Source organism: Pyrus communis, chromosome 1 (assembly GCF_963583255.1).
Source record: "Pyrus communis chromosome 1, drPyrComm1.1, whole genome shotgun sequence".
NCBI lineage: Eukaryota > Viridiplantae > Streptophyta > Magnoliopsida > Rosales > Rosaceae > Pyrus > Pyrus communis.
In genome coordinates, this window is record NC_084803.1 from 33869457 (window position 1) to 33941545 (window position 72089).

At 37.3% G+C, this 72089-nt stretch overlaps 3 protein-coding genes and 1 pseudogene across 3 annotated transcripts in view; 1 reads left to right on the forward strand and 3 right to left on the reverse strand.

The window, feature by feature from the left end:
* The first annotated feature begins 1483 nt into the window (after positions 1–1483).
* Positions 1484–28940, forward strand: LOC137726262 (flavonol synthase/flavanone 3-hydroxylase-like; annotated as a pseudogene).
* An 802-nt stretch (positions 28941–29742) lies between these two features.
* On the reverse strand, positions 29743–30498 carry LOC137726272 (uncharacterized). Its single transcript, XM_068465176.1, has one exon. It carries the CDS (start codon positions 30496–30498, stop codon positions 29743–29745), a length of 756 nt encoding a protein of 251 aa, XP_068321277.1.
* A 744-nt stretch (positions 30499–31242) lies between these two features.
* Positions 31243–32136, reverse strand: LOC137726282 (uncharacterized). The gene is made up of 2 exons (XM_068465188.1): positions 32080–32136; positions 31243–31980 (listed from the first exon to the last, which is right to left on the reverse strand). The coding sequence occupies exons 1-2, from the start codon at positions 32134–32136 to the stop codon at positions 31243–31245; spliced, it is 795 nt and encodes a 264-aa protein (XP_068321289.1).
* A 36237-nt stretch (positions 32137–68373) lies between these two features.
* Positions 68374–72089, reverse strand: part of LOC137747364 (uncharacterized) — a 4623-nt gene continuing 907 nt past the window's right edge. Inside the window, exons 2-7 of the mRNA XM_068487465.1 lie at positions 71353–71763; positions 71106–71183; positions 70607–70705; positions 70109–70301; positions 69495–69910; positions 68374–69159 (exon numbers count right to left, since the gene is read on the reverse strand). Of these exons, the coding sequence (XP_068343566.1) occupies positions 68941–69159; positions 69495–69910; positions 70109–70301; positions 70607–70705; positions 71106–71183; positions 71353–71763 (1416 nt within the window). The 3' untranslated portion in view covers positions 68374–68940. The remainder of the gene's footprint in view (positions 69160–69494; positions 69911–70108; positions 70302–70606; positions 70706–71105; positions 71184–71352; positions 71764–72089) is intronic.

Sequence of the window (72089 nt, forward strand, 5' to 3'; positions counted from 1 at the left end):
TGTATGTAGTGTATACTTGTTGTGAGTTTATGAATTTGTATGCAATCATTTTTGTTTGAATGTACAAAAAAATGGTTTGCAATGTTCATATAAGCTTAGTTTCTCGTTTGAGAATTGGTTAGATTTTGCGAATGGATGCGAAAGTATGACAGTTGTCCAATTAATTCTTAAATTGTCCCAAAATTTTTGGACATTTTGAGAATGCATAGTTACATATTGTAGTTTGCGGTTCACGCATTAGAGTTTGAACGTGGGAAGTTTGGTAGAATCTCTTTGCGTTCTTCGGGTGCATCGTAATTTTTTGTATCTACGTCGTGCACTTGAAGAACTATAGGGATATGTTGTCGTAGTTTTCCCACATTCGAACTCTAATGCTTTGGAACCGTAAATTATAGCAGATAACTATGCATTCTCGAATGAGATAGGACCCATACCGAAGGCATAAGGTGGCATGTCATAAATGAAGTTGTTGTAACCCTTGTAAATTTTTTATGTTTGCAGGTGATATGGAAAAACAGTGGATACATAATCCTAACAGATGTGTTAATGATTATTTGGATGAAATAAATTAGTTCATTGATTTTGCAATTGCAAACAACTGGGGTTCAACTCAAATTCGATGTCCTTGTAGAAAGTGTAACAACTCAATGACTGAATATTTTGAAACTGTTCGATACCATTTAGTCAAAAATGGGATGATGGAGGCTTATACTACGTGGAATCATCATGGAGCACAAATACAACATGCTTCATTGTCACATAGTACCCGCACAGTAGAGACAGTTGAATATGTTGTGGACCTAAATGAACAAATTGTGGACATTATCAATGATGCTTTTCCAAATGCTAGTTCAAATATGAATGAGGAAGTAGAAGTCGATGTCCCCCCACCATGAACAGTGAAGCATTTGAAAAATATGAAAAAGTATTAAAAAGTGCCAAGCAAGAGTTATACCCTGGTTGCGAAGGATTTTTAGTGCTCATGTCCATTGTTGAGTTGATGCATGGCAAAATAAAGTTTTGTATGTCGAACTAGTGTTTTGATTACTTTTTGGGGGTTTTCAAGATGATGCTTCCAAAGGACAATTGCTTGCCTACTGATCATAAAAGTGCGAAGAAGGTGCTAAGTGGTCTTGGATTAGGATATGAAAAAATTCACGCGTGTAAAAATAATTGCATTTTACTTTACAAAAAGAATAAAGCGTTGGATAAATGCCCTGTATGTGATGAGTCGCAGTGTAAAATGACCTCTCAGAATAGAACAACGAAGACAGCTTTCTTCAACAGCACAAAGCTTCGGCCAAGACCCAGAGAATGATCCAAAGATGAAATTTTGGCTCAGATGAATCGTTTGGATTTTGCTTCGTGGGGCAAATATGTAAATAGGACAAGACCAGACACGCATCTGAACTAGACACACAAGACGAGGTTGTTCAAGCTCCCGTACTGGTCCAAATTAAAATTGAGACACAACATTGATGTAATGCATGTTGAGAAAAATGTGTTTGATACACTGATTGGAACTCTACTGGACATCACGGAAAAAACAAAGGACACAATAAAAGCTCAGATCAATCTGGAAAAAATGGGCATTAAGCCAAGTTTATGGATGACGAGGGACGGAGACATAGCCAGAAAGAATCTTGCATCGTTTTCGGTGAAACCTGATAAGAGGAAAGAGTTTTTGGAGTTTCTATCTTCTGTACAGATTCCGGATGGGTATGCTTCAAACATCGGCCGTTGCACAAACGTAGATGGAGGCAAATTTTAAGGCCTCAAGAGTCATGATTGTCATGTAATACTTCAATGCCTTCTCCTAGTGGGAATTTGACACCTCTTGCCTGAAGATGTGGTGAAGCCGATTATGGTCTTGGCAAGATATTTTTCTCAATTAACTGCAAGATCTTTGTGCAAGTTTGATGTTAAACAGTTATGCGACGATATTATTGAAGCTATGCAAGTTTGAACAAATATTTCCTCCAACTTTCTTCACAAGCATGATCTATGTCATGATTCACTTGTCAGATGTGGCACTTCTAGTCGGACCCGTCAACTATCAATGGATGTATCTGATAGAAAGGTATACAATTGCCATAATTTCTTTAGTTCGTGATGTATTTACAATTTGACAAATTTCACACGTTATTTTGTTTATTAATGAAGATTACTGGGTGAGTTAAAAAATAGTATACAGTACAGGGCAAAATACCATGCAATAGTTGAAAATTTTGAGTTCAATTATCTAATGGGGACATTTTTATTTTTTTAGTATAGGACATTAGAGTAATATGACAGGAACACAACACACTATCACTTTAATTTATAATTTTTTAGTACAGAACATTAAAGTAATACGACAAGAACACAACACACTATCACTTTAATTTATAATTTTTTAGTACAGAACATTAAAGTAATACAACAAGAACACAACACACTATCACTTTCATTTTTTAATTTTTTGTGATTACTTAACATACCATTATCATCGACAGAAAAAAAATGCCAAACCATTATCATCGACAGAAAAAAAATGCCAAACACACTATCACTTTCATTTTTATTTTTTTAGTACAGGACATTAAAGTAATACAATAGGAACACAACACACTATCACTTTAATTTATAATTTTTTAGTATAGAACATTAAAGTAATACGACAAGAACACAACACATTATCACTTTTATTTTTTAATTTTTTGTGATTACTTAACATACCATTATCATCGACAGAAAAAAAAATGCCAAACCATTATCAACGACAGGTGCACAGAGGCTTTTGCTTCCAAGCCTGGCTTTATGAAAAGGAAAAGGATCATTTTCGGATCTCTTCCATCAAATCTTTCCTATTAATCAATCATTTCTAATGGTTAAAATTATTATAACTTTTAAAGAGATTTCTTATTTTTAGCTGTTGGATCAGATTTTAATGGTCCAAATTGATTGATAGAGAGGATTTGGTTGAAGGAATCCGAAAAGGATCCCTTTTCCTTTGAAAAAAAATAATATTAGCAAAAATATGAAGATGTCATTTTCACTATCCTAAAAAAATATCATCTTGTACTCCTTAGTACTGTTAAAGTGAAGATAAAAAAGTTAAACTAATTTTTAGAGTAGGCGGTGGATTCCTATGATGAGTAACAATTTAAAAGTAATTTTTTTCCTAAGAAAAAAAAAAACAAATGAGTAAAATGAAAAAAATATTCTTTTATTCTAATGGGCCACTCTTATTCCTTCGGTTATCACATAGATGTAACATTGCTAACACCTCTCCTTTTTACAATATTGGAGTGAATGCGAAAGTGATTAAACATTAACTATTTTCAATTTGATGGGGTACAGGGAAGCTAACGAGGAGTATGCTAAGCACAAGGTGGTGGACAAGTTGTTCTAGATGCTATCTTTAGGGTTGGGGCTTGAAGGACAGGAGTTAAAGAAGGCTGCGGGTGGTGATAACTTGGAGTACCTTCTCAAAATTAACTACTACCCACCATGTCCTCGCCCGGATTTTGCCCTTGGAGTGGTGGCTCATACCGACATGTCAACTGTCACCATTCTCGTCCCCAACGATGTTCAAGGCCTCCAAGCCTGCAGAGATGGCCAGTGGCACGACATTAAGTACATCCCTAATGACCTTGTCATTCACATTCGTTATCAGATGAAGGTACGTTTATATAAACTATTTAATAGGAACCCACGTAATTATAACATCCCTAATGCTCTTCAGTCCATCAACTAATCTCATGGTCTAGTGGTATTCTTTCATTTATAAGTGAGAAGTTTTAAACTCACGGTCTAGTGGTATTGCTAGCTTATTATGAGTCTAAGTTTATCATTTCCCCCTTAGTGTAAATAATATTGTTTGCTAAAAAAAAAAAAAAACCAAACAAACAAGCAAACTCTTAACAAGTTTTAGACTTTTATAACGATTGTTATTTACCCTTCAAAAATCTCAAATTATAAACTCTAAATTTATAAAAACCCAAATAAAATTTGTATTTTTACACAGCAATGCATATACATGAATTGTTGGAACCAAATCTACTCACCTCCGTGAGCAGCGGTGGGGCACAAATCCTTGTAAAACTGAGCAACCTGAAAAACAGTAAAACAACCGTGAGCAAGCCTTAGGCTAGGGGGAGGGGGTGTGCCGGCCAAAGGCTCTCTAATGGTCCAATTAGTGAATGATTTTAGACTCAAGCAGTGGGTAAGAGAATTCAAGTCTATAGATTGCGTTACCGTAGGTGAACCTTAGACAGGTGTATTTAAACTGTGGGAGATAGACCTTTTTAGGATGCAATCCTTGTTTTAAGCCAGGAGAATCCTAGAGGATATCTAGTAAGTAGATATTGCATTCTCTTAGACTCCTCCTAGTGTCCATATTTGGATTGTACGGACTCTAAATCGTAAGGACCCTAAGACTTACAGGATGTGATTGTGTCCATATCTGGATCAGGCCATGTGTCTTGCTGAACAAGTACGGTCATCCGGTGGAGTCGCAAAGACTCCGCCTAGTGTCTTGCAGTAAAGTGATGGTGGCACCCTTCTCCGTCTAATACAACTCCACTTAGAGTTGGTGAGTCCATGACCGGACTTATGAGGTAACAGTATGCTGATCAACCTTACTTCGGCCCTGGAAAATCATGGTCCCATAATTTCCCCTAACTATCCGTTTGAGAGGAAACCCATTCCCCTTGACGATGGATTGTTACCAGAGACCATACCTTTTGGAGTAAGCTAGAATACGTACTGTTTAGTCTTCATGAATGTGAGGTGACCTCTAACACTGATGTGGCATCATTTTGAATTCAGACGTGTACGTTCGTGTAACATGCCATAAAGTTCGTAATGATGAAATGTCACGTTTGATGCTTGTGCACGAGAAACGAGAAATGTTCTCTGATATTCTTTGTTTATCCCCTAGCTATCAGATCTATTGATCCCAAGACAAGTTGATCTGAATTCAATGGTTAGATGATTCCACCAAATGATGCCTATATATCCTCGAATCTTACTTTTCCACTCCACTACAAACTTTCCTTGTCAAAAAAAAAAAAAAAAAAAAAAAAAACTCCAACTTTTTATATGTACTTATTTCAAAATTTTTCCTTTCTTTTGAATCTTTTCTCATGTGTTTTTAAAGCAAGAAGTCCAAACCAATTAAGCTCTCCCCCTATAATCTTCATTTGACAAGAGTTCATAATCGAGAAGAAGGTGAGTCTTTCATTGAAGAGCACCTTGATATTTTGGACGACTGTAACGCCTGGTGAAAACCTAGTCATGATATCTACGCTGATCTGCACCGTCGTCTGATCCTCGAGATTGACAAGTTGATCAAAGTAGGCTTCATTTGAGAGGTGTAATATCCTAAATGGATTTCCAACATCGTCATTTTTCCTTAAGAAATCTTGACAAATACGTGTTTGCGTAGATTTCTATGACCTCAACGATGCTTGCTTGAATGACGACTTTCCCTTGCTATTCATCAAAATCTTGGTGGACGCAACCACTGGCTATAAGGCACTATCATTCATGGACAGCTCCTCAGGTACAATCAAATCCGCATGGCTCCCGAAGATGAGGAATTAATAGCCTTCTGCACTCCAGTAGGTATTTATTGCTACAAGGTAATGCCCTTTGACTTGAAGAACGCCGGAGCTACATATCAATGCACAATGCAAAGGATCTTCAATGACATGTTGCACAAAAATGTAGCATGTTACATAGACGATGCAGTTGTCAAGACCAAGAAGAGATCCAATCACTTGAAGGATTTACGAATGGTGTTCGACAAACTACAACACTACAACCTCAAAATGAACCTGTTGAAGTATACATTTGCCATCACTTCTAGGAAGTTACTTGGCTTCATTGACAAACACCATGGCATTGAAGTAGACCAATCAAATATTAAAGCTATTCAAAGCATGTCTGAGCTAAAGAATCTACACGAGCTAAAATGTCTACAATGACGGCTAGCCTTCATTACGCGCTTCATCTCTAACCTTGCTGGACGCTGTCAACCCTTCAGTCGACATGGGATGATACATGCTGAAAGACGCTTCATCCATATGGGATGATACATGCCGCAAGGCATTTGAAAACATAAAAAGATACCTGGCAAGCCTATCTGTCTTAGGAGCTCCTATGCCTGGAAAACCTCTCATCTTATACGTTGTTGTACAAAATGGTTCATTGGAGCACTCTTAGCACAAGAAAATGAAGACCAAAAGGAAAGAGCACTCACTAATGCCGAGCTCAACTACTCACCAATCGAGAAGATGTGCTTTGCCTTAGTCTTTGCTGTTCAAAAGCTTAAACATTACATGCATGCTTACACCATCCACCTGATTGCCAAAGCTGACCCGGTCAAATACATCATGTCCAAGCCAGTTTTGACAGGGCGACTAGCAAAATGGACGTTGCTCCTTAATCAATACTAGATTATCTACGTTCCAGCTAAAGCTGTCAAGGGACAAGTGCTAGCAGACTTTTTTTTATCAATCATCCAATCCTAGCCGATTGGAAAATCTCAGACGATTTGGCTAAAGAAGAGGTGTTCCACGTCGACATCTTCCCGACATAGACAATGTTCTTCAACGGATCCGCACGAGCAGATGGAGCTGGGGCAGGAATAGTATTCATGTCACCACAAAGATAAATACTACCTTATTCTTTCCGACTAAGCTAGCTGTGCTCTAACAACGTTGCTGAGTACCAAGTGCTAATTATTGGACTCCAAATGACGATTAACATGGAAATCACAACGCTAGAAGTGTATAGCGACTCCAAGCTCATAATCAATCAACTCTTAACTGAATATGAAGTGAGGAAAGATGATCTTATCCCGTACTTCCGGCTAGCAACTCAACAACTACTAAAGTTTGAGGCTGTGACGCTAGAACATATGCCAAGAAAATCAAATCAAATAGCAGACACTCTCACTAACTTAGCCTCAAGTATGGCGCTAGGAGAAGACGAAGTTGCAGACATGCCAGTTTGCCAAAGATGGGTGATCCTGCTCATCACTGAAATGCTACTAGATGATACAAACGTCACCTCAGTACTTCCAGTTGACACTGAAGAGTGGAGATAGCCGTTGATTGACTACGTGGAGCATGAAAAGCTTCTAGACGATCCTAGACACCGCTCTGAAATACGTTGATGCGTGCCCTGCTTCCTCTACTACAAAGAAACACTCTACCGACGCTCTTTTGAAGGAGTACTTCTAAGATGCTTAGGTAAGGAATAGGCCAATCAAGCCATGGAAGAAGCACACTCAGGCGTATGCGGAGCACATCAATCTGGACTAAAGCTACACTTCTAGCTCAAAAGAATGGGCTATTACTGGCTAAGCATGGTAAAGGATTGCCTAGAGCACGCCAAAAGGTACCAAGCCTGCCAAATCCACGCTAATTGCATACATCAACCGCCCAAGCCATTAGACCCTACGGTTGCTTCATGGCCATTTAGGGATGGCAACGGCTCGGTTTGGGGACGGAAATGCTATACCCATCCCCATAACCATGAAAATTAACCATATCCATAACCGCAAAATAACCATCGGGGATTATCCATAACCATACCCACTAGGTAACGGATTTTCTATCGGTTAACGGATAGCCATCTTCATCAAAAATTATATTCATCCAATTGGCGAACAATAATTTAGTGAATATTAATTTTGTCATTAAATAGCCATGTCTAATAATATTAAAATAAAAAACATAACAATAAATAAATTTTGTAGGGTATAAATATAAGAACATTGAATAAAACATTAATGATGTGATCTGTTGATATCTCCCATAAGCATTATGTTTGATGCATAATGAATATAGTATAGCGTTTGACGTATAAAGAATATAGTATAGGGTTCATTGAATACTATTATATTTTTTGAGTGAAATACTATTATATTATACATTATGCGGTGAATAATGAATATGGTAATGATGGTATAGCTTCACTCAAATACAATATATATATATATATATATATATATATATATATATGTTACAAAAACTATTATATTATATATTATATATTATGCAGTTCGGATTTAGGGACGGATACGGATTGGTGACCTTTATAACCATATCCAAAACCATAACTGATTAAAGTTCACGGTTTTCCCCATATCCATAATATGACCAAATTTTCATATCCAAATCCGCTCCATTCGGGTGGTTATCCACAATTATTGGGTTTAACGGTTTGAATTGCCATCTCTATGGCCATTTAATGCATGGGGATTGGACCTTGTGGGACCAATCGCACCAAAATCATCTGCCGGAGAGGCCTACATCCTAGCCGCAATGGTTTACTTCTGCAAGTAAGCTGAAGTCGTACCTCTAAGGGAAGTCAAGAAGGAAACTGTCGTCCGCTTCATCAAGGAGCATATCATCTACCAATATAGTGTGCCTCGCTACATCATCACTGACAATGGAAAACAATTCTCCAACCGACTCGTGGATGACCTTTGCGACAAATACAAGTTCAAGCAGCACAAGTCTTCTATGTATCATGCTTCGACCAACGGTCATGCAGAAGCATTCAACAAAACGCTGTCAACAACATTTGGAATGCTACCAAATCCCCACATTAAAGAGGCTCGAAGCTCAACAACATTTAGAATGCTACCAAGCACAGCTATCCAAGGCATTCAACAATTAGGTCCACCCAAGGTCTTTCCAAACTAGAGATCTTGTCTTAGCATTACGAAGGCCCATCATCACAACTCACAAGACAAAAAGCAAGTTCACATCAAAGTGGGATGGACCTTACATAATATAAGAAGTCTACATCAATGGCGCCTACTCAATCGTGGCAGAAAACGACTTGAAGATTGGCCCCATCAACGGTAGATTCTTGAAGCGCTTCTACTTCTGAGCGGCACAATGCTCCTTGCCTGCACGAGCCAAAACTGCAAATGACACAACGCTCATCACTTGCATGAGTCTAAATTGCAAACGACACCAATTGACACACAACGCTCCTTGTTTGCACAAGCTTAAAAGGTGACACCCAACGCTCTTGGCCCTCAAGAGCATAAACTATGTAAGACAAAACACAAAAAAAAAAAAAAAAAAAAAAAAAAAAAAAAAAAAGAAATCACCATCATAAATCACCATTAAAATTGCCAACATCCATCACTCATTTGAACTACGTCATGACTTTATCCCTCCTGAACCAAGGGTACGTAGGCAACTTGAAACTTCAAAACTTCAAGTACAGTTACATCAACAACAAGACACAAACACTTTGAAGAATAAAGAGCAAATTCAAATATGAATACATTATTTCTTTAAAGAAAAAAAAAATTTGCTACAAAGCCTTATTACAAAAATGAGCAAAAGTAAAGAAGGCTTAAAGCATAAAAATGGAAGACATTCTTGAAAGCTATGTCTCTAAAACTATGGCGACGATTTTCAAGCAAACCTTCCAAAGTCTTCAAAGTCTTTACATTAGTAAAAGACAGGATTGGCACTTCCATAACCGCACCCTTCTCTTGCTCTAGGCGTAAAATCTCCTCTTGATGCTGGGAAAGTGTAGCTTCTTGCTCCGAGAGAACACCTTGAAGTCGAGACGCTTTGGTTTCCAACTGCTCTCGCTCACGTGCCAATGCTTCTAGCCATCCCTAGATAGAAGCCAAAGAAGTCCCTATGACTTGATAACCTTTTGAAGTAGCTTGCTGAAAAGACCGAACTTAGGCAATTGATAAGTCTATTGCCGTAAGTTGTTGAGCTCTAATCTCTGGACTCAATTTTTGCAAGGAAATAGCATGCAAGGAAGAATACTCAGTTGATGTAGCCATAAGTACGGCAATCTTGACTTTCAAGAGTGAGGAATCAACGTTAAGATTGTCAATCGCATAAACAAGCTTTGACAAGACCTCTTCGAGCAAAGCAAGGTCCTCTAATGGGCACTTGAAAATCCTCTTCTCAATATGGCTTTTAAGATCCATGGCCATGCGAAGTTTGATGCGATGGATAAAATGCTCAGTGCCATTAAAGTTCGGTCTTCTCAGAAAGATCTCAGAGTTAGCTGGCAAAGGAGTTGGACACATGACAGGCTTCTGCGTCCCTTCACTTACACACGGCAAGGTTGGGCAATTTGGCAGATTCCAAGCAAGCTCTACATTGGGTGGGTCCTCAATCTCCTAATTTGTAGGTGGACTGCTTCCAAACAACATCTCCGTAAAGTAATGAGCGCCCATATTCGCCAAGTCAAATTGAGGAGGACTACACACTTTCTTCTTCTTATGATGAAAATTGGCATGATTGTCGTCCAAAACACCTTTACACGGTCGCTTGTTCAAAACTTGTTGACGCTGCTGCATAACAAGTTCATCTTTGTGCGAATCAACTTCGTCACCCACCTTTTCAGAAGCATCCAATTGTTGAGAAGGCAAGCACGGACATTGATGAGCTAAAACCCTAGGTCCATCTTGAAAATACGCTACACTCGCAAAATCAAGAGGTGCCAGCTACACAGAAATCGAAGAACAACCCTATCTTGGCGTATTATTGCGTGAATGAGAAGAATTGGTACCATTTACTGTACCCAAGTCGTCACAGTCCACTTTTGACCACTGACCTACGTAGGTACGGGTCATTGGATTGCTCTTAAACTCATCTTTGGCAAGCAAAGTAATAGAAGCATTTGTACATGCACGGGTACAAGACTCCTAATGCATATGCACAGCTTGCAAGGATTTCGGCTGCATATTTTCCTTCAGCTTGCCTAGCATATGTTAGACAAAACCAAATTACCTGCTGAAACGATAAGGGCTATATGGCTGAATGATGCATCAGTCTCCTTACCATAAAGAAATATACCCAGAGCAAAGACTCGTAAGATAAGACAAGTCAGAGGAACAAAGTTACGAGTCATCTACAAGACCTTGCCGCCCCAAGCCAACTCTCACTAGGTGGTCCATCCTCAAGCCATCATAACTTCTAAACAGCGTTTGCGCTTGTGAATCATCAAGACTCTTCGCGGAAAAACGCCAGAATACTTCGTCATCAAAGGCCCTGGCTTAACTGAAGTTGGTAAGAATGCCTTGGCTTGTCTAAAGTCAATGAAGAAAAATGAATGCCAAAGTACTTACCCAACCAACCCTACATATAGTGGTAAGGAAGTACCGCGGCATGATCTTTGATGCTTGCCGAGTTCGAAACAACACTCAGGCCATTGTAAATATTGGCTAAAACTGGAATAGCAAGGCCAAAAGATTCGCCTACAGCCATCTTGCTAGCAACTTTGAAGACTCCATAATGGATAAAGTTGACGTCGTATTTGGGGAAAACAAACTTACAAAGCCAATAAGCTAAGAAAACGGCTAGGTAAGATTCTTTCAAATGCTCTAACGCTATGCCAAGATCCTCAAATGCTCTCATCTTAGCAATGATACGGCATCTAGCTGGACCAATGGCACCTGACTAATCTAAGTCTTCCTTTAGCTTAGTTGTCTTATTGCGGCCATTTTTCTTCGAATGCCTTTTGTACTTTATAGCATCCCAGTGCCAAAATCGGTTCCATGAAAAAATCTTCACGCTTGACTTACCCTTAGCCTTCTAGGAAAGCTTATGGTACGCCCAAAACAAATAGCGGCAACTCACAAGCAATCCTTGGTTGTTGTGATGAGAAAACTCCTCCACGCTAGGACCAACCTCTTTATAAAATTTCCCCTGGATCAACAAACCTCTTATCTTGTAAAGATCCTAAAGTGAAATCGACATCTCCCCTTGAGCTGTGCGAAGTGTGTTGGTTACTGAACACGAATTCTTGAAGAACGCATGAATGACGGAAGGATGACAATTGTAGCTAAACAAATATGCGTACACAGTGTGATAAAGGCCCACGTTGGTAAGCATATCTTTGGATAAGCTCAAGACATCTTTAGGCCACTCTCATTAAAACTCAACATAGGTGGCTTCTCCAGTAGTTGACAAGGCGCCACTTCAAGTCATAGCTCCGCTATGGATACGATCACCAAGAATCCTTGATGTACACACCTTTTTCTTCGGAGTTGGTTGATCAAAATCCATCACCTCCTAAGACACTTCAGAAGACCACGACTTGATGTGCATCAGGTTATCTTTAGTAGGAAGAACAAGCGCCTTAGGGCCAGTTAACATAATGCAAAGCTTCAATGTAGTTCCTCTGTCTTGCGGATTGCCTTCCTTCGCAAGAATGGTGATGGTATTGTTCATAAAGTACTTGAAAGATACCATGGTTGCAACGAAAACAAATAAGGCAACATAAGCATAGGGGCACGGCAAGAAAAAAATGTTTTTTTATTTCGCCAAAACAAAAGTCATGCAAGACGAACCATGTGAATGTTGAAGGATAATGATAATGAAGTCACGATGATAAAAGAAAATTAGCCACAAGCTTGATCAATCACAGCAAAGACGACAATTACAAGATGTTCTTTCACAGCACACTATAGTGGCAAAGAAAACCAAAACGCTACGTAATCGCACCACGCAACCCTGCAATGATTATGCAAGCAGTTTCTTGCACTGCACGACGAAGAAGGCAACTACAAGTTGGTCCTTTGAAGTGTGTTATAGTAGCAAAGAAAACCAAAATGCTATGCAATTGCACTATGCAACCCGCAGCGATTACGCAAGCAATTTCTTGCACTGTACGACAACGTCACTACCTAGGAAAGTTGTGACCAAAAAGCACTACACAACGTAAAAATGCTATAGTCTTTTGTACAAACCCACATAGTTAAAGTGACGCACTGCAACAAGTTCCAAGCAGTGGTAAGAAGCATGACAACGTCACCACCAAGGAAAGTTGTGACCAAAAGGCACTACACAGCATAAACTTGCTACAGTCTTTTGCAGAACCCCACATACTAAAAGTGACGCATTGCAACAAGCTCCAAGCTGCAAAAAGGGCACAGCAGTAGCAAACCCACGACAAAAGCTTCAAGGTAGTCCATGACAAGCAATTGTGTGTGAAAAAAATGCACACCCAATTGTCCTATAAATAGGGATATATTGCTTCCTAATGCTATGAGGGAAATATATACCCAAATAGAAAAGGGAAAGTCAAAACAAGGAAGCACATTCCCACCAAAATAAGGAATCAATTTCCAAGCAAAAAAGAAAAAAAAAGGGCAAGTTTCAGCCAATCTGCACAGGCAGGACATTTTTGGTAATAATTTAACTTTTCGGAAGAGTTTTGATGCAGGGCTAATTGCAGAAGGAAGCTAAGTGGCTGAGGATCATTGTGTCCAAATTTCATAATTTTCCCTAAAGCCAAACTTTCTAGTTTTCAAAATCATTCCCGCAGAAGTTGCTTTCCCATCCAGATTACGCAGCTATAGGACAATGCAAAGTTGAAGGCCTTCCCGATTTTTTCTAGTGGCATGTGGTATATGCCTGAAAATATAAGGGATAAAGCTATGTTTCTCCTATTTTTACAGAATTTTTCAAAAGGGAAATCAACCTCAAACTAGGCGTGCAAGTTAGATGACATGTTTCCCAAAACAAAACAAAAACGGAAAGGAGAAATACCTCTTTGCCATGGGGAATCAAAAGGGGTAAGAAAAATGCTCCTCCTTGCTATAAGAAATCAAAAAAAGGAAAGGAAAAAAAAAATCCTTTCTTGCCATGGAAATCAAAATAAGAAACACAAAAAAAAAAAAAAAAAAAAAAATAAGGGGAAGAAAAATTTTCCCCTTGCCGTGGGGATCAAAAAAGAAAGGAAGAAAAATTGTCCTCCTTGCCACAGGGAAGAAAAGAAAAAAGGGAAAGTGAAAAATGCAAATCCTACACACCCAAGGATAAGCATTACATATTTCCAAAACCTTGAAGGAAATCACAAAAGCTTTCCAACACTTTGAAGGAAGTCACATTCGTTACCAAAATTGAAGGGGATTCTTATTGAAGGAAGGAAAACATTTTTTCCTGCAACCACAGAAAAAAAATTCAAAATGTGCCGCATGTATTTTGTCACAATTATGGAAAGTCAATACACACATGAAGTAGGTGCCGATTTATCCATTTTCAAAAATTTCTTTCAAGATCAAGCCTCTACGGCCCTTGAAGAAACAATGTCATTTCGTTCAGGAAATACGCCTCATCGGCCCTTGACAAAATTCATCACCTCTATTTAAGACCAAGCCTCAACGGCCCTTCAAGAAATGTTTCGTTCAAGAAATACACCTCAACGGCCCTTGACGAAATTCATTATTGCAATTCAAGAAATATGCCTCTACGGCCCTTGAAGAAGCAAGCTAATTCAAGATCAAGTCCACCCTTGAGTTAGAACATTCACATGGCAGGACTTCAAAACACATTTTCTAAATGTGACAAGCACATTCCTACAACGCGCCTTGAAGTGGGTGTTGGAAATATGCCCTAAAGCCAATCATATGATGATACTTTACGGACATTTCACATGTTAAACTAATCTAGTTTAATATAAAGGGCAAAGATTATTGTTTAAAGTTGTCCCGTATAAATGTTATATGCTTAAACGATAAGTCCAAGAAATATGTAATTGGGAGAATCTGATCTAAAGAACTTAGATTCATGAGACCATTCTCTTTCGTATACATATCCTAAATGTTCCTGATTATAGGATTGCCAATTGAGTGTTGACAGTCCGTTAAGATCAGTACGTGCTATTGATACATAGATTTATACGCACACAAATTAAACCCTCTTTTCGTCAAATTGTAGTATATGTATAAGTAGGGATCGTTCTGGACCGGGGATTAGGAGGGATTGTTAATCACTTGGATTTGACTCAAAAAAACGTAAAAACACAAAATAAATGTATTTCTAACTAATCTAACACTTTAAAATAAATGGGGGATTGGTTTTGGACGAAATTAAACTAAAATAGAAACTTGGAAACAAAACAGATTGTACAAACGAAATTGATGGAATAGAATGAAGAAAAACTAGTTAGAGGGTTCCTTATCCACACATGAACATAAGCATATAATTTGACTCCCAGTTATGACTTCAACACACGATGAATGACAATGCTCCAAGTTAATTAGGTCCGCTTAAATTAACCGTCAGATTTCCCTAGATTCATTGGATTGAATGGGATACGCATTACAACCAAATTATTCCTAATCAAAGTCTCTCACATGGAATACGCATGATAGAGACATTCAACAAAGATCATTAAGTTCAACGGAAATCATAAACATTGACTAGGCATTCATAACTATGGAATACGCATGTTAATCCAGCCTAGGGTTTACTAAACACAATCGTGACTAGCGATTTTTACTACTCATGAATATAAGTTCATAACGATTAGGTGAAATTCCCTTATATCCTAGCATCAAGTCTTAGGCATGCAAATTAAGTGTCAACCCTCAACCCACATACATAAACAAGTTCTTAATCAAAACAGAAAAGTAACCCACATCTAAAGTTCATGAATTCGTAACTGGAGTAAATCAAATCATAACCAACATATGTCCATGGCTTCAAATTCGCCTCTAACTAAAAAGAAATTAGTTTCACATGTTTAACATAATTGAATAACAAGTTAAATTAAACATGAAAACAGAAACAAGAAAAGAAAGAACAAATGGATGGAAAGTTAGCTACGGGGTTCATCTCCACATATGTTATACTTGCATAAAAAAATGATTTCCAATTGCATTTCAACAAATCATTAATTCTCAACGCCCCGGGTCAATTAGGTCCGCTTAAATTAACCGTCAAGTTTTCCTTAAGTTAATGAATTGGATGGGTTAGCGCAACGCAATTCACAGCATTCTCCAAAAGTCCTTTACGTGAAAAGCACAATAAAGATACAATCAAAGATCATTAAGCATCATGAAAACTTTAAGTGTTGACGAGGCATTCGTTACTATGGAATACGCATGAAACTTATGCCAAGAATTTATTTAACGCGATTGTTTATAAGCAACCTCCACTACTTGTGAATATAAGTTCGTAACTATTAGGTGAAACTCACTTATATTCTAGCGTCATATTGATGCATGAAAATTAAGCGCGCATTCTTAATAAACATTCATAAATAAGTTATCAATCAAACGGTTAAACAAATTGAACCACAACTTATGAAACGCAATTAGAATTAATCAAATCAAAATGCAAGCATAAACATATATTTCGAATCACCCCCTAGCTAAAGGGGGTTTAGTTTATTATAACTTTGAAATCAAAGAAATACCTAAACATTCCAACAACTCAAACTTGAATTGTATGAACGTTTAGGCACTCTTCTCTTCCATTCCTCATACGTACAAACAAAGAGAATTGAATTTAAACATTGAAATCAAAGAAACACCTAAACATTCCAACAACTCAAACTTGAATTGTATGAACGTTTAGGCACTCTTCTCTTCCTCGTTGTTGTAGCACAAGGTCTAAGGATAGTTTGATGGTGTGAATGGTTTGGGGAGTGGTGTTTGGATTAATAGGGAAATGGAAAAATGGTGTTTGGATTATAGGGGAGACTCACGGCAAAGGGAAGATTGGATGTGTTGTGGTATGTACAATGGAATGGAAGTGTTGTGTGTGAGATGTGAATGAAAATGAGATGTGAATGAATGAATGAATGCAAGGGTATTTATAGGAGTAGTGGAGGGAACATATGGCTATGTCATTTGTAGGTGAAGTAAGTGGAGGTTGTAGGTGAAGTAGGTGGATGTTGTAGGTGAAGTAGGTGGATGTTGTAGGTGAAGTACATGTGTTTTAAATGGTTGAAATGTGTAGATGATTATGAATGATAAGTGATAAGTGTATGATATGTTAAGTGATAAGTGAATGATTATGATAAGTGATAAATGAATGTATGATATGATAAGTGGTGAATGATATGTGGTCATGATAAGTGATAAGTGGTGATGATTTGTATGGAGCATGTGAATTAACTAATGAAGGAAATGCATGTGCAATGACAATGTGTTAGAATGGATGTGTGTTATGCATGGCATGATTGGGATTAGGAAAGGTTTTAAATGTCCTAAAACTAAAGAGAACAAGGTTCCAACACTTTGGTCTTCAATTAGGTCTTCAATTTCGTCCAACACTTTGGCGCCAAGCATAAGCTATCCATCCTTAGCCCAAAAGTGCTCCAAAAGTCTCCAAAATGCATCTTTTTGCTCCTTTAGCCCTTTGGACCTATAAACACACGAAAATAGCTTAAAGTACTAAAATAACTAAAGAAACATAACGTAAATGCACGAGAACAAGCCATTTAAGTCGCATGAATATGCTCCTATCAGCTATGTCTTCTCTTAGAGAGAGTGATTAGTCTCAAGTCATTGTGTATCTGACACCAAGATAAGCATGCAGGTGCTCAACAAAGAATGAGTCCATTGAACGTGATCAACAAGGAGTTCTCATACTCATGTCACATGAAAACTCATGGTTGGGATAATGCAAAGTAATCTTTTGACCTGAGGCATCATAATTATCTTATGGTTAGGTCCTTGATATTTGACTATGTCAAAGTCACTCTGCCAAAGTGTGTCCACGACATACTTGGGGTTAAGCCACTTAGCCATGGAGGCAAGTTAATGCACAACAAGGGATCTCTAACCTTCAAACCGTTTGAGGGAGAATTCTCTATGATATGATTAAGAATCTCTGGCCAGAGTATGAATGAGATTTAGGAAGTCGTTCTAAATCATGTTCAAGGTAATCTTATAAATAAGAGAATCACATTGGATAGTACACATGAATAAACTATCAAACCAAACAATGTGGTCAAGAGTATTGTATTAGAGAAAGATCGTATTGCATTGTAATCCCAAATTGAATAGGTTCTCCACCTTTTCTGGTTAGCTTGGGTAGCCATGACATACTACTAGGTGTCACTCATGGTTTATGGAAGCCCTAAAGGTGTATAATCACTAAAGGGAGAATTGAAAGTAAAATCATTTGATGTGTATAACACAATTGAAATAAGTTTCAAGAGAGATAGTGGGAGTTTAAGGGACCATGGCTATTGTAGTCAATGGAGAAGTCAAATGAAGAAGGCGAAATAACTCCAAGGGAACAAACTTTCTTTAAGAAAGGATGGACTTTGGAAGGGGTATTTACAAGAAATGTCTTGCAAGTATCAAGAACACACCTTTCAAAGGTGTTGTAAATTATTCTTGAATAGTTCAAAATAGTTGGTTCTTCTACTTGAATGCTTGATTCCGTATTAGTAACTATGTTTTACAATCATTGTAAAAGTGTGGCTAATAAGAAGTAGAAGATTAATGAGAGAAGAGAAAGTACTTCACATTTGGAACGTAAATAAAATATAGATCTCTGCGAAAGCAGATAATACTTACTTCCTCATATGAACTACCAAAGAAATTGGAAAAACAAAGATTGTCTTTACATTCCAAATTGAATAAGGAACTTAATTCCGACACAATAATTTTAAGAGATGGATGAATGTTTTGTTTGACAAAATATTGTTCTTTATTAATGAATGATTGGATTATTGTAATCTGATTGATTGTCTTTATAATAGAGATGATGTGGTAGTGTTAACTATTTAGAATATAATGATGCTTAAAACCCAAAAGGTTGCAAGGTAGTGACTAATCCCACTGAGTTGTGACACCTCTAAAACATAAATTACAAGTTGGTCGTAGATGGATGCTTTGGATCATTAGATCCAGATCCAATGCCTTCTTGTTAAAATTGTATAGAGGCAAAATGTTCGAATCTTTATTTTTTTGTACAGAAGAAAGAATCACAAAGTTGTTGAGGTTAATTCTCTTAGATGTTAGTGGCACTTGTCCACAACATAATACTACTCATGTTGTATGAATTCGCAGAATATCACTCTCGGTTGGACTATCGTTTATTTTGAATAAACACAAGTCCGAATATTTTGCAAAAGGTTTCAAACAATTCAAGAATGTAAGTTGATGAGTAAGACGTCTAAAGTATTTACCTCCTTAGATTTTATCCAAGGAAAAATAACACTTTAGAAGAGTTTCCTTGAAAGATATCAAGGAAAGTAGCATCATAAGATAATGGTTTTCTCCATTGGGAGAAGAACAAACTCGAATAAGATGTAGTTCGTAGGATGTTATCAATTACCCATATATAGGATATATAGTTCTATGACAATATGATTGTCAATTAGAAGGTCTTGCAAACTTGTCATGACTCCATATGATGTAGTTGGAAAGAAAGACAAGTCTTAATCGTGTTAAGATTTGGGGTTGTGTGCTAATAAGCAATATTTGTTTGAGAACAATCTTGTGGGATATCCTTAAATTAACCTTTGGACATCACTTCTATAAACCTACTAACAAAGTTATTTGTTGGGTAGTTCATTGTAATCCTACAATAGGATTTACCTAAGATAGAGCAAATGAACAAAAAATAGAACTCAAAGAATGGGTTCTTTGAGAGACAGGATGATTATCAACAAATATAAAAATCTAGTTCCTACACCACTAGCTCCAAGGTAGTCGAGAATGATCTATAAACTGTCTCAGTTGAATGGTTTGAACTTTATGACTATGTCATAGAGTTACGCCTCTTAATTCAAAAGAAATAAGAATGAAAATCCTTATGACTACATTGAGTGTATATACGACATATACTGAAGGAAATGGTATAGTACCATTTGACCCGAAATAGTGAAACCTTCATAACTAATTGGTAGCTTAAGGTGACTACAATCAACGAGATTGGTTGACTTGGAAGAAACCATCTTTGATGTGGTCTTGGTTTCTGTTAATTTGAAGATTGCTAGCTACAACTAAATGGTGATTCAATGTTTGGACATAATATGGATTTACGAAACCATTATCAAGATAATCATGATAATATATGTCTAAGACTAGGAATCACAAAACGTGTAAGTTGTAGAGATCCATCCATCATGAATCTTAGCAAGCTAGTGGAAGCTATAAGAGTCTTATGAGAGAAAGATCAAATCGTTTAATTTCTCATAAAGATGTAAATGAACCTTTTGTTTACTAGGTTTACAAAAGATTAGTGGGAGTGAATCATATTCCTAAATTTGAACATATTTATGATATATTAATTTTGGAAATGAAAGGAATTCTTCTTCGTTAAAGTTATGACTTTAAACATTCTATAATGATGGAATGTATATGGGAGACATAGTCTATATACATGGGATGGAAATCTATAATGATAGATTTCAAGATATAATTGGATTATCTCAATCCCTATTGATAGACAATAGATGTAGGAAGTTTTTCGAATGATAAACTTCAAAGGAAAGGACAATTCCAATCAGACTAGGAAATTGCTCTTTTAAAAGGGAATGTCCCTTTTGTCTCCCAAAGAAACATAATGCGTAAATAGAATCCCTTATGCATATGTAGAAAGGTGATTTACGTATTTCATATTGTATGAAAAATGTTGTTATGAGTTGTACCAAGATCGATACAAGACGATATCAGTGCAAGCCCAGGATCAGAACCATAGCAACTGTCAAGTGAGTCATTAAGTATTTAAGAAATACTAAAGGATATATTCCTCAAGAATGAGGAAGAATTAGAGTAATGCAATGGAAGCATAAATGTATTAGATTATGAATCTAATATCGTATCCATCGTTGGATGTCTCTTCATTCTGAATGAGGAGATAATTAGATATCTCTTTATTATGACTAAAGAGATATTTGGGTGGAAATGTTATAAATAATGACTTTAGTGTGTTCCATCATGCATGCAAAATATATCGCCATATAAAAGCTTACAACAATGTTGTTTGGATGGGAAAGTTCATCTATGAACTCTCCATTCAGTTCCAACCAGAAAGTGTCTCTAGTGTACCCACACTACGACACTAATGGGGCGATAGCTCAAGCCAGGGAATCAAGGTCTCATCAAGATCCGAACTCAAATAAGAGATTGAACCACATGATTGAGAATCATGTATAATGGTGATGTCGTTATTCTTAAGGTTGTTTCTAAGGATAACATATAGATATCCATTGTCTAGGCCTATTACTCAGCCATTTTTGAAATGAATTCAGAAAAGGTATCATCACTGATGATTAAGCTAATTGGCTCTAGTACAAGTGGGAGATTGTTGGAAATCTACCCTAAAGCCAATCATATGATGATACTTTACGGACATTTCACATGTTAAACTAATCTAGTTTAATATAAAGGGCAAAGATTATTGTTTAAAGTCGTCTCATATAAATGTTATATGCTTAAACGATAAGTCTAAGGAATATGTAATTGGGAGAATGTGATCTAAAGAAGTTAGATTCATGAAACCATCTTCTTTCGTATACATATCCTAAACGTTCATGATCATAGGATTGCCAATTGGGCATTGAAAGTCCGTTAATATCAGTACGTGCTATGTCTTCTGTTAGAGAGAGTGACTGGCCTCGAGTCATTGGTGTGATTGGCACCAAGACAAGCATATATGTGCTCAATAGATAATGAGTCTACTGAACGTGATCAACAAGGAGTTCTCATACTCATGTCACATGAAAACTCATGGTTGAGATAATGCAAAGTAGTCATTTGACCTGAGTCATCATAGTAGTCTTATGGTTAGGTCCTTAATCTTTAACTATGTCAAAGTCACTCCGTCAAAGAGTGTCCACAACATAGTTAGGGTTAAGCCACTTAGCCATGGAGGCAAGTGAATGCACAACAATGGATCTCTAACCTTCAAATCGTTTGAGGGAGAATTATGTATGATATGATTAAGAATCTCTGGCTAGAGTATGAATGAGATTTAGGAAGTCGTTCCAAATCATGTTCAAGGTAATCATATAAGTAAGAGAATCACATTGGATAGTAGACATGAATAAACTATCAAACCAAACAATGTGGTCAAGAGTATTGTATTAGAGAAAGACCGTGTTGCATTGTAATCCCAAACTAAATAGGTTCTCCACCTCTTCTGATTAGCTTGGGTAGCCATGACATACCGCTAGGATTAATTAATATGTTAATTAATCAAACGAATAAGTTCGTTTTAGCTTTTAAGTAAGTAGTGGACCTCAACGCCCATTGGGCTTAGAACCGTCAAGCCCATTAACTTAAGTTGTATGACAACTTAATGACTAAAGACTCAAAAGGGCCTAAACAGCCCAAAGCCTTTAGAAGGTCGGCCATATCATGAATGAAAATTTTTGGTTCTTTTTGTCACTTAAGTGAAGTGACTATATAAAGGACTTTATAGCCAAAATTCATTAGGGTTCTTTCTTGGGGAAATTGGAGAGAACAAAAGCTCTCTTTTTGTCTCTAGGAGGCCGGCCCCCTTGGAGGGGATTTACTAGTGTCAATGCTCCTCCAAGGTTGCTCATCTCTTCTTCAAGTCCCTCCTTGGTATGGAAACTTAGATGTTCCCTTTCTTGGGAACTTGGAGAATCCATTCAACCATCGTCCTCCAACAAATCCATAGAGCTAAGAAGTAAGGAATAAAGGCTCTCTCTTTTGGGTGATTAGCCTTTGCTTATGCAAAGAGGTGCTTCAAAGGTGTAAAAGTTTCTCGACTCTTTTCTTTAAGATTTGAGTTAAGTCTTGGTTCACCACAACTTCTAAGCCTTGAATTTCATGGGTAAAGTTTTATTTTTAAGTGCATACAAGCATGATTCCACCTTTAATTATTAATTGCATGCATAGATGTTGTTCAAATAAACTAGTTTTCACAAATTATTTCTTCATTGGGGGCATTTGTAGACATGTGAATTTCGTTGCATACAAAAGGTGCATCACAAAACTCCACGTGGCATATGACTCATCACAAATGGACAAGTCGTTAATGACCTGTGGCATAAATCAAGTAAAGGAAGTATAAAATCTTCCCAAAAAAGGGCACAAGGGAGAAACACCCTTTAAATTCAGGGAAAAGGTCTAGATTGGTCCTAAAACCAGAAAGAAAGTTAAGGCATCTTCATAAAACAAGCAAAAATTGAAGATTGCTCACAAAATAGGCAACAAGGCCTCATAATTTTGGCCAAGGGAGTAAAGTGGCTGAAATTAACACAAAACATGCCTAAGGTCTAGATTGGTCCTAAAACCAGAAAGAAAGTTAAGGCATCTTCATAAAACAAGCAAAAATTGAATATTGCTCACAAAATAGGCAACAAGACCTCATAATTTCGGCCAAAGGAGTAAAGTGGCTGAAATTAACACAAAACATGCCTAAATTCTCACGAATCAAGACACAAATAAAGGCCAAATCCACCTAAAGGCAAGCATTGAGAAACCTATAAATACAAGGTTTTCCTACAAGCATAGGGGTCGGAAAATTCTTGCATTAAGAAGAACATCTGCTAAATCTTTGAAGATTAATACACTACCAAAGTTCTCTTCGAAGAACATTCAATCAAAGCTGAAGCTTTCTCTAGACCAAAGCCGAAGCACTCATCTTGAAGAATCAATAAGCACTCGTGCCAATTCCTTCAAGACTTTGTTGCAAGCTCATAAACTTGCAACGATGTTTAATTCAAGATCAAGTTGCCAAGACCCTTGAATCAACAAAATCCTACATCAACATCATCTTTGCCACATCTTTGAAGCAAAGGCCATCTATTGTTTTCAAGCTTAAAACTTGAAGCAATCGTTCAATCGTTCACCCGAGATCAAGTCATTGCGACCCTTGAATCAACAATCAACCATCTACATCAAATTTGAAGACTAAATCAGAGGAAAATTGTAAACAGAGATTGTAACCCTACAAATTCAAATCCATACAAATCTACTTTGTACACGTGTTCTCATTTCATTCGATACAGAATTTTCGTGTTTACAGATGACCATTATTATTTTGCGGCTATATCTAGTATGGCTTGGGAGACATACATTCAAAACATCCCCTATCATGACAAGGATTGGTTCAAAGACATACTAATTGTTAACGGAGCCTAGGAAGGAGATATTAGCGGACTATAGATCCGGCTTCGTCCTCTGACCGTTTATCGCAATTGGAAATTATTGTTCTCCACTAAGAACTTGGACAACCGTGGGAAAGATATAGACACATTTCATTATTCAAGATTCCCTATAAAAAAGCTAGAGTGGGTTAATGCTCGTAGTGCTCATAAAAGGACTCGTTCCTTTAAATTAGCATGGACCTTGTCACTTGTCCTAAATAAGTGGAAGCATCCTAATAGTTCTTCTTCTCACTCATTGGTTGCGACTCCTCAGCCCCAACTACTGATTAGGAACATCCACTCTAAAGGTCTTGGATAAGAGGAAGAGACCCCTATTCAAAGAAATAGACGGGTTACTATTTTGGTGCCACAAACTTTTACTGTATTTGCCTTTCTATCTATAGCAAATGAGGCATCTGCTTCACCTCCTATCCATTTATCTGTGGTGTTGCCCCGATCGTCAAAGTCAGAACCTACTGTCTTTCTTTGGTTCTTCCAGTAAGTTTTATATTCATGCCATACGAAATCGATTTGCCTTCCATTTCCTCGATGTCAACCTTCGTCCATCCCTTGTAAGTGCTTATATATGAACCTTCCTGCTAGTATGGCCCTCCGTCGATTTCCCCATCGTGGTCCAAGGGAATAGCTCGTCTTTCCTTTGTGATCCAGCTTTTAGTTGATTGAGTTGTTCTGCCTTCTGATGTCAATGGTCTTTAAAACACATATTATGCTCGGGCGCTACTTAAGGTCGCAATTACCACTACCAATTTCAAGGTAGCTTACACTTCTCTTAAAGGTGTCATGATGTGGTGCTACGGGAGTTAATGAGGTACCTGAATTTCTCTCCTTTATTTCTTTTTGTTGATATATGCCTCTTGTATTAGGTTAATGTGTGGACGGAGGTCGCCCTATTCTAACAAGTAAAACGGATCCAAAACCTTAATGGATTACAAATAGAGACATAACAACGATTGTTATCCCAATCATAAGAACTTAAAGAATGCGTATACCAGGCAACAAGTGTTGAATACCACTCATGATGAAGAGATAATTCGGTAGATTGATCTAGCTACTGTTAAGGAGGTAAAGGCCAAGGATTACAAGGAAAATTTTTAGAAGGTTAGAGACGAGCTGAGGTAAAAGAGGCAAGCCAAGGTAGAGGCGGACCAGGCTCTTATTGTCTTGAAAGGAGAGTCGGAGCGTGTGTTAGCTTCAAAATAAAATGTTTGGGCTAAAAAGCAAGAAGCTCATAAAAAAAAGAGGTCGAACATCTATGCCAAGAGGTCGATCACAACGATAACAAGCCCATCGTGAACCTTTAGTAGCTTACTAACAGGTATTCCTATTAGATGTATGCATTCCAAAAAAATCATAACAGGTTACTTGAAGAGGGGTTCGACATCAGACTCCTTACCGATTACGCCTAGAAAGATCACCCTAAGGGTTGAAGCGTCTTCAAAATCTATGAGGAGATCAAACACATAGACTTTCCTCATCCGCAACATTTGTTGGATGAGATGTCAGATTTAGAGGCGAAGCAAAAGGAATGTGATCTTGAAGGTAATCCGGCACCTAATGCCTCTGGTGAATCCTCTACTCCATTTAAGGGAAAAGATGTCCCGAAAGAGGATTAATTTGCACTTGCTTCTGAGTAGGAAGGGAGAATGTCCCTTTCGCAAACTTTTTGTCGTAATACTAAGCTTTTTCTTTCATTTCTTTCTATACTTGGGGAGAAAATCTTAATCCAATAAATTTCTCTAAAGTAAACGAACTTTATTTGAGAAATAAGTGGCGGAGCGGATACAAGTATAGGTTTGGGACATAGCTCATCAACTCCTCTTGGAAACATTGATTCAGGGAACATTGCCTCCCAAGATTTGTATTCATAAAGTATTCTCATCGTGATATCTGGAATACCACATTATTCTGGTATTAGGAATTCGACGACATTAAACCCATGAGAAAACTCTTTCTTCTACACTTATTGAAATACATTCATCAGATATAAAAGGTCCAAATCGTGCATAATAGCATCGTAGAAGCAGAGGTCGATTACCTCAAAACTTGCAACGTGGTGCCAGAATGAGTTTTCCCTGGTCCATATTGCGTGTTTATTTCTAGTGAATCTTCCACAAAAGTTCTTTGGATACATGGTCATCAACATGTGAGTCGAAAATGCTTTTTGAATCCTTTTGTTAGACCCTATGCATGAGCGTTTCTGATCAGGCTACTTTAGTTGGCTTAACCAAAGCATTTTCACTTACTGGAGCTCCATTGGAATAAAATTCCTCTTGGGGATTGCCTAATCTAAATGCCCCATTCAAATCTACTAACACTTGGTGTTGCAGAGCTTACTTGACTTAGTAAGTTAGTCTGGGATAGAAGTAGTCGTACTTGGGGTCGAATTTCAGAGCCACCCTCAGATAAGTTCCAAATCGCCCTTTCGACTATTCCCTTGAATGTGTAGGGCCCGGGTTTGGAATGTTATAACCCACAACCTTGCTGGTTGCATAAACATTTCGGAGACCGGATGGTGCATTAAACTTCTAGGTTAAGGTGCAATGTTCCCGTGCCCGTAGCCTACCAGTTGTTACCACACTTATTCATGTTTGAGTCTAACAAGCTGCTAGCCATTCTAGATGGATTGGGCTAAAGAAAGCTCCTCTGACAGTGTAACTTTGAATGTTTTTAGACTTGTATTCATGTGAAGTTTTCAAAGTTTGGGCCCTATTTTTGAACGAGTAGGGTACTCCCTGCATCATCGAAAAAATAAAGAAACAAATATGTATTTAAGACAAACAAATGTTCTTTATTCATGATCAAAGTAAAATTGATTGACAAAAGGGGTGTGATTGAATCCGAGAAGGATTGCCTACATATTTCTGAGATGGAAAATCAAATCACTGATGTAGTTCTAAAGAAAATATGATGTATGTAAAAGTTTACATCAGGGATCACTTTTGACGATAAGCCTATGATGGGGCGTTTGGAGATAATTTCTCCATGGACTTATCTTTGCACAAACAGCGGCGTTGCGATTGGGTTCGAAGAGGACTGCCTATATATCTCAGGAAGGGAATCAAATTACATGTATTTCGTATGAGATTTACTTTGTTTTAGGTCACTTAGAAAGACCTGTAAAGGTTTTGATTTTCTTTCATCAACAAGGGTTTCATCCGTCGGCACAAGTCCTTCAGTTTCTCTGTCATTGAACCTTTTTTTGGTTGGCATCAATTTGGAGTAGCGAGACGGGTCTTTAAAGGGGACTTTTCCCATGGCATGTAACCATTCTCGACCAAGGATAACGTTGTATAGAGGCAAATTATCCATCACATGGAAAGTCATCAGATGTTCAGATGGTTTTGCTTGAACCATGAAATGTATTGTCCCTATAGTGTTAAGCGGGTTTCCATTAAGCGTTTGGACATTGGACCTTCATAAGTTGATTTCATCTAGGAAGCTAATCATTATAGCTACCTCCTGAAGAGGATGTTGACTTCCGACCCGTTATCGATTAGAACTCTGCCAACCATTGTGTCTTTGATTTGCAGCTTGATGGTGAGAGTGCCATTGGATGGTGGGTAAACAATTTATCGCTTGGTTGAGGGATCTTTCATCCAATGTTTTCCCTAGGTCATTTTCCTTCCCTTTCGCGCTTTCTTGAAATATTATTATCTTCTCCTTATGTGATTAATGCCTGGATGGACTTCATGCCTAGGTATTAGGGAGGCAGTGGTCCTGGAATTTCCCGTAGTCTTATCAATTACGCTGTTGGGAGGGCTTCCTAGATCAACTATTGTGAATTTGTCATTCCTATAGGAGCGCAAACAGTAGAATTTTCAAATCGGATGAAGGTACCTTTTACAGTTTTCATTTTTTCATTTAGCCTGGTGAGCTTCATTGTTTCTCCGACTTGCAGGTTCCTCTTAACTACTTTTACTGATGTGTGTACCTTCAGGACGTTGTCCCAAACCTGGTCGATGAAAGAGGTTTCTTCTCTATTCGGGTATATGGTTTGATCAAACAGCGATCTTCTGGACGTGGTATCCATAGAGCAAAGTGGTCTGGTTGAGAGGCATATAGATTTTCTTTTAATGAAAGCACCAATTGTTGAAACCAAATCTATGCACCTCTGTGAGCGGCGGTTGGGCACAAATTTGAGTAAACCTAAGCAACCTACAAAAGGCTTTTTGATAGTCAAGTTAATGAATAATATTAGAGTCAAGCAGTAGGCAAGAGAATTCAAGAGAGAGACATTTTTATGATAGAATCCTCGTTCTAAGCCGGGAGAATCCTAGAGGATATTAGTGAGTAGATATTGCATCTTCTTAGGAGTTGTGATTACTTGCGGAGCATGCCTATCCCTAGATTGTAGGGACTCTAAGACTTATAGGATTTGATTGTGTCCATATCCAGATCACATCACGTGTCTTGCAAAACAAGTATGGTCATCTGGTGGAGTCGCTAGGACTCCGCCTAGGGTCCCATAGTAGAGTGATGGTGGCACCCTTCTCCCTCTGATACAGCTCCATCCGGAGTTGGTAGTGAGTCCATGATCGAACTCTTGAAATAACAGTATTCGATTCAACCTTACTTTGACCCTGAAAAATCATGGTCCCACATGAGCAGACAAACATATTTAGGTGGTACTGTAAATGAATCATTCCATCGTGTATTACGGTGCTCCTACAGAAAATGGTCCCAAATTTCTGTCACTTCCATGCATTTATCAGCAATAGACCAAACCCCAAACCTCATTTTTTTTTAAAGTCACCTGGAATTAAGCTAAATAAGTCAATTAATTAAGTACCTAATTGAATAATTAATTAATGGTGGTGATATATATAATGAGCAATGGAAAGTACAAGGGTATCCAGCACAGAACCACCGTAAACAAGGACAAGACAAGAATGTCATGGCTAGTATCATTAGAGCCGCAAGCAGGCCACGCTGTAGGTCCTAATTTACAGCTTGTGAACGCCGACAATCCACCAAAGTACAAGACCAAGAAATATGGCTAGTATGTTTACTGTAAGTTCAACAAGCATCCCCGTTTAAACTTTAGTTTTAATGAAAAATGACAAATAAAAGTGTAGTAAATAGTATCAGAAAAAGGTAAAAATGTAATTTTTCGTTAAAAGTGAACAGTCTCAGGAGTATTTTGTTAAAACTCCCATAAATAAATACTATGAAGTGGGTGGTTTTTGTTTATTTTTCTTTAATTTCCTTATTTTGTGTTGGTGAAATTGTGGGTGGTGAGTACCATATTTGTATGAAATAATAATTTGAACTCAAGGTGATGAGAAAAATTGTACTCGATTGTATATGATTATGGAAGTTGAGATTTGTTGTCGGATTCGACATTCTTCTTATCCCTCTCTAACTCACAACCAGTCTATGATCAAATTCTCATTTGGTGTCCAAGATTAAATTTGAATGAATAACCCACTATATTTATTGTATGTTGAACGAACAAATGAAAATTTTGTATCCAATTTAAAGTAAAAGATGAATTACTCATTCAGAAAACTTGTACATTCGACCAGGGCCGTCTATGACATTTCAAGGGCCCTGTGCCAAATTTATAAAAGGAGCCTTTCTTAAGACAATCTTGAAAAGAAAAATTGAACAAAGTATTGATGCTCAAAAGCAATATCGAAACAAACTTTAAAACTCAAACTAATCATCATTAAATGTAAAGAAAGGTACAAAAATAACCATATTATTAAATAATCAACAATTTGTTCAATCTTAAGAAACCAAATAAACAAAACTTAGAAAAGTCTAGCATTGAAATTTCACTTAAAGATACTTCTTCGTGCATTCTTTGCTGCAAAATCATCAATTAACCCTTCATAATCAATTTTGTAAAAAAAACCACTTTCAATCGATATCAAAGCAAGTCCATTTAACCTTTCCTGCAACATAGTTGATCGTAAGTAGGATTTTAATAACTTTAACTTTGAGAAACTTCTTTCCGCAGATGCAACGGTAACAAGTACAGTTAACAAAATTCTGTACGCAATGCTTGCAGTCGGGAAACAAACGCATCCTCTTCAAATAGTTCAATATGTCAATGGATGTCTTCATTTCTTTCGGCAAATGCTCTTGTAAAAGCTTCAACTTTACAAATAATGCATCCCCATCAACATCAAAGAACTCACCTTTCTTAAGAAAGTTTTGAAGACGGTCACAACAATCTTTCAATTTATCATTGTCCATCGAATTCAAACTTTCTGAAGTGAATAAAATCCCAAATATATTATCATATGCTTGATATTCTTCAAACGTTCTCTTCAATGAACCAATAGCTTGATCTATTATATATAAGAAGTAATGAACCCTAAAAGATTCATCAGCTGATTGTTCAGTTGATTGGGATGATTCATCATCATTCTCATCAAAGTGTCTTTTTCTACGAACTTGACGCTTTTCCGGAAACACAGAATCAATTTTCATTTCAATAGCAAGTTTTTTAGCATTAATCATGGCCTCTGTAAACCCAGTTTCTCTGTACTTTTCAAAATAAGCAATCAATCCTTGCATTTGTTCTATAGCAACATCAATATGCATGTTCTTAGATTGCAAGTCTTTGCTAACCTCATTAACAGTAGCCAATACTTCGTACCAAATAGTCATGCCCAATAAAAACTCAAAATTCCCAATTTCATATGTTGCTAAAGATTTAGCTGCACTTCTTGTTACCAAGTCATTGTCACTATCTACTAGTTGGAGTAAAGCCTTTTTTATTTGTACAGGTTGGGAGGCTTTCCCATCGTGTGGCCGACAATGATTTGAGAGTCAGTCTTTTTATATTTTCTTTCAGAATTTGGCATCGTTTTGTAGAATTAACGAACAAGCTGTAAATATGTTGTACTATTCCAAAGAAGTCTTTAGCTTTGCCACAAGAGTTTGCCATATCGCAAAGTGTTCAGTTGAGACTATGGCAACCGCATGAAGTGTACATTGCCCTATGATTTATATCCAAAAGCCTTTTCTGTACCCCTTGGTGTCTCCCTCTCATATTTGATCCATTATCATGTCCTTGTCCTCTCACATCATCAATATCAAGATCAAGAGCTTTTAATACATTTTGTAACTCTTCAAACAATCCTTGTCCGGATGTGTTATTCACATTCAGATACTGCAAAAAAATATTCTTTTACTTTTATTGGAGTACTATTCACATCCACACATCTTAAGATCAAAGTCATCTGTTCTTGGTGGCTAATATCAGGTGTACAATCAAGTATCACAGTAAAATATTTAGCTTCTTTTATTTTCTGAATGATTGCAGCTTTGATTTCACAAGATATCAACAATATCAATTCATTCTGGATGGTATAACTAAGATAATGGTAATGAATCTCATTTTTTTTAAAATCATTGAAGATGTTTCTTTATCAGTGGATCAGATTCAGCCATCATTTGAACAAGGCCCATAAAATTTCCATTGCTTTCTTCATAAAGCGTATCGTTCGTTCCACGAAATGCCAAAGTGTATTTAGCTAGATATTTCACAATGGAAATCAACCTTCGTAGTAACTCCCTCCAATGCTCTTTTTCTTTCTTGATCTGGTCCTGCACAGCTTTGTTAATTGTTTCATTTTTTTCCAATCTAAGACGCAAATCAATCCAAGTGGTTATGTTTGAGATGTGATCAGAACTGATTTCATGCTCTTTAAGCCTCACACTGAGATGTGTCCAATCTTTGTAGCCCTCATTTGCTAATTGACCTTTGAGAGGCCCTTTCTTGAACAATTTGCAACAAAAACAGAACACTTTATCAATATATTTTGAATACACTAGCCAATCTCTATCATGTTTCTCTCCATTGGACAAGTATCGAGTGTAAAAGGCTGCATTAAAACGCCTATTAAACTGATCTTTAGCACCTTTCTCAATTGATAGATCTCTTATAGGACCTTTTTCTGCTAACAAATCAATCCATTTGGGATCAAGACTATCCCAAATTTGAGGATCATAAATGTTTGAGGGAATGGACTCACTCGATTGTCCAATGAAGGCATTAAGAGCATCCTCATAATTATCATTCTCTTCAAGAATGTCATTAATTTCATCATGGCCCAAATCATCAACTAATTTCTCATTGTCAATGTGCTGTTCATTAACTAAATCATCCACTGAACTTTGTGGTTCTTTTTATTTAACAAAAAACCTATCAATAGCTCCTTTTTGAGACTGAGTCAATTGTTCAACCCTTCTTTTTCTTTGTCGCTTCAAGTAGCCAGATGGATATTTTCTAGTAGGTGCCATCTTTTATATCTTAAACAAGGTAACAATTAAATTATAGTAAGCATGAACATGATAGTCCGTGTTGTGACAGCCCGTCCCGAATTATTTGTAACGTTAGTGGGAAAAGATGATTTTGCCCCTAGACGTTAATTAGCATTGTAGGGTGTTTGATTTGTTTTGGTTGGTGGGTTGCCATTTGGACCACACACACACTTATATACACCCATCCCTTTTTCCTCGTGACTCCCTCTCTCTTCTTTCTCTCGAATTTTCTTCCATTTCCCTTGCAAGTGTACGGATGAACTTCAAAACCAACCTTCCACGCACGGATTGATGTCTAGAAGGTAAGATTCGAACTCCTTGCAAGCTCCTGAGGAAAGCCTCGAAAACCCGAGAACCTAGTTTTCATGCACTGTTTATGCACCGGTGATCACGGAGGTTTCATCGAGTTTGAGGTTATAGGGAGCTTTAGAATCTTCTCACGAAGCTCGAGGAATAAGTTTGAAGGATTTTCGACGTCGGGATAGCAAGCTTTAAGGTTGACCGGATTTTGTGAGATTTCTCCAGCGAGATTCTGGCATTTTTGGGGTTTCAAAGTGGTAAGGTTTTATTCTACTCATTGTAAGCTCCATTTTGGTACAAATTTCATAGAATTTGGTTAAGAAATGAAGAAGATATGAAGATTTGAAAATTTTCCCAGTTTCTGGCGACACAGATGGCGGCCGGCGACGGCTCCGGCGAGGATCACCGGAGAAGACAACGAATATTTCGTCAACTCTAACGGAATATTCCTAACGGTAGTTAACAGCGTTACGTTAGTTTTAATGGAATATACTTGCTTTTGGACGGAATATTCCCTAACGCCATTAGGGATTCTGTTCATGTACCAAGCACGTGCCTGCGCGTGGCCGGCGCGTCTGGCCATGCCTTGGCCGATGCGTGGGGGCGCGTGAGACCTCAGAAAATTATTTTTAAAATATGGGGATGTTCGTGAGGTTGAGTAGATCACGTTGGTATATTAAAACGTCTCATTTAAGCATTGTATAAGAAGTTATTACCTAATTTTGGTTATGTGCATTAAATTGACGTTTCTATAGTTGTTTCGCATATAGATAAGACCTATCCTGAGGACGAGCACAGACACGAAGCTCAGGGGCTACGACCCTTCCACATACCAGTGAGTGGGCTTTTGGTTTTCCTTATATACCTATATACTTGAGAGTTTTCCCAGAAAATGAAATTGAATGTTTATATGTTTTAAAATGCCATGCAAAGTGCCTGCTTATTTAATTATGTGTTAGTAGTTGTAAATATTTATGATTGGTGCTGCAGACCTACAGGTACCAAGTAAGTTTATAGATTATGGTTGTGAATTAATGGTTATGTGAGATGAATTGAGAGCTCATAAACCTGCACCCTGGTGTTAGTGCTCCCGCCCAGAGTTAGGGCATAGCCTTTACGTGATCGTTCACCTCCCGCACCACACGCTCACCTTGAATCCAAGGTAGGTGCCAGCCTGTCATACAGATCACACTAGGTGATTCCGACTCGTAGGTGACTCGCACTACGTGATCGTAGCACTTGAGCGTATTTATTTACACCCAGCCTATCGTACAGACCACTTTAGGTGGTTCCAACTCGTGTGCAGGTATAGTTGTTGAGATGTGGATGTGAGCTCTAGATTCAGCCGTACAGGTCATGTCAGGTGACTCCGGCTGATATATCATTTGCATTGATTGACATTACCTAGGTTACTTACATCTTATGTTGAGATAATCGATATGGCATATGTACGAATGTTGTTATTCTAAGCATGATTTCGATATATATATATATATATATATATTCTATTTTTTGGGAAATTATACAGGTTTTATGGAGAGGGGTTAGAACTTTTGGAGAATGAAATGATTTTGAAAAGCTTTGTTTTTGCCCACTCACACTTTCTGTTTTGCGCCCCTCTAGGTGCTAGTTAAAAGCGTTTTGATGGCTCACAAGGACTTAACGATGGTTCTGACAAAACAACACAAATGTAGGATCACCTTTGGGTGTTGTGTAATTAGTATTCGTTCTTCTAGATTGCACTTAGGCTTTCTATGCTCTGAATTTTGTCTATCACTTTTAGTCTCACACTAGTGTGTTACTTTAACTAGCTTTTGGTAGTTTGGTTTTTATTTATTCATACTTTTATTATTATTTTTGCTTCCGCACTGTGCACATGGCTACGTCACCCTTACGTGACGACCAGCACGCCTTGATTTCGGTCGAGGTCAGTGGCGAAGCCACGTGAGGGCAAGGAGTGGCGACTGCCATTCCCCTCGCCGGGAAATAGCACTGGAGATCCGGGTTCGCCACTCCCCTCGCCGGAAAACCCACTGCTTCATCCTCTGTTTTTGTTGCCGACAGTGTTGGGTTATCTGTTCTGTTGCGCAGCAACAGCAGATTAGCTTTTTTTTAAAAAAAAAAAAAATCCAAGCCAAAACAACATCATTTTGGTTTGGTAAAAAAATTTAAATTTTTTTAAGTCAAATGGCGCCGTTTTGGATATTTAAAAAAAAAATTATATAGGGGGGACCGCGTGCGTGTCGCCTTGTCCCCCACCCGTTTCCCCTACTTTCTTCAATCCCTCCCATAACCCATTCACCAATTAGACAGAGAGGTGAGGTCCTGCTGCTCCCAAAATCCCAGCAATAGCCAACCAAGTTGCAACACCAACGGAATGGAAGGGTTTTCAATTTCTATTCCCGTTGGCTACTTGCTGCCATCACAACTCACAAGCCATTCTCTAGCCACTGAGCCGTCAGCTTCCATTCTTTAAAGGTAAATTTTTTAATTCCTATATGTATAATCCCTAACCCTAATTAATTATTTATTACGAATTTTGTTTAATTGGTATAGAATAATATGGTAATGCACTAATATGGTTATTGGTTATTGATTATTGATGTGAATCATATGCTTCTATGATTATTGATATGAAATTATGAAATTATTTTTTAGGGTGAAAATTAAAATTTGAATTCTTGATGATTAGTTGAATTGATTGGTTGTATTCATATGAATATGATTAGTTAAGAGTCTAAGATTTTTTTTTTCTTTCCATTTTACAGTTGCATAATGGAACAATACTATAAGAAACAATGCTTAAATCCTCCTTCATACATTTCAGATAGTCCTTCTCCTTCAAATATTCCGAGTAGTCCTCATCCTCCTTCAAATATTCCAAGAAGTTCTCCTTCAAATATTCCGAGTAGGTCACAACAAAGTGAGGCCACTGAGTTGGATGAAATATTGGCTAATCTTCCTGCAGACCCTGCGCATAGACGTCGAATGCTTGATTATCCACCTAATTATCATGAAGGAATTTGTAGACACTATCTCCAAATTGATCCTTGTCAACCTAGAGACCACATCATGCCAAGAAAGGTTAGTGACAATCAATGTCTTATCATCGGTTGGTTTGATAAGTTCAAGTGGTTGGAGTATAGTATATCAAAAAATGTTGCATTTTGCCGTTATTGTTATCTTTTCAAATGTGATTTTGATCAAATGTATAACACTGGAAGTGATGTCTTCACTGAGATAGAGTTTACAAATTGGAAGAAGGGACCCGAAAATCTTCGAGTCCATAAGGGAGGTGTTGGAAGTCTTCATAATAAGGCTGTACAACAAGCTAGAGATTTGATGACACAAAAACAACACATTGAAACATTTGTGATTAAGCAAACCGATGAAGCTCGCATTAATTATCGTACTTTATTGAGTGCACAAGATGGTTGTTGGGACAAGGTTTGCCTTTTCGTGGCCACAATGAATTGTTGAAATCAAGCAATAAGGGTAATTATTTGGAGCTTATGCAATTTCTTTCCAAGCATAATCAACAAGTTAGAAAGGTTGTGTTAAACAAGGCATAGTTTTAGGTCATATAGTCTCTGAAAACGGTATTGAGGTTGATAAGTCGAAAATAGATCTTGTACGTCACTTACCCTCTCCAACTTCGGTTAGAGAGGTTCGTTCTTTTCTTGGCCATGCAGGATTTTGTCGTACGTTTATCAAGGATTTCTCGAAGGTTGCACAACCTCTTTGCCGTCTCCTACAAAAAGACATGATGTTTGAATTCACCAAGGAGTGCACGGCATCATTCAACCAACTTAAGGAGTTGTTGACCACGGCACCCATCATTGTTCCACCAGATTGGAGTCTACCTTTCGAGCTCATGTGTGATGCGTCCGACTATGCTTTAGGAGCTGTTTTAGGACAAAGAAAGGACAAGAGGCCGCATGTCATCTACTACGCCTCACGGACATTGAACGATGCACAATTGAACTACTCCACTACGGAAAAAGAACTTCTTGCCGTTGTCTTTGCTTTAGATAAATTTCGATCATATCTAATTGGTACTAAAGTAATTGTTTTCACTGATCATGCAGCTCTGCAGTACTTGCTCACTAAAAAGGAGGCCAAGCCACGGCTAATTCGATGGATGTTGCTACTTCAAGAGTTCGACATAGAGATTCGGGACAAGAAGGGAAGTGAAAACGTGGTGGCTGACCACCTAAGCCGAATGGTGCACAATGAAGAAGCCCTACCCATTGCCGAGACATTCCCCGATGAACAATTGCTGTCCATAAAGGTTAGTACACCTTGGTATGCCGATATAGTTAATTTTTTGGTGTCAAAACGTATTCCAAATGAGTTCAATAGGCACCAACGTGACAAACTTAGGCATGATGCACGGTTTTATGTGTGGGATGATCCATACTTATGGAAATTTTGTCCCGATCAGATTATACGTCGTTGTGTGCATGATTCTGAATGTCATTCAATTTTGAGTTTTTGTCATACATATGCATGTGGAGGGCACTTTGGCACACAACGCACGGCCCTCAAAGTGTTACAATGTGGATTTTATTGGCCTAGTATTTTTAAGGATGCTAGAACGTTTTGCTTAACATGTGATAAATGCCAAAGAATGGGTGGTATTAGTGCAAGGGACCAAATGCCGTAGGTTTCTATCCTAAATGTTGAAATTTTTGATGTTTGGGGTATTGATTTTATGGGTCCCTTCCCTTCATCGTATGGTTTCATGTATATTTTGCTTGCGGTTGATTATGTGTCAAAATGGGTGGAAGCCAAGGCCACCCGGACTAATGATTCTAAAGTGGTTGCAGATTTTATTAGAACTAACATTTTTGCAAGGTTTGGAATGCCACGAGTGATCATTAGTGATGGAGGGTCACACTTTTGCAATCGGACCATTGAAGCGTTATTGAGGAAATACCATGTCACCCATAAGGTTTCTACACCTTACCATCCTCAAACGAATGGCCAAGCCGAGGTTTCCAACCTAGAGATCAAGCAAATACTTGAGAAGACCGTTGGGGCAACAAGGAAGGATTGGAGTTTACGGTTAAATGATGCACTTTGGGCGTATCGTACGGCGTACAAAACCCTCATCGGGATGTCCCCTTTTAGACTTGTCTATGGCAAGTCGTGCCATCTTCCCGTGGAGTTGGAGCATAAAGCTCTTTGGGCCGTCAAGAAGTTCAACATGCACTTAGATGAAGCGGGAAGTCTTAGGAAATTCCAATTGAATGAGCTTGATGAAATACGGCACGAGGCGTACGATAATGCACGCATTTACAAGCAAAAGACCAAAGCTTTCCATGACAACATGATCCGTGGGAAATCATTCTCAATTGGGCAGAAAGTGCTATTGTTCAATTCCCGTTTACGTTTGTTTCCCGGTAAGTTACGTTTTAAGTGGATTGGACCATTTGTTATTACTAATGTTTTTGTTCATGGTGCAGTCCAAATCCAAAGCTTGAAAACGGGACAAGAATTCAAGGTGAACGGGCATCGTTTGAAGCCCTATTATGACACCTTTGTGGAGCATGTCGTGGATGACATACCCTTGGAAGCCGTGGGCCCTAGTAAGGAGTGAATGAGGTCTTCGTCCGGCTGTACGACGTTAAAGCAAGCGCTACTTGGGAGGCAACCCATGCATTCAACAAAGAAAGACCGAGAAAGCACTCCAATTCCAGATTTGCGTTCCTAAACTCTTCTCTTTGTTGTTGATTTTGTTTCTGCCATGTTAGGTTGTTAGATGTTGTTTTGTTTGTTGTTTCTTATTTGTGTGAGTCTATGCTTGAAACATTGAGGACAATGTTTGATTTAAGTGTGGGGGGGTAACCAAAGTGTTTTAATGCAAATTCGTAGGGTTTTGTCACCCATAATTTCAAATGTTGTTTCTTGCTGTTTTTAGGTGTTTTTAGGCTGTTTTGGTGTGTTTTAGTATTTGTTGTTCTAAAAATCCGAAAATCCCAGAAAAAATTGAAAAAATTGTTTTGAAAACCCAAAAAGAGTTGTTTTTAAGTTGTTTTTGTGTGTTTGTTTGTGTCTTAGGGTACCTTCCAACACAATGATGAGGATTCGGTTTGTAATTGCATGACTGTTAAAGAGAATGATTAACATGGATGAAAATTTGATTTACTCTTTGTTATGCTTGGTTGTGGTTATAACTTATGACTTCACATGTAATCAAAAAGAAAAAAAAAATCAGTTTTTGTAACATGCTTGAAGGAAAGAACTCAAACAAATGATACAACCTTGTGAGACTTGAGCCTAAACGTTTATTTGGAGAGTTCAAATCTGTGCATTCTTGTTTTCTAAAGTCGTTGCATGATCTCATTATTCTTTGCTTGGTTACTACTTAGAAGGCGTTTCATCATTTAGTTCCAAATACTAGAACTCATGCCAATTTCATTCAAAACATGTTATTGAATTGCATAACACATATTCAAGATGAAGTTAGTAGTTACCACCATAGCCAAAAAGCCATCATTCCATGCATGTGTTTTTGTAGGTTTAACCCCGTTGAGCCTCGTTTAGCCTATGTTGTTTGTTAACCCACATTATCCTCACCTAGCCTAGATTAGGATTATCCATACCCTTGTTCTTAGAACGTAGTTAAGCATGACTCATGATGAATTTCTGTGGATCATGGTATTGCAGAAAGCTAAGTGTGGGGGAAGGATTCTTGATATGGGTATGTGCCAAAACTCATATTGAGGCACGGGTTAGGAGAAAAGAAAAAAAAAAAAAAAAAAAAAAAAAAGAGAAAAATTCGTGCAAAATAGAAAGGAAAAAAGAAAAAGTTGTGAATAGTATGAAAAGGAGTTGGAAGAGCATAAAATGAGCTCTAAGTTGTTGGTTATTGAAGAAAGGGTCCAAAACGTTGCATTTGACCCTAAGTATGCACGTGTATTCCCCTTTGTGTTTAAAGTTATTTTCTGCACTCTAAAGTGAATTCTAAGTATCAAGTTCATTGCTTTGCTTACTATTGTTTTAAGAACGTTTGTTTTATCCTTTACCTTTCTTTGTTAGCCAATACCCCTAGCCCCGTTACAACCCTTGACTTTAATCTTGAGTGTTATGTGTCTCAATTTGTGGAGTCTAAAATTGGTACGAGAATATGGTGTCACTGGTTCTCGCATCTAAGTAGTAACGTTCCATTCATGAGATCATATCTAAACATGTTATTAACTTCGGAAATTGCGTTCTTTGTTATACATATATGTGAGCATTCGTTTTTATATTTACATCAATCTTCTCACATATAATTAAGTGTAGGGTGTGGAGTTAGAAAATCTGAGTGAAAATAGAGTGCATATCTTGTAAGGAATTGAGGAAATTCTCTAAGGCATGTTACTACATTCAAAATCATGTTGTAATTGGTTATTTGTGAACTAATGAGTAGTGACCATGATTAAGTACATGCTTAAGCGTAAAGATGGCTAAAATTTGTGGGAATGATGATTTTTAACATGTCATGTGCATTGGAAATCCCTGAGGCGATTGTTGGAAGGTGTAGGTTGTGTTTTACTTGTTTTACTTCGTTTATTTACTTTGTTTCATTTTGTTTTGCTCGAGGACTAGCAAAAGCTAAGTGTGGGGGAATTTGATAGGAGCATATTTACGCACCTTAGTTTAGCTTGTTTTTGTGCATTTATAGTGTTTTTCCTTAGTAAAGTAGTCTTTTAAGCTAGTTCTATGTGTTTTCAGGTTTTAAGGGCAAAGTATGCAAAATGATGCATTTTGGAGCCTTTTGGAGCAAATTAGAGCTTGGAATGGACATCAAATGCTTGGAGCCAAGAGGATGGACGAAATTGAAGACTTGAAGATGATGATTCCTACTTGAGCAAGGTTTCCTAGTTGAAGTAGGAAAGTCCCTGATGGAAGATGGTTTCCTAGTTGAATTAGGATTCCTAGTTAAAATGGGTTTCCTAGTTGAATTAGGATTCCTAGAAGAACAAAGTTTCCTACTCAAATAAGGTTTCCTACTTGATGAAGGAAAGTCAAAATCCAAATGGTCTCAAGTGAAGCAACAAAGAAGTTTTCCAAGTCCAAGAAGGAAAAGGAGTCCAAGATGAAGAAGGAATGACAAAGACAAGGTTTCCTAATCCTAATAGGCAAAGTTTCCATGTGCAATGTGGAAACCTTATCCTTGTTCTAGAAACCTTATCCTTGTTCTAGAAACCTTATCCTTGTTCTAGAACCCTTATCCTTGTTCTAGAACCCTTATCCATCATTGCCATGAGTTTTCCTTGCATTGGAGGGTTTCTAGAAGCCCTAATCTGCCCTATCCTTTAAGTGCCGCACCTATCCCTTCTAGAAAGCTGATTTCCCTTGCCTTGCAAGGCATTCTAGAAGCCTTATCACCTTATCTCCTTACCTGCCGCACCTAGGAAGCATTATCCCTTTCTATTTCTGATTTCTAAGCCTATTTCCTTGTGGATTTGGGTTATTCAAGTCCATATCTGATTACCCTAGGGTTTTAAGTGCCTATATATACTCATATTAACCCCTAGATCAGATCACCACCTCTCATACACATTCATTAATTCCAGAAATTCGTCCAACCCTCTCCACACCCTTGCCACAGCCACCAAACACCTTTCTCCTTAGTTTTAAGCTTTGACGCACCATCCCCTTCCCCTAAACACTACTACATCCCTCCATGACCATGCATCCATACACCTAAGGCCCTAAACCTGTCCCTAGACCTTTGCCGCACCAAGGAGGAGGAGAAGGAAGCTCGGAAGTTCATGCAATTCGAGTTCGCGTCGCTGGAATTTCTAGGTGTTTCTTTTCCTTTGATTTCAATGTTTATTTTCAATTCTCTTTGTTTTGTGCGTATGAGGAACTAAACCCCCCCTTGGCTAGGGGGGGATTCGAAATACATGTTTATGCTTGCAATATGATTTGATTACTTCTAATTGCATTTCATAAGTTGTGAATTCAATTTACTTATCTATGTGAATTACATTGATTTGTGTGTGTTGGTTGAGAGTGCACGCTTAATTATCATGCATAAATTGGATGCTAGGATATAAGGAAATTTCACCTAATCGTTATGGAATTATATTCACAAGTAGTAAAGGTTGATGATCTCAATCGCGTTAAGTAAATTCTTGGCATAAGTTTCATGCAATCATAGTAACAAGTGCTTCGTCAATGCTTATGGTTTTCATAGAACTTAATGATTCTTGCTTGTATCTCTATTATGCAATCATGTAGGGGACTTGTGGGGAATGTTTTGGGTTGTCGTATGCAATCATCCAATTCAATAACGTTAGGAAAATCTGAAGGTTAATTTAAGCGAACCTAATTAACTTGGGGCGTTGAGAATTCATGAGTTATTGAAAAGCAATTGGAAATCGTTTTATATGCAAGTATAACATGTGTGGAGATGAACCCCTTAGCTAGCTTCCCATCCATTCAACTCCATCAAATTCGTTTTACAATCTGTTCTAATTTAAAAAGTTTGTTTTGTTTTTAAATTCGTCCAAAACCAATCCCCCTTTACTTTGTTGAGTCATAGTAGTTAGAAATCACTTTAGTTTGTGTTTTTAAGTGTCTTAGGTCAAAGTAAAACCAATTTTCGTCCAAAGTTGTGTCTAGTGTTCAAAACTGCCCAGATTGTGTTTTTAAGGCAGTTTTGAGTGTTTTGGTGCTGTTTTGAGTCTTTTGGTTTGTTTTGGTGTTTTAAAGTTTAGTTTTGCATTCTTTGAGTCTAGTATAGTGTTTTAAACTTGTTTTTACGTATTTGAGTCAGTTTCCAAGTGATTAACAATCCCTCCTAATCCCCGGTCCAGAACGATCCCTACTTACATTCTTCACTACAATTGATAAAAAGAGGGTTTAATTTGTGTGCTTATAAATCTCGCATCAGACAGGAGGTGGTAGATTTTCTAGGGATCCTAGAGGCCAGAGACAATGGGACGCTAGTAGAGGAAGAGCTCCATTTTGCCGCAGATGTAATAATCGGCATTTTGGAGAATGTAGGAAAGGCAGCAGTGGATGTTTCACTTGTGGGAAGATGGGACATAGAGCGATAAGTTGTCCTTAGAATGAGCAGATGCCCCAGCAGTCTTTCCTACCACCACCAATGCCGATCTAGCAAGTTCCAGGGTCTAGTGGTTTTAGTCAAATGGGTCGTGGTGGTGCTTACCATTATCAAGTTGACACTGTTCCTTATGCTTTAGGGCAGTATCCGTATTCCCAGTATCCTTATTTCCAAAGTGGGTATCCTCAGTATTCTGGAGGTTATATGTCGTATCCTCAGTATTCTGGAGGTTATATGTCGTATCCTCCCATTCCAGCAGGTAGATCTCAATGGTACCAGGGAGGACAGCCTCAGCAGGGAGAGATTGCTTCTAGTAATGCAGGATCTTCAAGGCATTCTGGTCAGCCTAGTCAGGGGCATAATGTGCAAAGTCGTGTTGGTCAGACTAGCAAAGGTCACAGTGGACGACAGCAGACCCAGGGGCGTATCCACAATATTTCTCTGCAGGATGCTCAGAATAATCCTGACTTGATCATGTGTACGTTAAATATCCTTGGTTATTTTACTAGAGTATTGATTGATTGTGGTGCGACACATTCTGTTATTTCTCATACATTTGCTCAAGTGACGCAACCTTACCCTACACCTCTAAGGTATGATTTAGAGTTTGCTATGCCTAGAGGGGAGAGATGTTATGTTGATTGTGTGTATCCGGGATCTCTAGTAATGGTGGAGGATGTAATTATGCCAGCTAACCTTATCCCGTTAGATATTGTAGAATTTTATGTGATTTTGGGCACAGATTGGTTGCATTATAATCGTGCCAATATAGATTGCTACGAGAAAACAGTTACTTTCCATCGTCCTGGATTACCTGTGGTTACTTTTGTGGGTGAGCAAAGTAGGGTGAGATGTGGCATTATTTCTGTTATGAGAGCAAAAAGGCTATTATCAAAAGGTTGCCAGGGTTTTTTAGCCCATATGGTGTTGAATGGTGTTACTCCTAGTAATGTTGAGGATGTAAGGGTAGTCAGGCATTTTCCTAATGTATTCCCTTATGATTTACCTAGATTGCCGCCAGACTGAGATGTTGAGTTCATTATTGATTTGCTTCCAGGTACAAATCCTATATCCTTAACTCCTTATCGAGTGGCTCCTGCTGAGTTAAGAGAATTGAAAATCCAGTTGCAGGAATTAGTGGATAAAGGTTTTATTCAGCCTAGTACTTCATCCTAGGGAGCTCCAATGTTGTTTGTGAGGAAGAAAGACGGGACTTTGAGGCTATGCATTGATTATCGGCAATTGAATCGGATAACAATTAAAAACCGTTATCCATTGCCGTGTATAGATGATTTGTTTAATCAGCTTCGAGGCACCTGCGTATTTTCTAAGATTGATTTGAGGTCTGGTTATTACCAATTGAAGATTAGTAGTGAGAATGTCCCTAAGACAGCTTTCAGGACTCGTTATGGTCCTTACGAGTTTTTAGGAATGCCATTTGGATTAACGAATGCACCAGCAGCTTTTATGGATTTGATGAATCGAGTATTCCAACCGTATTGGATAGGTTTGTCATTGTCTTTATTAATGATATTCTGGTGTACTCTAAATCTAAAGTAAAGCATGTTCGACATCTTACTTTGGTGTTGAAAAGATTGAGGAAACACCAATTGTATGCTAAGTTTAGCAGGTGCCAATTTTGGTTAGATCAAATGGCATTTTTGGGACATGTCATATCTGCTCAAGGTATTTTGGTGGATCCTCAAAAGGTAGCAGTCGTTGAGAATTGGGAGCAGCCTCGAACCGTCATAGAGGTACGGAGTTTTCTTGGCTTAGCAAGATATTACCGACAGTTTGTAAAGGATTTTTCCATGATTGCTTTACCACTGACGAGGCTAACTAAGAAGGATGTTAAATTTGAGTGGGATGATAATTGTGAGCAGAGTTTCCAGCAATTGAAGTATTGTCTCATTCATGCACCTGTTTTGGCACTCCCAGATGATAGTGGTAAATTCAAAATCTATAGTGATGCTTCCTTGAATAGGTCTGGGTTGTGTGCTGATGCAACATGGTAAGGTGATTGCTTATGTTTCATGACAATAAAAGCCTCATGAGATGAATTACCCTACACATGATTTGAAGTTAGCAGACATTATCTTTGCCTTGAAGTTGTGGAGACATTATCTTTATGGAGAAAAATGTAAGATTTTCACGGATCATAAGAGTCTTTAATATCTCTTCACTCAGAGGGATCTTAATCTTTGATAGTGGAGATGGCTGGAACTGCTTAGTGATTATGATTGCACGATTGATTATCACCCTGGTCGTGCGAATGTGGTAGCTGATGCACTTCGCAAAAAATCTCAAGGTCGTATTAATGCGTTGTACGCTAGTCGTGTTCCTCTTCTGGCAGACTTGAGGTCAACTAGAGTGAGGTTAGGGGTAGAAGATCGAGAGGAAGCCTTACTTGCTAATTTTCAAGTTAGGCCAATTTTAATTGATCGTGTACTTAAAGCCCAGATGGTTGATGAAGAGACCCAGGAAATAATTCAAGCAAGGAATCATGGAAAACAGAAAGACTTCAGAATTCGAGAGAGTGATGGCATGCTTATGCAGGAGAGTGTAATGTATGTGCCGAATAATTTGGAATTAAAGAAAGCAATTCTTGATGAAGCATATATCTCAACTTATGCAATGCATCCAGGAGGTACTAAAATGTATCATACCATTCGACCATTTTATTATTGGCCGAGTATGAAAAGAGAGATAGCTGAGTATGTGAGTAGGTGTGCCATTTGTCAACAGGTTAAAGCTGAAAGGAAGAAGCCGTTTGGGTTATTGCAGCCGCTTCCCGTTCCAGAGTGGAAATGGGAAAATATTACTATGGATTTTGTGTACAAGCTTCCTCGTACACATAATGGTTACAACGGCATTTGGGTGATAGTTGATCGGCTTACTAAGTCAACGCATTTTATTCCAGTGAAGGAAAAGTATTCTTTAAGCCGATTAGCTGAATTATTCATATCGAAGATTGTGAGTACCATGGTGTTCCAGTGAGTCTTGTCTCGAATCGTGACCCTAGATTTACTTCTAAATTTTAGGTGGCTTTTCAAGAAGCTTTGGGTTCGAGATTACTCTGTAGTATGGCATATCATCCTCAGATAGACAAACAATCAGAGAGGACTATTCAGACATTGGAGGATATGTTGAGATCTTCGGTGTTGCAGTTTGGCGACACTTGGCACAAACGGTTAGATTTAATGGAATTTGCCTACAACAACTTTCATTTAAGTATAGTGATAGGAGCATATTTAGGCGACTTAGTTAGCTTTTTTTCTTACATTTAGTGAGTTAGTTTCTATTTATTATAGTGATTTAAGCTATTTTCGTGTGTTTGTAGGTCCATATGGCTAAAGTAGCAAGAAGGTGCATTTTGGAGCAAAATTGGGCTTGGAATGGATAACATATGCTTAGAGCAAAAGGAATGGACAAAATTGAAGACCTAAAGATGTTAGGATTCCTAATTAAAGAAGGATTCCTAATCAAAGAAGGATTCCTAATCAAAGTAGGATTCCTAGTCAAAGAAGGTTTCCTACTTGAAGTAGGAAAGTTAAGCCAAGGTTTCCTATTTTGGTTTGACCTTTCCTAATCCTAAATATCCCTAAGTTCCAGCAACATTGAAGGTGTCTTATGCATTTTAGGACACAAACCAAAGGATTTGGAGTCTTAAAATATTCGTCAAAAACCCAATCCCCTTTATTTAGTTGTTTCAAATATGTCCTAATTAGTGTTTTTGAGTATTTTGAGTCAAAACCAAACCTATTTTCATCCAAATTGAGTCTTAGAGTCTAGTTTGAGTATATTTGGTTGTTTTGTGTTGTTTTGAGTCTTTTGAGTTCGTTTTGAGTCATATAAGTTTAGTTAAGAGTCCTTGAGTTTGTTTAAGTGTGTTTAAGCATAATTCTGTATCTTTGAGTCAGTTTTCATTAGATTAGCAATCTCTCCTAATCCCAGGCCTAGAACGATCCTTACTTATATCTTTACTACAATTGTCAAAAAGAGGGTTTTATTTGAGTGCTAGTATTTATCACATCATATAGGCATGTCACCATTTGAGGCACTGTATGGAAAATCTTGTCGTACACCCTTGTGTTGGTCAGAGGTCCGAGAAAGAGTTTTGCTGGGTCCCAAGATTATAGATGAAACTACTCAGAATGTTCAGGTAATTAAGTCTACCTGAAAACGGCCTAAGATCGACAAAAGAGCTTAACGGACAGGCACGCTACTGACAGGGTGTATAAAGTTGGTGATTAGGTGTTTCTGAAGCTATCACAGTGGAGAGGTGTAGTACGGTTCAGAAAGAAAGGCAAGCTAAGTCCCAGGTTTATCGGACCATATCAGATCACTGAGCGAGTTGGTGAAGTTGCTTGCAGGCTTGAGTTGCCTTCTGAGCTGGCTAAACGGCATAATGTTTTTCATGAGTCTATGCTTCATCGTTACGTTGCGGATCCGTTGCATGTGATACCTCCTCAACCATTGGAAATAAATCCAGATTTGACATATGACGAGGAACCAGTAACGATGTTGGATTGGAAAGAAAAGGTTCTGAGAAATAAGATTGTGAGATTAGTGAAAGTTTTATGGAGGAATCACTCAGTGGAGAAGGCTACTTAGGAAACGAAGGATCGGATGAAAGATTTGTACCCAGCTTGTTTTATGATTATTAGTGGTTTGTTTTGTTGTGTAATTTTGGGGACGAAATTTTCTTAAGGTGGGTAGGTTGTGACAACCCGTTAGTGGGAAAAGACGAATTACCCCTAGACGTTAATTAGCATTGTATGGTGTTTGATTTGTTTTGGTTGATGGGCTACCATTTGGACCACACACACACTCACATACACCCATCCCTTTTTCCTCGTGACTCCCTCTCTCTTCTTTCTCTCGGATTTTCTTCCATTTCCCTTGCAAGTGTACGGACGAACTTCAAAACCAACCTTTCACACATGGATCGACGTCTAGAAGGTAAGGTTTGAACTCCTTGCAAGCTCTTGAGGAAAACCTCGAAAACCCAAAAACCCGAGAACCCAGTTTTCATGCATTGTTCATGCACTTGTGATTGCGGAGGTTTCATCGAGTTTAAGGTTATATGGAGCTTTAGAATCTTCTCACGAAGCTCGGGGAACAAGTTTGAAGGATTTTCAACATCGAGATAGCAAGTTTTAAGGTTGGCCGGATTTTGCGAGATTTCTCCGGCGAGATTCCCACATTTTTTGGGCTTCAAAGTGGTAAGATTTTGTTCTACTCATTGTAAGCTTCATTTTGGTACAAATTTCATGGAATTTGGTTGAGAAATGAAGAAGATATGAAGATTTGAAAATTTTCCCAGTTTCCGGTAACACAGACGGCGGCCGGCGACGGCTTTGGCAAGGATCACCAGAGAAGACAACGAATATTCCGTCAACTCTGACGGAATATTCCCTAACGTCGTTAGAGATTACGTCCGTGTGCCAGGCACGTAACTGCGCGTGGCAGCGCGTCTGGCCGTGCCTTGGCCGGCGCGTGGGGGTGCGTGAGACGTCAGAAAATTATTTTAAAAATATGGGGATGTTCGTGAGGTTGAGTAGATCACGTTGGTATATTCAAACACCTTATTTGAGCATTGTATGATAAGTTATTACCTATTTTTGGTTATGTGCATTAAATTGATGTTTATATAGTTGTTTCGCATATAGGTGAGACTTATCCTGAGGACAAGCGCAGTCACTCGAGGCTCGGGGGCTACGCCCTTCCACATACCAGTAAGTGGACTTTTGGTTTTCCGTATATACCTATATACTTGAGAGTTTTCCCAGAAAATGAAATTGAATGTTTATATGTTTTAAAATGCCATGCAAAGTGCCTGCCTATTTAATTATGCGTTAGTAGTTGCAAATATTTATGATTGGTGTTGCGGACGCACAGGTAAGTGCCAGGTAAGTTTATAGATTATGGTTGTGAATTAGTGATTATGTGAGATGCATTGAGAGCTTATAAACCTGCACCCTGTGTTAATGCTCCCGTCCAGAGTTAGGGCACAGCCGTCACGAGGTCGTTCTCCTCCCGCACCACACGCTCACCTTGAATCCAAGGTAGGTGCCAGCCAGTCGTATAGATCGCATTAGGTGGTTCCGACTCATAAGTGACTTGTAATACTTCGCACAGCCTTCACGTGATCGTAGCACTTGAGCGTATTTATTTACACCCAGCATGTCGTACAGACCACTTTAGGTGGTTCCGACTCGTGTACAAATATAGTTGTTGAGTAGTGGATTTGAGTTCTAGATTCAGCCGTACAGGTCACGTTAGGTGACTCCAGCTGATATATCATTTGCATTGATTGACATTACCTGGGTTACTTACATCTTATGTTGAGATATTCGATATGGCATATTTACGAATGTTGTTATTCTGAGCATGATTTCGATATATATATATATATATATATTCTATTTTCTGGGAAATTATACAGGTAGTACAGAGAGGGGTTAGAACTTTTGGAGAATGAAATGATTTTGAAAAGCTTTGTTTTTGCCTACTCACATTTTTTGTTTTACGCCCCTCCAGGTTTTAGTTAGTGATTTGGTGGCTCACGAGGACTTGACGGTGGTTCTGACAGAACAACACAAATGTAGGATCACCTTTCGGTGTTGTGTAATTAGTATTCGTTCTTCTGGACTGCACTTATGACACACCCTGACCGAGATCAGGGCATGCTGGCCGTCACGTGGGAGTGACGTAACCATGTGCACAGTGTGGAAGCGACGAAATAATAATAAAAATATGAATAAATACAAACCTAGCTATACACAAAGTATATAACATACATGTGCAAGCGTAAGTGTGAAAAACAATGTTCAGAGCACGGAAGACCTAGTGCAGTCCGGGAGAAACAACACTAAATAACCACACCCAAAGGTGGTCCTACACTGGTGATAATCTGTCAAGTATGCCGAGAAATCCTCTGGGGAGCCACCAAAAGTGCTAGCCAAACTAGAACCTGGAGGGACGCAAAACAGAAAGCATGAGTGGGCAAAACAAAGCTTTTCAAAAATCATTTCATAAACAAAGTTCTAACCCCTCGCCGTAAAACCTGTATACTTCCTAGAAAATAGAATATATACGTATATATAAGTCATGCTCAGAAATATGCCATGTCTAATGCCTCCAAATAAAATGCAAGTACTCAGGTAATGCCAATCAATGCCATGTAATTTGTCAGCCAGATTCACCTAACGTGACCTGTACGGTTGAATCTAGAGCTCAAATCTCCAACTCACTAACTATACCTGCACACGAGTCGGAACCACCTAAAGTGATCTGTACGACAGGACTGGGTGTAAATAAACACGCTCAAGTGCTACGATCACGCGAAGACTGGGCGAATAATCGCGGGTCACCTACAAGTCGGAACCACCTAAAGTGGTCTGTACGACAGGACTGTGCACCTAACTTGGTTCCAAGATGAGCGTGTGGTGCGGGAGGTGAACATCACGTGAAGGACTGTGCCATATTCTGGGCAGGAGCACTAACACTGAGGGTGCAGGTTATGAGCTCTCTATGCATCATCGTATCACTACTAAGCACAAACATAAACCATAACTTACCTGGCACTTACCTATGCGTCCGCAGCACCAACGTCTATATATATATATATATATATATATATATATATATATATATAGACACACAACTACTAATGCATAACTAAATATGCAATTGCAATTCATGGCATTTAAAACATATAAACGTTTCATTTCATTTTTTGGGAAAATCATGAGTGTATAAGTATATACGGAAAACCAAAAGCCCACTCACTGGTATGCAGAAGGGTTGTAACCCCCTTACCTCGAGTGACTGCGCTCGTCCTCGGGATAGGTCTCACCTATATTATAAACAACTATAAAAATGTTAATTTTAAAGCACATAACCAACATTATGCAATAACTTCTCATACAATGCTCAAATCGGGTGTGTGAATACACCAACGTGATCTACTTAACCTCACGAACATCCCCAAATTTTTAAAATAATTTTCTGACACCGCACGCGCCCCCACACACCGGCCAAGGCACGGCCACACGCGCCGCCCACGCACAGGCACTTGCTTGGCACACTGACGGCGTCAGTTAACGCCGTCAGGAATATTCCGTTAACTCTGACGTATTCCGTTAACGCCGTTAGGAATATTCCGTCCAAACTGACAAAATATTTCGTCATCTTCTCCGACCAACCTCGGCGCTGTCGCCGGCGCCAGAAAACGAGGAAATTTTCTAAACTTGATATCTCACTTGTTTTTCACCCAAATTTCACGAAATTGGTACCAAAATGAAGCTTACAACAAGAGGAACAAATCCTTACCACTTTCAAGCACTAAAACCAACGGAATCTCGTCGGGAAAACACCACCAACTCTGGCCAAACCTGCAACTCACAATCCCGACATCCAAAACCTTCAAACGAACCACCCCGAGCCTCCCAATGACCTCACCAAGCTTCCTACAAGCTTGAAATTCCCAAAAACCCAAGAATTAACGTGTGCATGAACAGTACCCCAATTTACACCTCTCAGGTTCGACGTGAAAATGAAGGTTCCCTTACCTTAAATGGGTATAGTTGAACTCCTAAGGACCTCACGAGCACAAATATGTAGTTTGTTTCCTCTATCTACCATGTTTTCGAGTGATTAAGTCTTTGTCCGTACATATGGTGAAGAAAAGAGAAAAGAGAGACAGACAGACAGACAGATACGGGACAGGGCAGAGAGAGAGATGAATGAGTGTGGGTGTGTGTGTGGTCCAAAATCAACCAACCAAATTTCAAAAACGACCACACAACGAAACAAACATACTAGGGGCAAAACTGTCATTTCACCCCTACTGTACGAAAAGTCCAGGACGGGCTGTCACAACTTAGGCTTTCTATGCTCTGAATTTTGTCTATCACTTTTAGTCTCACACTAGTGTGTTACTTTAACTAGCTTTTGGTAGTTTGGTTTTTATTTATTCGTACTTTTATTATTATTTTTGCTTCTGCATTGTGCACATGGCTACGTCACCCTAACGTGACAGCCAGCACGCCTTGATTTCTGTCAGGGTGTGTCATGTAATGCGTGTGGGTCTAGTATTTTTTGTGATTGCTCCCTCTTGTTGTGATGATTACTTGATTAATTTCTATGAGTTTTTCCCTGAAAAGTATAAAAGAAAAAAATTCATTATAGATGAGAAATATCTAAATTTTCAAATTCCAACTTCATATACTTAAATTTATAAATTACTTACTTTAATCGAAGTCTACATCACTTTGATCACTTGAATTGTCTTCGTAATTTGAAAATTTCTATTCAATTGGATGAAATTATGAACTAGGGTTTAGTGGTTTGTGGGGGAAAAAGCAATGGAGAGAGAACTCGGACGCAACGGGAGGGATGAGGCGTTAGAGAAAAAAAATGACTATTAAGTCTCTGATTAAACTTTAGCGTGAAAAATAAGGAAAAAAGTGAGATATAGTTTTATAACATATATAATTTCATACGGAATTGATGGGTGTGTGGGATTATAGGCATGTAACCAGTAGCCTTGTGGGCCTAGTCCTATTTATATATATTATATCTATTGTGTTGATTAGATTTTTATATGATATTTTTATATAATATTTTTTTATATATAACTACATTTAATATAAAAATTATTCTGGGGGCCTCTCAAATTTTGGGGTCCTGTGCAAAGGAACCTATCAGACTCCTCCAAAGTCGGCACTCACACACACACACACACTATAAAAAGGAAAAGACCCACTCATAGATCACGTCATCGAGTCGAACCCGTTCAAACTAAAATAGTCGAAGTCATCGATAATAATCGCATCTAGGCATAATATTAGGACCCATTAGTAAAACTCCACTAAAACAATTAAATTTAGGAAAACGGAGTGCGAATTTGGGTTCAGGGCATCGAAATACGCTAAGGAAGATCCCTGGCATATTTTACAAAAAGTCAACGGTTAACACTAAAAGTCAATCGAGACGTCTCGGTAGTCAACTATGTTAAAACTGAAAAGCCAACATGAATATTCCTAAGAATATTCTCAATCCAGAAATGGGCCGACTGGCCCAAAGAATTGGGCTGGTTGGGCTAAAGGTTTAGGCCAAGGATTTTGGACCGAGTTTGGGCTTAAAACCCTTTTCCTTTTTATTTTTTTTTCTTTTTTTTTTTCCTTCTAAACTCAACCATTTGCGATGAAATAAAAGTCAAAAATGAACCTCATGGAGTAAGGGTTTGAAATATACCAATATTAGATGGATTCGTGGCCGAAGTTAGCCGTAAAACGGCCTGCAACCATCAGTGTCCTCGCTGGAAAACTGAAAGGAGTTCCCAAGTTAGTTTTTGTGTTCAACCATCACCAAAAATCCTTAAAGATGATAGGATCGAGAACTAAAACACGATCCAAGAAGCTTTAGGTCAGTTTCAAGGCTCAACATCACCAGAAAACTCGAGAACTCGCCAATGGGAAATATGAACAATGGCGGTGCCACTGTGTAGAGAGAGAAGGGGGAAGAAAGGTCTCTGCCTAGTTTGGAATCGTGACTGGGAAGGTTTTTAAGGTAGTGATCGTTGGTGACGATGCTCGCCGGAATGGCAAGTAGGGCCGGAGGTGGTGCTTCCGATGTTGCAGCAGGGGAAGAGTCCGAGAGAGAGAGAGAGAGAGAGAGAGAGAGAGAGAGAGAGAGCTCGTCGAGAGATTTAGAGAAAGTCTCCGAGCATGGCAGTCACGGTGGCCGTCTCGCCGGAGTGGTGACAGTGTGGTGATGGTAGGGTGGCTCGCCAGAGAATACGGTGAGTGGGTGGACTAGTTGCAGAGAGAAAGAAAGAGGAGTCGGGAGAGAAGTGAGGTCGCATTTGGTACGCGGGGCAGGACGGAACAGAGTGGGACGAAACGTTCCGTCCCACGTTTGGTGGGCCTAAAATGAGTGGAACGCGCTGTTCCACGGAACAAGTTTTGGATGATTTTTAGTTCCACCTCCCCCTGGAACGGATTGTTCCACGTCCGTGGGACAGAAATTTCCAACATTTTAAGACAAAAATACCCCTTGTCTTTTTCAAAATTTACAACATCAAAATCATATAACAAACCCTAAAAACTATGTTTCTTCTTCTCAGCCGTTCCTCTTCACCTCTGCATCTCTCTCCCCTTCGCAACCTTCCTCCTCATCTTCTTCCGTGTAGCTTCTTCACCTCTGTATCTCCCTTCGCAACCTTCCTCCTTGTCCTCTTCTGTGTAGCAGCTCTACATCTCCCCTTCGCAACTCTTCCGTGTGAGCAGCTTTGTGAACCTTCCTCCTCATCCTCTTTCGTAGCATCTTCAGATTTGCATCTCCGTTCCAGGTTCGATCTATTTTTGTGTAGCTCTCGGTCTTTCTTTCTTTGTAAAAAAATTTCTTTGTAATTTGATGGCATTACAGTGAAACCAATTGTTCAAATATTTTTTATTTGTTCTCTGTAATAATCTTAGAAGAATGTATATTGCTACGGTACAACGCTAGTATTAACCGATGATCCTAAAAAAAACTTGAGTATTGGTTAATTTGTACGCTTTAGAAGAATGTCCAACTGTTGTTTAGTCTATATCATGAAATGTTGAGATAAACAAAGTGTGGTGCTTGTAAAATGTGTCACCTTGCTTGGAATACAACTAAATCCTCATTTACAATTAAGGGCTTTATGTGGTTGACATTTCCACTGGCCAGTCATCTTCTTCTTATTATTCTTCTTTATCTCTCTGTTTTTTTCTTTCAATCTGTTTAATTTAGTATTTCAATTTTATCTCTCTGTTTTTTTCTTCAAATCTATTTAATTTAGTTGTTCAAATGTGTTCATAGTATCTATTTTTTTCTTCCCTAATTTGAACGGTTTTGATTCTGATTTTTCTTCTTCTTTTTCTTTTTCTTGTTCTTGCGTGCATTTTGCATAGGAAACTCAGTTAAATAAATGGGGAAATGGGCTTCTTGTTCTTGCGTGATTTTTCTTCCCTAATTTGAGACATTATGTGGCTCTAGACTAAATGGTGACAATACTTCAATTAAATAAATGGGGAAATGGGCTTCTTGTCTCTTGTTTGTTCTTGTTCTTCTGTCTGCTTATGCACAAAGCCTAGTGAGGCCAAAGATTGATACTGTTTTTAAATTTGATCTTGCGAAAAATTGCTTTTCTCATAAGTGCTTTTGAAATTTGAAATTACGAGGAGAAACCCAGTTGCCAGAAAACCATGCTGATTATGTTATATGGGTACGTGGGCTATTTGTGTTGAGTGAAATCACATCCTCCGTGTATCTGGAGATGTGTGAAGTAATAAGTAACACTAAATGAGTGCTTGAACTTTAATCAGTAGAAACTTTGGAAATGCTTAATTTTAGTGGTGTGGCTTAGTGCTTAAGTCCACAAATATATTAATTAACCATGAAATGGACAAATATATATTTTTTTTTGTAGCGTTTTTTGTTTTTTCCTAACCCCATGATCTCTTGTCGACCAATATCTTTTTATCACAGTAATATTGATTAAAATAGTAAATCACTGAAGATTTAAAAGTTGTCTATGTATATGAGGAAGCTATAAAAGAAGAAGGCTTTAGAATCAATTCATAAATTGTATGGAAATACCACTAACTTGGTTATAAAGCCTAATATTTAGTTTTGAATTCTAACCATAAAACTAAGGGGTTGTAACATTCTACAAGAACCATATCTAACTCATCACAAATGAGGTCTCAGGGAAACATGAACATTCATTTGGAAATTTTATGTTTTGCTTTTGCTATAGTTCCATATTACTGTTGCTATATTTATTCATTATTTAGAAATGCTTTTTAGGTTTTGAGAAGTGCATATTTGATGAATCGTAAAACCTTAAACCCCAGGCAGAAGGAACTGAGCTAGATATGTGAATATAAATCTCATGTCAACTTTTTTGTTATGCAATCAGTATCTTGTTTGTTCTCAAAAACTTAAGGTTTGTTATCTATAACAGGCTTATCAAGAGTCAACCAAAGAAAAACAGCGTGCTCAAATTGCTCAAGGTTTCACTCGATCTCCCTTCTATTTTCTTCCTTCCCATTTCTTGTGGAAGTTCTCAAAATTTTATTATCGGTTTTATGTGTTCATAATTCTTTAGATGAATGGAAAAGTGAATAGAATTTGAAGTTTGAGAAAATTTGATATGTTGTTGAGTAGACCATTACCCTTGCAAAAAGTGTGGGACCTTGTTGTCATATTTCTCACTGAGCATGTGAGTTCATGATGATCATATGGCTCAATGGTTTCAGGCTAAGAAAGCAACGTCCATAAACATTATATACTATTACTTCCTTTTAATTTCAATGACTTACTTCATTAGTCTAAACCAAACCCTCCAAGTGAACTATTTTGCATTGTATAGGTTGTTGGGCCTTGCTTTTTATTATACATTATATTATCATTATTACCAAGGCCAAGTATCTAAAATGAATTTAGCGTATGTTGATGCTCCACTCATTCATGTGTTGTGTTTTTTGCATGTGAAGGTATGAATATGAGACTCAATTCTTTGTTCTTTTGAACGTTTGGATTATAATGGCACAAGTCTTTACTATGAATGCACAATTGTTGAGGTATAGACAACAACAAAGGAGACAACGGGAAATAGCTCGTTGAGAGCAGAGGACATTTGTTAGACTTCATGTTAGGAGAGAGGAAATAAATCGTATCACGTGATTGAGTGATACTAACTGTTTGTGGGAGCTACGAATAGATAGGAACGCATTTGCAGTTTTATGTGATTTACTACAAACTCGTGGTGGATTGGTAGATGATGGTCATGTTATAATAGAGGAGCAAGTAGCTACTTTTGTTAACATATTAGCCCACCACAACAAAAATAGGTCAATGCAAGTTAGATTCATTAGGTCCGGTGAAACTATTAGTCGATATGTCCGTAGAGTATTACGTGCATTGCTCAGTTTGCAAGATGTGTTGTTTGCAAAACCAACCCCTATCCCAGAGGATTGCACAGAATCGAGATGGAAATGCTTTAAGGTAATAATCATAGTAAAATCATTAATAACATAATTATTTGTAATTGCTAATTAATATAAGTTTTTCTTTTGTCTAGGGTTGCTTAGGAGCGCTAGATGGAACATACATAGGGGTCACTGTGCCTGATGTCGATAGACCAAGATATAGAACAAGGAAAGGTCATATAACAACTAATGTGTTAGGCGTATGCACACACAACCTCAAATTCGTATATGTGTTATCCGGTTGGGAGGGATCAGCTACTGATTCGAGAGTTCTTGGTAACGCTGTTACTAGAGCTAATGGCCTCAAGGTCCCAACTGGTAAGATAGATAAGCACCTAGTATTTTTCCTTGCCTTTGTTGGCCAACAACTAAAATTTTTCTGGCACCATATAGAGGCACTAGATACCATTTGCAAGAGTGGGAAGACAATTCACGTGCACCTAGGAATCATGAAGAATATTTTAATATGAAACACTCACGTGCTAGGAATGTCATTAAGAGATGTTTTGGCCTCCTCAAACGACGTTGGGCTATCTTACGAAGTCTTTCCCACTATCCAATCAAGATTCAGGGATGAATGATCACCGCATGTAGTTTACTTCATAATTTTATCAGAATGTATATGGTAGTTGATCCTGAGGAAAATGCAAGGCTTGCATTTCATGAATTACCTATAGGGAAGATTTACCAGAAGTATTAGCCTACATTGAAACCGTTGAGTCAAGCCAGATATGGACTCAATGGAGGGATGATCTTGCAAGAGAAATATATGATGAGTGGAGAGGAAGGAGGGCTTGAAAATTGGTTAACATAGTAGTTGTTGTAGTTGTCTTTTATTGAGATGTGGACTCAATGTAGTTGTTGTAATTGGCTTGAAAATTCGTAACATCAAGACTATTGAGATGTTTGTTATTGTAATATGGTAATTGGGAGTTATCTAGATGTTATGGCTTATTTGATATGTTTATTTGTGTTACTAAATTTTATAAGACCTCTGAGGATTTTATGGCTTCTTGCATTCCTATTGTTGTTCTCTTCCACGTAGTTGTACTCAGTCCTACAAACCTAGTGCTAAAACCTCTGAGGTTGATAAACCTAAGCTTTGGGCAAACCCAAATTTATATATGTTTTCTATGAAATTGGTTTTCAATTTGTAAAAGATCTATGCATTTTTAGGGAAATTTGACTCATCTTGGAAGCCTTTCTGCAAAACCCCATTCGTTAATTTGGTGGCTTTCAATTTGTACAGCTAATAAATAATTTTGATTTGGTAATTGATTAGTACAACTAATATAAATTTAATCATTGTCATTTGATTGTGTTTCTAATTTAAAGATTTCAATGGAAACAACAACACATGAATGTGGTTTTCTATTCATTATATCTATGTTTATTTGTGCTACTTATGTAATATATGGCTTCTTTGATAGATTATACGGCCACCTCACGTAATTGGATTGATCATGAGGAGGATGTACTACTTACCATCCTTGAGGAGATGGTTGCTGATGGTGTTAAGTGTGAGACCAGCACTTTTAAGGCTGTACTTTTGTAACGGTTGCCTCCAAGATGAGGGAACAGATTCCTGGCATTAATATAGAGCCGAAGCATATACAAAATAAATTGAAGTGTCTCAAAGAAAAGTATTCGTCTGCATATGACATTATGAATACATCTGGATTTGGTTGGGATGATGACAAAAAATGTATTGTTGTGGATAGTGATGAAATACTACAAGAGTGGGTGAAGGTAAATTTTTTTTCTTATTCTTTATCAATTAGTTGCTTTGAAAGTCTTAACCTTGATTTCTTTGGGTTCTTATTGTAGAAACATCCCAATGCATCTTGCAAACCAAATAAGCCATTCCCGTTGTATCCACGGTTATGTACGGTGTTTGGGAGAGACCGAGTCACGGGTAGCATTGCTGAATCAGCAGCAGATGCAATTGAAAATATGGGTTTGGAAAGTGAGGATTGTGAGACTTCCGAGATGCCTCCGCTTTCACCTACCCCATCTCCTTCTGTTGCTACATCTAGTGCTTCTCAACCTGTTAGGAAGAGGAAGAGGAGTAGGAATGATGGTGATGCAAATATTGTATCTGTTATCAGTGAAGGTTGGAATAAAGCTGTCACTGAAATGAAGAAATTAGGTGAAAGTTTTACTTTTAGAGAAGCAAAAGCTAGACTACCTTCTGAGCTACAGGCCATGAGTCTCCCATATGATGAGGTGTTAAGAATTTCAATGAAGTTAGTGAAAGATACCGATCTGATGGGTATTTGGACCACCTTGGATGACTCACAGAAGCCAGATTTCATTAAAGTGTTTATGGAGAGCCTTTGAGCATTGGGGTTTTAGTATGGGGAACTCTATCAACTTCTAGTGTTTTCCTTATTGCTTTAGCAAGACATTATTTGTTTTTTAAGTCAGGACGAATGTTTGATTTCGGATATTTCATGTTTAAGTTATGCATATTTCATTTTCTTTGTTTAAGTTCTAAATGTTTAAACCCTAAAATGTTAACGATATGCATGATCATTAAACTTATATATTTTTCAACATTTGTTATGTGCTCTTATGTGGTTTGCCTTGTTCCTGCAATGGGGAATATTTAGAGGGGTGTCCTTCTAAACAAGGCCAATTCTAATGTTTGTAGAACCTGAACTCCCTGAACAACAACCCACAATTAAAAGGACCAAAATTAGGGACTAAAAATTGAATTGGGGTGTGGGTTTTGCAATTTGCATAATAAAATTTGATGGGTTTGTGGTGAAAATTCGAATGGAGGTGTAGAAAACGGGAAAAATTACAAATTTTAAAGGGGTTTGCATGTGGAACACAACATATACCTATTAAAATTTGGACCAAGAAAAACAAATAATGGATAATAGTGCTCAAATTTGAACAACTTATAAAAATAAATAAAAAAAAATTAAAAAAAAATTGAGTCATGTCCCATTCCACCCATAAAATTGTACCAAACAACAGACGGAACATGGGTATTTTAGTCATTTTAATCTTTTGGTTCCGTTCCGTCCATGTGCTACCAAATGCAGGACAGAACAACTGTTCTGTTCCGTCCTGCGCGTACCAAACATAACACAAAACATCCGTTCCATCCCGTCTCATCCCGTCCGCGTACCAAACGCTACCTGAGAGGTCCAGGAGATAGGGAAGAAAGGACACGCGATTGGGGGGAAAAGGAGTGGGGAGTCCCATTGGGCAGAAATTCAAGAGAAAATATTAAAATAATAATATAAACATTTCGAAAAATATATAAAATAGTACTTTTTCACAAAAGCAGTTCTTTGATTCGTAGTTCTGTAAAATCTTTATCGTAATTTTGATTTCGATTTCGTTTGTGCTTACACGTTCGTACCGTTGCATATATTGAGAGTGTTATAAAATAATATCGCATATGTGTCACGAAATGACAGTCAACGAAAATCAATAATTTCTATTGTAGGGGCATTTTCATAAATTTACATTTTTTGAATTTATAAAATCGTGAAATTAGGATCTCATCGTCACACAAAAAAGTATATTCTTAATCACTTGAAGTACATTTCATTTCTTAAACTTTTGTAGTTTAGAATGCATAATCTATAAAAGCTTTATTTACATAAGAAAAGAAAGAAAATGAGGAGACAAGATTGATTTGTGCTAAAATAATATTGCACAGGCAAAATCACATCCCAGAACTAATTTTGGGAGAGGTTTTGTTTGTTTGCAAGTAAAACAAGTAGATGTTTTTAACCTTTTACCCTCCAAAACAAGTTCAAGAACGTTCTACTAGTTAGTACAATAATAGTAGGTTGAAGATTACCTCAGTGAAAATGAGGTCCTTGAATTATTTTTCGGTAAAATAAGTCCTTAAAGTCATTAAGAATTGCTAATTTCATCCCTCCTACTATATTAAAAATTATTTTATCCACTTTTTTATCAACTTAAGTCACTTGATACACTTTAAAGTGTAATACCGTCATTTTCTTGCGTATAAGCCCTTAACATTTCATACAGGTTGTGAATCTAAGGTCTAATTTTTACCCTCAAAAGTTAACTCCATACACTATTTCTTTATGTATAATTACTAATCTACCATCTAATGTGTATCACATGCACATACATTGACTTAAGTTGACGGAAAATTGAATATAATAACTTGGAATCTAATATTAGGGATGTAATTAGCATATTTTTATAATTCAATGACTGATTTTCCACACAAAAAAAAAAATTAAGAATTTAACTTTCACTCAGGTAATTATTCAAGAACTAAATTGGTAGTTCACTCATAATAATAATGTTTAAAAGTGGTCCAACGTTAGTTGTGTACAAATCATGTGGTGAAACGTTGGGGAAAATATTTATATTTCGACAAGCAAACCATTTTTGAGGAATGATGTAATCATAAATTTTTAATTTAAATGGACGTGCAGGGCTTTTGTTTTTTTTTTCTTTTTTGATAGACATGAGGCGTGTGGGGATTGCTGCGCTATTTAATTTACGGTGTGCATGCAGTTCATTTCATTTATTAGTGAAATATTTAGGTTTAAATTTGGTTAACGAATCAACTGAATTAAATTATTATAGTTGATTTATTATGTGACTTGAACCTATATCATTATTTTTAGTGTAAATTATATCATTATAATATTTTTTTAAAGTCATGCTACGTTATAACAGTTTGAATACCTGGAAAAAATCATTTATCTCTGTCTTCATCTTTATGTACTTGGAATTTTATGAGTTGTCTATTACAATCCTGGTGTTGAATATTTCAAGAATATATATATATATAGAGGATCTGGTGCTGCATTGTGCAGCATGTGTATGCATGATAAAGGGTGTTGCAGTGCGCAGCAAATGTAATTAGTTGAATGGTTACAACTTTTAGTTAAAAGACATAATGCTTACTCAAATTATATGAGTAGAATTAAAAAAAATATATATAAATAATCAAAATTTATTTTCTGAAAATATTAAATAGAAGACATGTTTTTTGGGTAAACACTATTAAGAAGAGTTGTGTATCTTCAACTAAAATGAAAAGGCTCAGTAAACGGGTACTTTGATGTCTATAAATACATGTTTGTGGCATAATGTTTCATACACAATTTCAAAAATTTATTTCTCCATTCCTTACTCTCTTCTCTCTCCATCACATTCATAGAATTTCTTTCTAGTTATTTCCAAGGGAATATAATTCGGTTTTGCTAATCGAATATTCCATACTTTGTTGTATACTAGAAGTGATTTGCCAAGAACCCTTTAGCAAACTCATTCGAGTAGGGGTAAAAAACACTTTAAGGAAACGATTCAAGTCGTACCTCAAAGTCAATCTTTGGATTATTCTCCATAATTCTACATTTTCATTAACAATCTTAAAGTGTTATTTTCATCATAGGAGAACAAGTCCGATAACATGGCTTTGAAGATTATAAATCAAGATGTCTACAAGCTAGACAAATTTGATGGATCAAACTTCATCGGATGGAAAGACAAAATGCGTTTCATGCTTACTGTTCTAAATGTCATATATGTGTTGGACTCGAAATTGGAGCTTATCGATGATCCAAGTGACAAAGATACGGAAAAAATAGTTGTTGATCGAAAGAAACGTGAAGAAGATGAATTGGTATGTAGATGACACATCTTGGGCACATTGTCTGATCGCTTATATGACCTGTATGCACACATTCAATCTCCGAAAGAAATTTGGGGAGCACTTGAACACAAGTATACAACGGAGAAAAGAGGTACCGATAAATTTTTAATGTTCAAATATTATGAGTTCACTATGTTTGATAACAAACCCATCCTAGACCAAGTTCATGAATTATTGGTCTTGGTCTCAAAGCTTCGTGAACTTAAAATAGTTATTCGGGATCATATGATAGTTGTGGCTATTATGGCAAAATTACCCCAAACATGGAATAATTATAGAAAGAAACTTCTACACATGATGGAAGATATTAGTTTGGAGGATTTGCAAAAGGGTATTGAAATTGAAGAAGAAACTAGAAATCGTGATAAGAATTTTGCAAATCAAGATTTCTCCAAAGTTCACATTGTCGAAGGAAACAAATACAAAAAGAACTTCAAAGTCAAATTTGACAAATGGAAGTTTAAGAAGATCAATTCCAACAACAATCAAAAGAATGCAAATGGTCTGCTACCATTGTGGAAAGAAAGGTCATCACATTCGTGATTGTAGACACAGAAAAGTAAGTGAGGAATATGTCAATAAGACCAATAATGCAAATATGGTGCAAAACTCTGGAATTGATAACATTGTTGCAATGGTATCAATGATGCATATTGGCATGATTACCGAACTGAATATGGCAACAGCAATAAAATCCTTTGATTGGTGGCTCGACTCAGGAACTACTATACATGTGTGCAATGACAAGGCACAATTCATGACATATGAAGCATCAACGAACAATCAAGAGGCTTTAATGGGGAATCATAATTCTACCAAAGTTATAAGAAAATGAACCGTTGAACTTCAGTTTACTTCTGAGAAGAAATTAATGTTGCATAATGTACTGCATGTTCCAGAAATTAGAAAAAATCTTGTGTCTGCAAATTTATTATGTAAGAACTGTACAAAGACTGTTCTAGAGTCCGACAAGTTAATAATGTTGAAAAATGGAATGTTTGTTGGGAAGGGGTACTCTTGTGATGGGATGTTCAAACTAAGTATTAATAATAAAGTGAATTCTTCTGCTTGTATTGTTGAATCTTCCTCTCATTTATGGCATTTACGTTTAGTATATATAAATTTTAGATCTTTAAAATACATGCGCACACTTGGTTTAATTGCTTGTAATGATGATTATAATGATAAATGTGAAACATGTATTCAAGCGAAAATGACTAAGAAACATATTCCAACTACTGAAAGAAATACAAATTTATTAGACTTAATACATTCTGACATATATGAATTTAATGGTGTTTTAACAAGAGGAGGAAAAAGATATTTTATCACATTTATAGATGATTGTTCTAAGTTCACTTATGTTTATTTATTGTGTAATAAAGATGAAGCCTTTGAGTGTTTTAAGCGCTATAAAGCTGAAGTTGAAAACCAAAACGGAAGGAAAATTAAATGCATTCGTTGTGATAGAGGTGGTGAATATTTTTCATATGAATTTGATATTTTTTGTGAAGAGCATAGTGTTATACATCAAAGAACTGCACCATACACCACAACAAAATGGTTTGGCAAAAAGAAAAAATAGGACACTCACCGAAATGATTAATTCTATGATAATTAATGCTAATACTCCAAAATATTTATGGGGTGAAGCATTGTTTATTGCATGCCATATACACAATAGAATTACATCTACAAAGACATATGTGTCACCATATGAAATTTGGAAATGAAGAAAACTAAATTTGTCATATTTGAGAGTATGGGGTTGTGTAGCTTTTTACAAGGCACTGGACCCTAAGAGATCCAAGTTGGGTCCAAGAGGAATTAAAAGCATATTTGTAGGATATGCAGAAAATTCAAAGGCATATAGATTGCTTAATTTAGACTCAAATACAATAGTTGAGTCTAGAGATGTCGAATTTATAGAAAATAAATTCTATAACGATTACTCAATGTCTGGAAAAGAGAATGATCAAACACTTTTCTCTAATCCGGCTAGTAGTCATTCTCAAGGTGAGAAAAGAAAACAATTTGAAACTATTAATGAACCAAGGAAAAGCCAAAGAGTAAGAAAAGAAAAGACTCTAGGCTCTGATTTTATTTCATCTCAATCTATTGTATTTTTAGTTGAAGGAAATAGAACACAGGTTCTAAAAAAATACCCATATTGTTGAATGTTGAAGATGATCCTAAAAGTCTAAGCGAAACAATGACTTTAAGAGATGCAGCTTTCTGGAAAGAGGCTATAGATGATGAATTTGAATCATTGATATCTAATCAGACATGGGTTTTAGTAGACTTGCCTCAAGGATCAAAAGCAATAGGTTGTAAGTGGGTATTTAGAAGAAAATACAATACAGATTGGTCTATTCAGACATTTAAAGCTAGGCTGGTTGCCAAAGGTTTTAAGCAAAAAAAGGGAATAGACTATTTTGATACGTATGAACCAGTAGCTATGCTCACATCAATTAGAATATTGTTTGCATTGACATCTTTATATAATTTGCATGTGCATCAAATGGATGTGAAAACGACTTTTTTAAATGGTGATTTAGATGAAGAAGTCTATATGGAACAACCAGAAGGGTTTGTTCTCCCTAGGAATGAAAAGAAGGTTTGTAAATTAGTAAAGTCATTATATGGATTGAAGCAAGCACCAAAACAATGGCATGAAAAGTTTGATTTTGTCATTTTATCATATGGATTTAGACATAACAGTGTTGATAAATGCATATACTCTAAATTCACAAATGATTATGGTGTTGTTATATGTTTATATGTCGATGACTAGCTAATTTTTGGTACAAACATGAAAGGTGTATCTAAAACTAAAGAGTATCTAAATTCAAAATTTAAGATGAAAGACTTGAATATACTATCTTGGGAATTAAAGTTAGGAAACATAATAGGGGTTACGCTTTGTGTCAGTCACATTACATAGAAAAATTGCTTTTTAAGTTTAAGCATCTACAAATAAAAGAAGCAAATACCCCTTATGACCCTAGTGCAACTTTGCTTAATAATTCTGGTAGGTCCGTTGCACAGCTTGAGTATGCTAGTGTAATCGGAAGTTTAATGTATGCCATGCATTGTACCAGACTAGATATCGCATTTGGAGTAAGCAAACTTTCTAGATACACTAGTCATCCAAGTACTGCTCATTGGAAAGCAATAAATAGAATTTTTGGTTATCTTAAAATAACTATAAACCTGAGTTTAACTTACTATGAGTTTCCAGCAGTACTTGAAAGATATTCAGATGCAAGTTGGATAACAAGTGCTAATGATAATAAGTCTACATCAAGGTGGATTTTTGCAATCACCGGAGGAGCAATATCTTGAGCTTCGAAGAAGCAAACATGTATAGCACATTCAACTATGGAATCTGAATTTATAGCATTAGCGGCAGCAGGTAAAGAAGCGGAATGGATTAGAAATTTGTTATTGGAAATAGAGTTGTGGCCACAACCAATGCCATCCATTTCTTTATACTGTGATAGTAAGGCTACTTTGTCTAGAGCATACAATAAGGTATACAATGGAAAGTCTAGACATATTAGCTTGAGACATGAATATGTCAAGCAATTAATAATTGATGGAGTTATTAATATTGTTTATGTTAAATCAAGTAATAACTTGGCAGATCCGTTAACGAAAGCACTTTCAAGAGTTTTGGTAGTTAGTACATCTAGTGGAATGGGGTTAAAACCCTTTACTGAAAATTAGCCACCGATAATGGTAACCCGACTTTCTCTAGAACATCACTAGTTTAAAAGTTTAATGAGTAATAACAAGTTATTGATAAGTGGTTGTAAAAGCACTAAAAATTAATATATAGCTCATTCCAGGATGATCAGTGCAAGTCTGCTACGTTTAGGAGGATAAGTTTTATCTCTTAATGAGGTTATTTGTAGTTATGTCTATAGTAGCAGGGACATGGGCAGGAACCTCACCTATATGAATATAAGAAGTGGTGTTGCTTCTGCCAAGAGTTGGGTTTTCTCTTGTAAATGTTTATGAAACCAGGATGAAGCACAAGACCATAATAATGTTTAATTAGTTCAGAAATTTCTTTAAGGAAAAAAGATATAATCATGTATGTAGTGATTCCGGTTTTAACATAAGAATAGGTGGTTTAAATTTAGGTCACCATCGCATTCGTTATAACTTTGAATTACTTACACTAATTAAAGGTTTAATTCGAAAGACACCTTTATTAGATGCATGATTATATCGATATGCTTGTGATTAATTTAAAAGAGAAAAGTATTGTAATACCATTTATTATATATTCTTAAAATAGGGAAGAATTGTTGAATATTTCAAGAATATATATATATGATTTGGTGTTGCATTGTGCAGCATGTGTGTGTATGATAAAGGGTGCTACAGTACACAACAAATGTAATTAGTTGAATGGTTACAACTTTTAGTTAAAAGACATGATACTTATTGAAATTGTATGAGTAGAATTAAAAATATATATATATATAAATAATCAAAATTTATTTTCTGAAAATATTAAATAGAAGACATATCTTTTGGGTAAACACTATTAAGAAGAGTTGTGTATCTTCAACTAAAATGAAAGGGCTCGATGAATGGGTACTTTGCTGTCTATAAATACATGTTTGTGACATAATGTTTTATACACAATTTCAGAAATTTATTTCTACATTCCTTACTCTCTTCTCTCTCCATCACATTCATACAATTTCTTTCTAGTTATTTCTAAGAGAGTATAATTCGGTTTTGCTAATCGAATATTCCATACTTTGTTGTATCTTGGAAGTGATTTGCCAAGAACCCTTTAGCAAACTCATTCGAGTGGGGGCAAATAACACTTTAAGAAAACGATTCAAGTCATACCTCAAAGTCAATCTTGGGATTATTCTCCATAATTCTACATTTTCATTAACACCTGGAAACCAAACGAGCTTAAGAAACAAAGAATCAGAATATTTAAACTTGGGACCTTGGATACAAAAGTGTATATTCTTAATCACTTGAGCTACAGTTTCTTTGTTAAACTTTTGTAGTTTGGAACGTATAATCTAATAAAAGCTTTATTTCCAAAAGAAAAGAAAGAAAATGACGAGATAAGTTTGATTTGTACTAAATAATAGGGATGTGATATTCACACATTCTGTGTTAACTTCTCGCACACATTCTTAATTTTCAACCGTTAGATCGAATGAATTAAAAAGAAAATCAAAGGACAAAAATAATAATGCTCAAAAGGTGGTCCAATGTTAGCTGTGTAAAAATCATATTGGGTGGGGAAAATATTTATATTTTCAATTTAAATGAGCCTGTGGAGCTTTGTTTTTTTTAATTTTTTTTATTGTCTCTTTATTTTTTGATACAGACATGAGACGTGTGGGGCTTATCAAAAGAGTCATTCTTCTTTGTTATTTAATAGTTTTATTATGTTTTATTACTAAAATATATAGGTTTAAATCTTGTTGACTAATGGGGCCGAACCAAATAATTATAGTTAATGTATTGTGGTGATCATTTTTAGTGTAAATTCTATCGTTATAAATTTTATTTTTATTTTTATTTTTTTTAAGTCATGCTGCTTTATAACAGTTGAATACAATATTGCAATAAGTGTGAATAGTGTCATAATTTCGGGGGAGACTAATAGCGAAACTTTTGTTGAATTCAAGGACATAAATTGATGGAATTTTTTTTCTAGGACATATTCTAAAGTCGGGTGCAAGCTCAGGGAAGAATTCTCATTTTCACCTTTTTAAATCTTTCTTTACTTATAAAAACAGATGAATACTTGTATTATGTAGAAAGATTTACAATATATGAAGCTATCGATTGAAATGTAAATGTAAATATTGTTGATGTGCAAATGTATTTGTTGGTAAATTCAAGTTGTTAGGATTTAATGTGATGCTTAGTCTATGTGATGATAGAATAGTTGGAAAATAGCATATGTGGTAAAAATAAAAAAAGAATTTAAGCCATAGTGGTGAAGTTTGTTAGTATTTATGCCCAAAATTAAAACTTCCGTCAACTCTCCGTTAATTATTAACATGTGAGCTACACATATTAGGCTAAAATGGAATTCTCTGTCAATTGTTAGCATGTGGGGCTTACATATGAGGATCACTTTATTTTTTTTTGTCTCAAATGTGAGCTTCATGTGCTAACAATTAATGGAGAGTTGACGAAATTTTCAATTTTGAGCCTAAATCCAAATAGACTTCACCACAGGGACTTCAATCCTCAATTTTTTTTTTTTTTTAATCACAGTAGCTATCTTCCAATTATCCTATCACCACATGGACTATACTGTTTTTAATTCAAGTTGTTAGGATTTAATGTGAGCCATTAGATCATAGTCCATGTGGTCTCTTACATTAGATTTCATTGAGTCATAACTCATGACAAGTGTAATCATATCAAAAGATGACTTAAGATTGAACGGCTAGGATGATTTTGTATGATGTGATAGAGTGATAGAGTGATAGAGTGATTTTACATGAAACCGGATGTATACCCCCATGCATCTGTATCGTCACGAGAGGACGGAGATAGATAGATGAGGATATATTTCGTGTCTCTCCCGCACGACTCTGCTACACACTCAAGAAGCACCACGGTGTCATGTTTTCGATCCTACTGAAGACCGCACGGGTTAGGCGAACATGATCCCCGAGGCATAACCACAGAATAAACATCAAAACAATGGCCTGAGCATGCTACTACTTGTATCCCCTTGTCCAAACGGGTACACAATATATCAGGATTCCCAAACCAAACGAGCTGCATATCGTAGCCATGGCATATGCGTATGCTCTCCAAGGGTATTTGCTTTCTCTCATCGCATTGAACTCAGCAATGAAGGTAGAAACAGTACTCAGGCAACCCAGAAATCCAAATTGTATGCCTGTTACAACAATGTCGCAAGTCCTAGTATTCACCTGCAAAAACAAATAGTTCTGCGCGTCAGATTTTCTATTAAAAAGGAAAAAACCGTGGGCATGGATCAAGACAATGTATGACAAAGGTAATGCAGTTGGAAAAACATTGCAAAAGAAAATAGTACAGTTCAAGAATTCCCCAAGAAGCATTAAAAACCTCGACGAGAAAAAAAAAAAAAAAAAAAAACCCAAAATAACAAATTTAGCCGTTTATAATATGACAATTATATGTGAACCGTACGCTTCCTGGACACGAGACAATAACACACGAAAGGTAATGGTGAGGATGAAGTCATGGAGTGGATGTGGACAGAGATCATATCATAAGAGCTTACTGCTTTCTTCACAGTAGACAGGGCTGCCATTACACAAGCAGCAGAAACATTGGCAATTAAAGTACCAAATGGAACCCATTTCAACAAACCCGTCTTTCCTAATCCACGTCCATTAAGCCGGGCTAAGAACCACCGGATCCACACACCAAAAGGTCCAACTATGCAACCCAACCATAGTTGCGCCTCGCTGCTGCTACTGTTAAATTCCTCTCTGAACTGTATTCCACCTATACTCCACAGAGAACTTAGCATCAGCAACAACACTGCTAAAGCTACCAAGTGACGCTTGTAGCTGTCAACCCTCCACCTCCTTCTAGAGCTGGTAATACCACAGACTGAGTTCCTCTCAAGAATCTGCCTAAAACCCTTTGCTGTCTCTACCCCAAAAATGATGGAGTAGGCCACAAGAAACAAACCTGACATCCGTCACATAAAAGAGGATCTCATATTAGTCCTTTGATTTGAGCTACATTGGATTTGTGATTTACCCATGGATAAGTTTCGAATAGGCTCAAAGAAAGAAACCAGCTAGGTTGAAATGAAATTTAAATATCCTGCTTGCCAAAGCGATCTACATGTCTACTGCAGCAATTCTTTAGAATATGACATCTTACCTATCAAAAAGCCGAGCACAGCAAAAACCCAATGTCCTTCAACACTGAGTTCAACCATTTTCTGGTTCCAACCACTGAAAGTTGTAAGGCTTCCCAAGTAACCAGTTGATAATCCGATGACCAAATAATCTGACACATAGGATATATCTCCTTTGAAAACAACACCAAACCACCCCATCAAGAAAGAGCCAACCTACAAAAATGCATTAGAAACAAAAATTTGAGTTGGAACATCATCCAGCATTTTCGGCATCACAACCCTTAAGAAATATGGCATAAAAAAATTTAAAAGATGATGGGAAAAAAGTATGAAAAGAAAGGTCTTAAGAAACTTGATAATACTTCGGTGATCATCGTACTGTGTGCATCACAAGTCCCTCCCAATACTCATAAGTAACAGCTTTACAGAAAACATGTTTATTAACACAACACTACCGAATAAAGGGCATAATCATTTGTGTGTGTGTGTTCGTGTGCATGAGAGAGAGAGAGAGAGACCATATTAGAAGGAAGATCAAGGTAGAGAATGGTTTCGTCGCCTGTTACACCTACAACTCCAGGGCCAAACAATTTTTGCAGAAGATATCTCGTTAAGACCTGCATACTGTAGCATGTCAAATAATCTATTTAACATCTAGGTATCCAGATTTGAAGAAAGATCTAAGAAGATGTATTACAGTGACATATTCAATTTTTTCAAGACAAAACAGAAATATGAACATGCCAGTGCATGATCAAACATTTTTGAGAACATAACTTATATAATTTTAGAGTACAATAGACCGGATACAATTTGTCAGCATACCAATTACACAGATTTTCCACCAAAAAAAAAAAAGAAAAAAAGCAAGAAAAAGTTCGCAATACAATTTGCCAAACGAATACAACAACTGTTGGAAATTCAATACCAACAACAACAGCTATAAACCCAACACATATTAGGACTCAAACAAAATGTACATCGGTATATAGTAAGAAACAGAGTTAACTGTGTTACCCCAAGAATGCCAAAAACTGCTAAATGAGTCATGCATGAACCATATTCGAAGAATTTTGGCAACCTTATTGTATTTTCCTGCATATCAAAAGAAAATAATTTAAGTTACTACCATGATTCAACAAAAAAAAAAAAAAACTCTTAACATGTTATGATCAATGAAAAAGAAAACCAAATCTCCTGTCCATGTTCAAGGATCTCCAACAAAGATAATATACACTATGAAATGTATCAACCGAAAGCTCACTAGCGTTGGGTCCTCGGATATGATCGCATCAGTGGAAAGAGGAGATATGATTTCCTCTGGCAAGGGAGTGACAGGGGAAATTCCTTTGGATGCAACAGGGTCACGACCCCAGAATCCATAGGATTGCAGTTGAACATCCTCTGAAGGAAACAAGCAGACGCTGCCACTCTCACTGTGCCTGTTGCTGTGAAGAGCCCGATCGCCAATATCTCCTGCCTCTGACACACATTCACTTTCATTGTCATCATCTATTTGAGAAGGCTGAACATGTGATAAACTTAAGGACCGCCTCCTTAATGAAGAAGTGGCTCTGCTTGTTCGATCATTGGATACGCTTCGTCTGAGTTCAGTGTCATTAGTCCCACGGTACCCTTCCTCCATAACCACAGCACTTGATTTCTCTTGGAGCGACTTCACAAATAATAACAATAAAATCCGAATGTTGATTATTCAAAGAGCTAAAAATGAGAGGAACAAATGCAGTAGAGAAAATAATGCAATTACTGTGCTACAAGCGTTGAAATGCTACACAAACAAACTCCGTGTGTCAAAATATTCAAAGGATTTGTATACAAACAAACGGCGACAACTCCTTCAGCTTCAATAAGAATAAGCCAAGATCTCAAAAACCGAAAAAAAAAATACATATCAAGTATAATGACAGAACTGCATACATAAGCTCTAGCAGCCATGACATGAGGAAAAAGAAAGAGAAAACCGATTCGTCAATATTTCCA

Excerpts from the sequence above, each read along its gene's own strand:
- LOC137726282 (XM_068465188.1), bottom strand. The coding sequence starts at position 32,136 with ATGGCACCTACTAGAAAATATCCATCTGGCTACTTGAAGCGACAAAGA. Across the intron at positions 31,981-32,079 it reads AGCGACAAAGAAAAAGAAGG|CACATTGACAATGAGAAATT; the intron begins GTTGAACAATTG and ends GTTAATGAACAG.
- LOC137726272 (XM_068465176.1), bottom strand. The coding sequence starts at position 30,498 with ATGACTATTTGGTACGAAGTATTGGCTACTGTTAATGAGGTTAGCAAA.